Here is a 50,820-nt window from a genome sequence, read left to right as displayed (position 1 = left end):
GACAGTTGACTGTTGGAGCTTTTTCTTCTTTCTTTAAGATATTACTGAAGGCCTGGTCCAGTTGTTTTCTTGGCTTTGACTTGTTAATGCTGGCAAAATATTTATTGAAGGTTTCAGCCTTTTTAAGGTTTTCTGTTATTATGTCGTCAGTGCCTTTTATAGGTTGGGGGTTTGTTATTTGTTTCTTTCCTGCTAGCTGGTGCAGAAGGGTCCAGGCCTTTCGACCATCCTTGTTTAGATCTAGTTGTTCGCATGTTGTGGTCCACTTTTTCTTTTTTTCTGTTTTAATTTTGTATCTTATAAGCCCTGTCAATTTGTTGTACGTTGTCTTGTTCTCTCTAGTAGGATTTTTTTGGCCATGTTTCTTTCTTTTACTAATTTATCTAATTCAGGTGTCCAAAAAGGTTTGTATTTCTTAACTTGGCCTCGAGGGATGTATTTTTTTTTGCTGCTTGTAAGATTTTGGAGACTATAGTTGTGTAGGTTGAATTGACGTCTGTCTCAATTATACTTGATAGTCTTGTGTCTGTTTCTTGTGAAAAAGCTGCCCAGTTAGCTTTTTTATAGTTCCATCTAGTTGTTTTGTTGGATTGGTATCTACCTGGCGTTCCAATATTGAGGAGTATAGGCATGTGGTCACTACCTATGTCTTCAAGTACTGTTATTTTAGAAGAGTCGGTAATGTCTGTAGAGATAAAAGTTAGGTCAGGTCTGCTAGTTGTGTTGTGTGCTCTGTGGAGGAAAGTTGGAGGTGTAGTTTTGTTTTGCAGAAGGTGTAGGTTAGAGGCATTTGTTACATCCTCTATTTCTTTGCCACGCTTGTTGTAGTGTGGGTAGCCTAGGGAAGGTGTGTGTGCATTGAAGTCGCCAGCTATTATTGTCCTTGTGTAGTGTGGTAGTTGTACTTCTATTTCTGCTGTTGATGATGGTGGGCAATAGTAGTTTTTGATGGTGTACTTTGTTCCTCCTCTCCAAAGAAGTATTTCATGCGTGTCGATGTTTGTATTTGTTTTATTGTGGCTTGTGTGTCGTTTCTTATGAGGGTCATAATTCCCTGGCATTTGGTGCAAAGGCATCTTATTGTGTGTAGCCTGTGATGTTTATTTTTTTCTTGGGCAGTAGTGTTTCTTGCAATAGCGCTATGTGTATATCATGCTTCTTGAGTATGTGTTGGAGTTCTGTTGTCTTGTTTTGTAGGCCTAAGATGTTGAGTTGCAAAAGGTTTAGGTGTTTGCTGCTAGTCTGTTTTTTATTTCCAGTAGCTGACTTATCACAGGCAGTCCTGAAAGAAACTGCCATGCGCAGAACATTTACGAGGCGACGTCTGAGCTCGTATGGATTTTTCGTTAAATTCCTTGGCATTTAGTGTAGGCTGGGTGTTTCCTCAGGCTTTTTTAAAATATAAAAATATATAGTCCCCGCATTTTAAGGGAGTTTTCGGTATTGGCAATTTTCTCCAATACTGACATAAAAGGAAACATCTAGGTCTGAAGACTGTAACCGGAATATCCATGGGACAAGGTGGAGTTGGCCAATGGTCCATTCTCCGCCATCCATAGAGCTCTCCAAATGGAACTTTTCTGCAGTAGAAAGCTTAAAGTGGACTGTGCCCTGGGTATGCTCTGTGGAATCGTCACATCCTGGATCCAGGCCCCTTCACGATATCACATTCACCAGATTTAGAAAAAAAACACTTCATGATGGGTTTATGTCTAGTATTAGAATGTAGTGAGACAAGGACCTCCGTCTGGTGTAGTGCAATCCAGACCTCTGTCAAAAAGCACCTAGGGGGGGGGGGGAAGGTCCACTATTATTCACTTAGTGAAATGCAAGTGGAAAGGCAGTGGGGTTATTTATTTCTCTTGGTCATTTCCAAGCCCCGATACCCACACGGGGGAGTATCGCCACAGAGTGGAGGTTTGGAGTCAGAGTTTTCCTTCTCCTAGATGGGTTGCATTATTTAGGCTGACGTGCCCCATCAACACGAAGCTAAACTGGTTTTGAGGCGCCAGTGTTCCGCCTTTCATCCCTTCTCCTGTCAGTTTGTAAGAACAGGTTCCGCCGGATTTTTGAGAAAATCACACGTGAAGGCCAGGAGCTGGATTTGACTGTCAGAGGCATTTAGAGACGCAAGCCATGGGAGCATTTCTTGGAAAGTGGGTGCTTATCCCCACTTTCACCCCCGGCATTGACAGTCCTTTGGAACCCTGTTTTTACATTTAAAAAGCAATAAAATAACACACCTTTTAGCTTTGTTTTAAATTTGTTTAATTTAGAAAACAAAAACGCTTTGTGAAAACAATAAATAATTTCAAACCATCCAACAACATACCAACAGATCTAAACACTGTACTTAAAAAACTCATTGAAAAAACATCCTAACCCACACAATTCAAATCAAGGTTGATGACTTTCTGTGAAATCAATTGTTATAGAAAGCCTGAACACTGACCAGTAACACGTACATAACCTGTGGGCAGCAGAAACAAATAGCTCGTTGCCACATCACAGGTCTGCTATTGGTCCGCTATTGGTCTCCAATGCCCACAGGTTACGATGTCACAGGTCAATATGGCGGCCTACTGTAACAAATGGTCTAGCTTTCCCAGACTGATGCCATCACAGAACTGTGAAGAGAACATCCTGGTGTTGTGCTCCTACATATACCATATGTTCAGAAAAAGACAAAGCCCTGTATGCACCTTGTGTTTCTGTTGTAATGAAACTAACTATATACCATATGTTCAGAAAAAGACATATACCATATGTTCAGAAAAAGACAAAGCCCTGTATGCACCTTGTGTTTCTGTTGTAATGAAACTAACTAGCAGATATTGTCATATAGTGGACTTAGACAAATAATGCACAGGTACTTATAGTAAGTAGTACCTGAATGATAATGTACATGAACTAATGAATAACCTAAGCAAACAAAAGGGGTAGTTTTTATTGCTTCTGTGTTAGAAAAAGATTACTTGAGATGGATTCACCTGAAGCATTGGAAGTGTTTCCTTCAGCTTAGTAACACTCTCCACTTGTTTGAAAAAAAACAAACTGGTGCTTTATTCATTTATGTAGACTAGACACAGTTTAACAAATAAACAAATACATAACTAAAACGAAAAAAAAAAATTTAAGTACATGTGTCAAAATTTCTACTTCAATTTGTAAAAATAATAACAAATATTTAACAAATATTTACAGCACAGCCCAGGTCGAACCAGGAAAAGAAAATTACTGGCAATAACCAAAAATTTTTAGATTTTTTTGTTTTTTTTTCCTCTGAAAACAAAACATGAATAAACTCTTGTTTTGAAACCAAACAGTTTAAAGAAGAACAAGGAAAGATACATTAAAATATCTAATAAAGACTTTTCACAATCTCAGCGCTTGACTTTTCATTGCAAATATTTATACATAGTTTTTAAATTCAAAACAAATATTTGATTTTCTACCACAAAAGAATTTACAGTGATCAATCAAACACAGTGAATGACTTAGTACAAAACTAACTTAATTTATACAACTTTTGTGCACATTAAAGCACTAAGCAATCTTAACACAGGACTACAGGTGCTGGTCAAGTTCTCTTTATTTGTGCCTGAGTCAACTTTCAGTAAAACAGAATGTTGCTAGCCAAGAATACAACCAATAAGTGAATCATTCAAGTCAGTAGACAACAAAATAAACAATTACACTGAACCTCGCATTACATAGATATATAAATACATATAAATACTGTAAAATGGCTTGAATGACACATACATCTGATTAATATTATAACTCTTAATATCTCTCCTGGCTGACAAAAGGGGTGTGGTGTTGGGTTAATATTGATTTGGTTTAACATTTCAACTATCAATATCTTTCCTGTCTGACACTAGAGGTAGTACACTTAATTGAATGGACAATGTTTTGATTGTTTTCAGTTTAATAAATACATGAACATAGGGATTATTGCATCTTTAACAAAATATTATCCTCTGGCACTTTCTGCATACTCATATAATTCACTAATTCAAACAGCTTTAGTGTGATTCCAGTTCCAACCCTTGGACACCCAAGGAGGAGGGCTGTGCTAGCACCTCAACGCAGGAACAGTACTATATTGGCTTATGGGCCTAAACGTAATATGAGAAGAAATACTGTACATTCCATTTTATATCAGTAAGTCTATAATAAAAACATCGGTACTATACGCTACATCCCATATGCTAGGACAAATGTGTACAAGTGCTCCTTCTTCTCTAGTGCTATTAGAGCATGGAATGGGTTGCCTGAGCTAGCCAGGAAAACCAGTTACTTGGCAGTATTTAAGTCATTGGTTAATATGCATGACTGAATGCATGACGCGTAGGATGTAATCATCTTATTTTTTGAAGTAACGTCTATATTATATAATATAAGATACTACACTTTCACCAGAAAGATAAAGAGATGGAAGAGGAAACGCTTGACACAACATCCGATGGTTCTGTCTGCTTCAATGACCTGGCAAATGTTTGCTGTTACTTTAAGCTCTATCAGGGCTGGCCTTAGGCATAGGTAAACTAGGCAGCCACCTAGGGCCTCCGATTTGTGCCTCCTGTGCTTCACACAGGGCGCAAAGAAATATTTTTTTTTGGAGAAAAAATTGCAACCCCAAGGATCAAATTTCAAACAAAGCATAACCCTATGGCTCTGTGTCTACTAGCCTAGCTCTAAGTCTCTACTAGTACTATGATCCGAGGTTTATTTGCAAACGTGTAGATCTACTCGCTAGACTACATATGTTAAAAGACCATTGTTTCCTCCACTGTATGTGGAAACATCATTTCTAGTCTGGTGATCATGAATCATACATGAAGCACATTAGTGCTATCAGCGTTATATGAACTTATTTGTTGATTTAGATCTAGAAACAGGACGTTTCATAATTCATTGCATATTTTTGTCTTAATTCTTTGCTTTCCTATTTCATTTGGGACCACACAATTCACTTTGCCTTAGGGCCTCCAATTACCTAAGGCCGGCCCTGACTCTATAAAGAGGTAAGAGCATTAAATTAAAGTTATTAAATTCCAGTCCAGAACAAAGAACAGAAAATCTTTCAAAATTAAAAACAAACAAAACCATTGTATTACATTTAAAACAAGTCCCCTTTCCTTCCATTATATTGCTTTCATGTGGGTGTGCAAGCCTAACAGGTAGATTGTTGGCTACCAAGCTAAAGATCCCACGCTTGGAGTCCTTGAGTTAGTTTTTAACCTAAAAAATTTAAAGATGTTCCTGAGACATCTAGCATTAATGAGTGTGAATGTTTCTGGCTATTTAGAAAAAAAATGTGTATGCCCACATTGAGACTTAGTTATCCATGGGGCATATGATACAAAGTTCACCTAATTCTGTGGTGAACAGTTAGTGTGGGTGTGATGTGGCCACTACTACAATCACCTGCTTTAATTGTCCGTAACAAATCTCGGACATAGGGAAACCACATAATCTTAAATAAAAAAAAAACATCACATAGATTATACAATGATTTACACACAAAAAAATTCAATGCAGAAAAATAACAAACAGTCAGCATGGTCCAGCAAGATCCTGTTCAAACATTCTCCACAACAATAGTGTGTGCCATGATGTCATAAGCCGCTCGGTTATGTTTGAAGAAAAACAAAGTCAGGCAAACAGGCAGAAAAAATGCGATAGTGAAGTTTTTTACAACGGATCTCAACAAAGCACTGAAAGAAGACAACAAAGAAACAACATTTAGTTTAGCCAACTACACACAGTGTCAAAGGTCAAATTGGACCATTGTTAAATTACAAAATTTCGGTAAACAAATACTTAAGCAAAGATAACGGAATTAAAATATGTATAAATGTTTGCTTAACGTTTTTATCTACTTAACCCACTATTTATAAATTTGGTATTCATCTGGCCAGTACAGTAATGAAATTTAAAAAAAAAAAAATTTTAAATACAGATAGTCTTAGTAAGTATATCTTTTGTGGTCACATTTCAATTACACTATGCTTCCAAATGAAGGCTGTGACTATTGTAATTAAAAAAAATGACAGACAGGAAAAAAAGACAAACAGGGAAACACTTTAAAAGATTTTGCAACACACATTTTACTATCTTCTTTCATTACATTCAATTCAACAATTCACAAGTTTTGTATTTAGGTCACATTTAAGTTAAAACTAAAACCTAAAAAAAAACATTAAAACTATATTGAAATTTTAAAATATAAATATTTTCAACATAGAAATGTGTAGTAACATATGGTTAACTTTGCATGAGACTATAAAAAGAATTGTTTTAAAATAAATTTAAAATCTTAAGAAACTGTTCAAAACAGACACAAACACAGCTTTTACAGTTCAGAGGACCAAGGCAAACACAAAAATATGCTCACCTTTTAAAGCTCAGAGGACCAAAACAGACCAGAAATATGCTTACCTTTTAAAGCTAAGAGGTCCTGCAGGGGAAACCATGACTTGGCCATGACCTAAACTTTGAACTTGATCACAGGATACAACTTTTAAGCCTAACAACCTCTTGCCAGGCGTAGCCCCAGCTCCTCCAGGTCTCAACTGAGGTCTGTACAAGCACAGAGTCTTGAGAGAAAGAATTCAAACGTTAACAAAAACTCAATGAACAATTCAAAGCAATGTATTATACTAGATAAAAACACAAGAAGAAGTCAAAATATGATTCAAGCATAGATTTTACAATCATACAGTTAGTCTACAACTTGAAAGATTAACAAGAATTTAAAAAATAAAGAACACTCTATACAGACATTAAGTCAGGTGATTGAAAAAAACAAACAAGACAGATTTAAACAAAAAGTCAACAAAGAAATGACATCACAATTTACAAGTGCAGATGAGAGGATGAGGGAATCTCAAAACTAAATAATAATTCAGATTAAAATCTCATTACAAAATACAAATGCAAGTGTGAATCTAAATGCTGAAATATGAGGCATAAATATATCACTAAAGGCAAAACTAGGGACCAAATGTTTTGATGAGAGAAAATGGTGAGGGTTGTGAAGTAATAGACAATCCTGACCAGGAAACGAACAATAAACTTTCTGATTCAACAACTCTGCCTAGCAGCAATGCAGCACCAGGTGACAAACCACTCTACCATTCAGATTGCCAAAAAAAGAATTTTTTTATTCTGTTGTGTTTAGCCAGCCCGCACTTTGCCATCCGGAGGTCAATGGTTACATGACCCACCCAGTACAGCCCCCTCCCCCAATTCAAAATGCCCATGTCCACCAACAAACTTAACCAAGCCAACACTAATAGCTGTTAGGCATTTATTAAACAAACAAAGGTTAAATGAATACAATAAAAAAGGTTAAACACTGAATGGACAACATGAGAAAATAAAACAAGAGTCTATGAATGGCAGATGAAATAAAAGTGATCTCACAATGTGTATCTATAGATATACACTAGAACTACTTAATAACTGTACCTCGAAAATTGTTATCAAGATTCTGTTCAGAATTTCTAAAACTATAACATCAAAAGTGATTGCAAAAGCTCTTTCATAGTCCATTTCAAAATCCATCAAGTCCTCTGTATTTAAGAAGGAACTGAAAGGGAAAATTAAGAAATTACTTCACAGAACAATTTCCTTTATCATGTTTACACTATAAGAAAATGTCATAGCCAGTGATGGCCTAACTATGGCAGGCGGGCCACATCCAGCCCTATTGAAACTTCTGTCCACAGAGCATGATGAAGACGCAGAGGCCATTGGACAGGGCGATTATTGGTAGGTGCCATTTGAAAGGGGGTTTACTGATGTTGCAAATGACACCTGTGCTAGAAATGTTAATATATTGTTCCCAGACCAAAAAGTTTGGCCATCACTGACCTAAAGAAATCACTCCGAACTTTGAACTTAAAAAGTAAAACTTTATATAAGTGCTTTGTGTGAACTGAAACTGTACTACTTGATACTTAAGTTGAGTTTTAACTCATTCTCTCCTAATTAATGATACTAACATTGATTTGACTCCATTTAATTAAATTAATTTTTGGTTTTATAAACTTGAATTTGTGTTATATAAAAGAGCATCCATTCTCCTATAATTCTAGACCTAAAGTAACGTTTTCTGATTACAAAGAAAAATGTGTTATTTAAGTTTAATCATAACAGGGTAGAATGTACAAATTGTGAAAAATGAACATTTCTGTCTAGGTTAACCACATATGTTGATGGAAAAGCTAACAAATAATTCCATCTTCGACCACAGTTTTGAAATTTTACTGAAACATGTAAATGCAGCCATATCTCTGTTGTGCCTCCTATGTTAACATTTTTTTTACTGAAGACATAATTTTGTAAATCTAATTTTTCCTGCAACTCAATTTGAACATCAGTAAAAGATATTTAATAATTGTCATTTATATTTATTTTTTTTTTATTTATTTACATCCTAGAAGCGAATCGTCATTTCTTTATAGAGCAGTGTTAGGTGCATTACATGGATATCGATTTCTTTAAGCACTAATTCATTTGTCAACAAACAAGTTATGTGACATTGTAAAACCCTTTAAAATAGATTTAATATCTTGATAAAATGATATAATCAATGAAAGTCAATTTCTTTCCTTGCAGTCGGAGGTTGTTTCATTCATTTGCATTAGATGCCTACCGTGTAAAACAATTTTTTTAGCCTGCTTTAAGTCATCGCAAACCGTTGAATCTTACAGTTTCTAAAAAAAAAATTCCAAAATTGTATTTAATAGCTTAACAAAACAAGTAATAAGAACTCCCTTTCAAAATCCAGCAAATCTCAGTTTACAATAAGAGTTTAACATGTTGCTTATCATTTGTTTCACCAAACTGTTGAAAGATAAGCTTATTTTCGGCATGTGTTTGTATTTTATTTACAATTTTTATTATTAGATTCAAATAGAAATCAAATTGCGGGCTAAAATTTTAACAAGATGTTGCCTGTGTATTATAACTCATAAGGTGAATAGTGGATAGATCTGTTTTTTATTCTATAATACTTATGAAGCCATTGTAGCATCCAACCACTGATGGTTTCCTATATGTCGTCATAAGCTACATAAATAGAATATTTTGAAATATTTCATCACTAACCAAAAAAAAAAGTCTTTTTGTGCTATAGATAAGTTTTGAAATATTTTAATTTTAATTTCAATCAATTTTCAAACAATACCATAAAACTTGTTTAAAAAGCTATGTATTTTTCCAAGAGGCCACAAAAACATATCATGCTTTGCTGGTTTTTTTTTGTTTTTAATATTGTTTGAATAGTAATTATAATTGTTCATGAATATTCTTATATTATTTTTGGATATTGCTATATGTTTGTGAAGCCGACTTGGTTTCATAACCACATCTGAAAATGCCGTCATTCAAAGTAGAACATTACAATACGTTTTATCTAGTGGCAATTCACTAAAACTCTGGAAAATACTCTTTTACATACCAGCAAATTTTTGTAGCAACACTTTGTCAATGTTGTTTGTTTAAAAAAGGTTAAATTAGTGAATTTGAATGTTAGCTTTAACATTTTTTTTTAATTAACATTTACTTATTATCAAATCATAAACATTTACGCGCGCAAGATCTAAGGAGAATAGAAACTGATTACAGCAACGGAGTAGAATTGAAAAATAGAACATGGGATTCCCCAACTCAATTTCTAACGTTGTTTCTGTTCTTAAATTAGAAGCAAGCTAACCATAATTTGTCTATATTTAGATTGCCAGCTTTAATTTTGAAGAATTTATTTTATTTGTTTTATTTCAGTGCACCTTTAGTTTCTTCTTTCCCTCTGTATGCTTAGTGCCCTTACCGCCTCCTACCACATCTTTGGCTCCCAGCGCCACCCAATTTCACGAAAACAGACCCCCATGGGTCAGGTTGTTTTTTTTTAACTAGACATACTGTCTTATTTTTTTAAAGTTGTTTATTTATTTATTAGCATTGGATAAAAAACTTTGGGTTTTTTTTTATATATTTATTTAATTCAGAGTTGCCCCTATTGCTTAGGATGTTTATTATTTATAGGAGTTTTTACATCAGAAATCGGAGTAAGTGGGTTAAAAAAAACAACAACTAATTCTCTGACTACACACCATACAAATGTAAGTGGATGATTGTGTCACATTGCAAAATGAATGTATTTTGTTGGTGTTGTGCAACAGAATTAATCATTTTTAAACACTTTATATAAATTCTGGTAATTATGAAGACTTTGTATATAATGAATTTAATAAATTATATACATTTTGTATCAAAAATAATAATTATGACACTGATTCATACTTGATTTAAGAGAAAAAAAATATTATTGCATGGAAACAATTTCATCAAACAAAGACAGCAAGCAACATAGAAAAAAGAAAAAATTGAGCCACATCCTTATTTTTTAATTAATATGTACCAAATATTTAATGTAATAAAACTCACAGCTGGTCAAAACTGAACTCAGTCATCAAGAACAGAGAAACTGTCATTTTGATATAGAAGAGAAATGTGAAGTCAATGAGCTCAGCAACTATTCTTTTCCAAAATGTAGGGACTTTGTATAGGACTCCTGCAAGAAAACAAAAAATAATCTTTAATTTTTGTTTTATTAAACAATGCAACATAGAGATGCATGAATCACATTTATTTTTTATTTATTTTTTTTACAAAATGAAAAAATTAAATAAATATATTAAATCACAATATTGCTAGAACTGTTGATCATCTAAAAGAGACACATGAACTGTTAGTTAGTTAATTGGAGTAAAACCATATAGCTCAGTGGTTTTGAAAGTTTTTTTGACCCCCTTTATTATGTCAAATCTTGCCCACAGACCCCTATAACAAAGAAACAGCTGTAGACATAAATGTGTGTTATTATAGTATGTATTTTTATAAGTAAAAATATTTTTTTTAAAATCTTGTTTAAGGATTGACTATTAAGATTATAACTTTTGTTTAATTTGAAAAAAATAATTTTAAGAGTGTATTTATGTCTGGCTCAATGTTTGTAGGTAGATGAGCTAATTTGTGAATCTATTTAGAATAATCTAGATATCCAGATCTAATACTCATATTTATTATTTAACCTTGGTTAGGCCAATAATAGAATATGCATCCTCCGTTTGGGACCCCTCAACTGAAAAAAAATTTGGAAACTGGAACAGACACAAAATAGAGCAGTGAGATTCATAACAAACGAACACCTTTAGTAAAATCACTTAATTTAGAAAGCCTTCAGGACAGAAGACTCAAAAGTAAAGTAGCAATTATACATAAAACACTGAACCATAATCTTCAAATACAAAAACATTTAATAAAATACTCTGAAAGACACAAAGATAAAGGCACATTCCTCGTCCCATATGCTAGGACAAATTTGTACAAATACTCCTTCTTCCCTAGTGCTATTAGAGCATGGAATGGGTTGGCTGAGCTAGCCAGGAAAACCAGTGACTTGGCAGAGTTCAAGTCATTGGTTAATATGCATGACTAAATCATACTAAATGCATGATGCGTAGGACGTAATCATCTTCTTTTTTGAAGTAACGTGTGTATTATATAAGATTTAAGATATTTTTAAAATAGTTTTTATAGCTTTATAAATATAGATCTAGCTATATGAATAATAATAATGTCATATGTCTAAAAAAAAGTAGAGTCTGCTATATATAGACATAGATCCTAGTACTATAACTATATTATATCACATGTAGTCAAGTATAATAGTCTTAGCAGACAAATATTTTCTCTAAACTGGTAAAAAAGTTATTTTACCTTGCAATTGTTGTTGGGGTTCAGTTTGTATGTTGTTGGTATAATACACACTGTTTCTATTTTGCACTCCTGCTATTCCAGTACCTGTTGGATCTAAACGATTTTGTAACTGATTGTTTGTGAGTGGATCATTATTGCCACCACTGAAAGGTATAAAATGTGGAAAAGCCTGCGCTTGTATAATGAAACTTGTTGCTAAGAACTGGTGCATCACACACGCATTTTGATACTGCCACAGCCATGGTCGCAAAGATTGGGCATATTGCTGAGCATTTTTGTATTTGAATTCATGACAACAATGGTTGTGATTTGCCTCGTCTACATTCACTTCTTGATGACATTGATGTTGATCAACAATGTTTTTACATTTATGTGTCTCTTTGTTTGTATCGTTAGAGTTAGGAGAAGTATATGATGCCATTTGTAATTAGTCTCTAGATCTAATCTACTTAATGTTATTTCCAATCCAACAGTTGATCTATATATTATCTAAATCTAGTAACAAGGCAAATGTTGATATTGATAGAATCTAGATCATAGTCATAGTAGATCTAGATCGTAGTTATCTGATCTGTGTCTAGATCTTCCTAGCTTGAAGTTTATAAACTAGACTTAACAGGAAGTTGCCTAGAGTTACGTGTCATGAATGTAGAGAGAGTTTGCTGCCAACTCTTTGACTTAAAGAAAACTCCAATTATTTGATCTAAATCTATAACAATGCTTGTCTTCGAGTCCGAAGATTAGTGAGGAATGCAGTATTTCCTGTGACTGCGCAGCCCCAGCTGTGACCTACATATTGCCACACCCAGGCCAAGCATAATCATTCCCCCAGGTGGTCGATTTAGATTTTCTTTACGCCGTCTGCGTTTGTCCTCGGCAGCGGATTTTCTTTTGGTCTCAAATGTGTAAATCTATAGAGACAATATAAATCCTGAATGAAACGATTAAATGCAACGTATAAATTTGTGTCTAAACGTCTATATTGAAATATTGTTCTCAATAAAGAATTATTAAATTTTCAAAAATATGAGAAGCCTGGATCTGGTCAATCAATGGTTCCCAGGGATCCGCGACTCCGCGGTATCATTCTGGGGGTCTGTGGAAAATTAGAATTGGTAGTCCCTAAATAACATCAGAAGGTCGCTAAAAGGTTTGATATCAAATTATAAAATTATGATCCGTGACGCATGGTTTTGGGTGGTTATTTCAATTCTGTATTTCTAAGGACTAAATGAGATGAGATGATAACAAGCGAATTTTCACATTTGACTAGAGTAGGCCTAACACCTTCAGTAAAATCACTAGATTTAGAAAGCCTTCAGGACAGAAGACTCAAAAGTAAAGTAGCAATTATACATAAAACACTGAACCGTTTGAACCATCTTCAAATGCAAAAACAAAATCTAATAAAATACTCAGAAAGACACAAAGATAAAGGCACATTCCTCCTTCCATATGTTAGGACAAATTCGTACTAATGCTCCGCTAGTACTATTATTAGAGCATGGAATGGGTTGCCTGAGCCAGCCAGGAAAACCAGTGACTTGGCAGAATTTAAGTAATTGGTTAACGTATGACGCGTAGGACGTAATCATCTTTTTTTATAAGATAAGATAAGATGGTGATGGACTGGGTGCTTCTTGTAGAGCCTAACATTTCTTTATTGATTTCTAAATTCGGAAAGTCATACGCCTACAATTTTACACTGTTGTTTAAAAAATAAAACTTATTTTACCATCTGCAAGTATGGTAAAATATGCACAGTGTTTCACAAGCTAACTTTCGACATCATAAAAAGAACTCTGCTCAGAAATAGCTTAATATAGTACAAAGAAAGTCTGACGAAAGCGTCTGACCAGGAAACGAAGTTTTACTTTTAGCTTTTGTAAGATTTGTAAAAGAAGACAAATGTTACCAAGAATGACTAATTATTTGTTAAACGTTTTGAAACCGAAACGAGAGAAGAAACCTTGTTATATTTATAATGTAAAAGCTATACCCTTGACTATCATTTCTGTTGCTACTGACGAAATAACTGCGGCTATAGCTTCTATGTTATAGGTGCGGCCAAGAAGTATGTCCCGCGATCGTATCCTTGGGAAGGTAAAGGAGACTCTGGTCTCGAAAACTATTAAAGCTGGTTGAGAAACAAAAGCGAGCTAGAAAACTTGCAACGTGGCCAGACGCGTACGATTGGACCATTAGAAAGATGCATATGACGTGGCAACGTGCTATTGGTCTAAACTGCCCATAGGTTGCGATGTCGCTCATATCGCACGACCAAGCAGCCATCTTCGAACAAGGATGCCACAAATTCTGGTTGCAGAAACAGATCTTAATTTTATATCCTGCTCTATTGGTAAAACTTGGATTATATGTCTCTACGAAACTCATCATAAAGATATCAACTAGAAATTTATGCTTGTGGGAATAATGGGGATTTACACTCATAAAATCTCATCGCGTTCATCTAGATCAGTGTTTCTCAAACTTTTCCCTTAAATTTCGTGCATTCGAGTATTTAGTGGAACACTTAGCTTACTTTTTAGAGAGATTAATTCACGCGGTGGCCTACTAGTTCATTGTTCCAGCAGTTCGTGAAATACCTTTTCAGACCTCACGCAACACTAGCTAAAGGGTTCCGCAGAACACAGTTTGGGAAACATTAGGTCATTTGGTCATTTTGTTCTTTTACTTCTAAATTATATCATTTCAATAATAACATCTTTAATATTTTGTTATTTGTAATTTTTATACTATGCATGTATTTAGCTTTTTCCTTCGGGGGTCCGATGGGCAAGTCTTGACTATAAACTGCAACAGGGGGTCGATGGGTAAAAAAAAAGTTTTGGAACCACTTTTCTATATTTATATGCTATATCCCCTAACCAAAAAATAATAATAAACTAAAGATTATTTATGGCAATATATGCACCATGTAGCATCAGGGAGTGATCCTGATCTAGAGATAATCTAACTAACAGTATTTGAGTCATGAGAAACTTTTATTTTCTTCTAATAATATGGATTGTCAAAGTAAGAGATGCACTTTAGCAGAGGCTGTCTAGTCGTGAGGTCAGCGCTTTAGACTGTCGTCACGCTACTCCAGGTTCGAACCCAGCCCTCTGCTCTCCTTTGCCTATGATAACTAGATTTCCGAGAAAAACACGATTGGACGTCCCACAATTTATTTCTAGGGTCGAGTCCTTCATTCGGCAATCATTTGCCTAAATGGATAAATATATCTTGCTTTTGTTCTGTTGTTTACTTCAATAATAATAATAATAATCTTTATTATCCGTAAGGAAATTTGTCTTACAATTTGTGCATTACACCAGACAAAACATTTGGCCTACAACTATAGAAACCCAAAAATATACATTCACACCGAGCAGACTCATAATTTACATGTGAAGATTTACATCAGATAATTGAATTTTATTTAATGATTTGATTGCCAGGGGGTCAAAAGAGTTTTTGTGTCTGTTTGTCTTTGCTATCGGTGTCTTGTAGGCCTATCTCTTTTGTGATGGTAAAATCACAAACTCCTAATCCAATGGCATATTATTCAGCGATCTGTTATATAGTCTGGTTTTAACATACAAACTCACCCGTACATTGAAAAAAAAAATTAAACAGGCCTGTATATTTTTTAACAAAGATTAGATCAGGATGGCCGCTTGGTCGTGCGATTTGCGCGCTGGACTGTCGTTCAGTTTTATCGATGGTCCCGGGTTCAAACCCTGCCCGCTCCCATCCCCCGTCGTCCTGCGGGAGGTTTGGACTAGGAAGTATAATTATCTTCAACTCTGAAGGAACATCCGAAACATGTAAAACATTTTACAAATATCAACTCACTTTGTCTGTTTGTCTTGTAGACATTTTTAACACGTTTTTTTTTTCTCCCTCTTCCTATTCTCGGATCCAGTTGAAACTTGGCACACAGTTATTCATTGTTCCTAACAAAATCAGTCAATCAATCAAAAACTTAACCAATTAGCCTAGTTAACTAAAAAAAAATAATTTATTTTGTTTGATATCGAAAAAGGGAAATACATATTGAGATATATGGCTGCAAATGTGGAGTTATTCCTCCTTTTAGATAAGCTCTTTCCTTTTTTAAAATCATTTTTTTTAAATAGTTTGCTTGTTTGAAGGTCTCCTTCAACATATTATGTGCTGTTGAAAAGAAATCTGTTGATATTCTACGTTGACTCGAGGACAGTCTTATCTCAGCTGCACGTGCAGACTAAGTCATTATCAAGGGTGACTTCAACGTTCGAGTGGAGAACGACTACAGCTCTTGGCCGGGTGTCCTAGGACTAGTTAGTCATGGTATTGGCGGCAGCAACGATAGCTCTCAGAACATTGCACAGTTAGAACCCTGCTCTGAAAGCAAAGCTTGCAATAACCAACACAAATTTCAGAAAGTTTCAAAACAACCTGGAGGCATCAGGGGCGTAGCTAGGAATTTTCCATCGTTTGGGGGCTTGACCTCTTCGGGGGCCCCTGCATTTTGCGTTATATTTAATTTCTATGCAAAAAAAACTCTCATTTGGGGGCCCCCTCTCAAGTGGGGCCCGGGATAATTTTCAGTGTCCCCCCTTCTCCCCCCACCCTAGCTACGCCACTGGGAGGCATCCACGCTAAAGGCACTGGCACCTGTAGGATTACATACTAATGATACAGTGCGATGTCAAAGACACACTAGAATAATGCCGAGCGTCGCTTGTTACACGGACCATTGTTTTGTTCGGACGAAGCTGAACATCACCATCAAGGTGATCAGGGGAAATGGCTCTTCTAGGGCAAGGAAGCTAAATGTTGATAGGCTGGATGACACACGAGAGCAGAGAACTTCTCGAGGTTGATCTTAGAAAGCCCCAGGGTGATGATCCAGTAACTGAAGAAAGCTAAAAACTTAGGGACTTGACAGTCAATGTCGTGGGATACTGCATAAACCGAGACTGGTTTGTGGAAATTCATAAGCACAACTGCTATCGCTTTGTTCTTGCAAACATTAATGACACTGCGGCCAGTTCTCTCTATAAAGCTTCTTGTCACACTCCACAGATAAAGGTCCTGGAACTAAAAAAATAGTTGGTGGCTTGAACTGCCCGTTAACATGCATAGACATGCTGACACGCTCTTTCTAAGAGTCACTTCGATGTGCCTATATGGCCCAACTTAACCAGACTAGGGCACCGCTAAGATCTTCCGATGGTTCCACTCTACTAACTAGAAAGGAGTATATATAGATATACTAAAATCGCTAGACAGAAAACTAGATAGACAGTTATTTAGAGACAAAAAGGTATAATATGTATCGGAGGAATCAGGAATCGTTGGCAAATATTCCTAAGAAAATTATGAGAGAAGAGCTCGGTGACTGACAGTCGAGGAAGTTGAAAATTTGCAATAAACTTTTAATTAATGCTTAGATGTGAAGAGAATGAAATGTTTTTGTGCACATTCAAAAATCAATTTCTTATGTCATTAGCAAGTGGTTTGTAAACAAAAGTAGCCTATATCTATAGGACAAAAATGAGAGGTGGATATAAATATTGATAAAGATTTAACTTTTGAAAAGTCTTATAGAAAATGAAACTTAGTGCACTAGAGTAATCTTTACATAAATATTATCTTGTTTGAAAAGTAGTAAGTGTGTTGTTTTTTTTTTTTTTTTTAAGCTATATAGTAAGACAAAAACAAATGAAAAAAATATTTGCAAACAAATGATCAGATTGATTTTAATATTTTGGATATCTATATACAACCATGGCACATTAACAAATTGATAATTACATTACAGTACAACATTAACAGTAGTAATGCCAACAAAGTATTTTTTTTAATTTAAGATTTAAAAGTATTTTTACAATTTTATAACTGGTTAGACTGTGGCTTCCTTCCCTTTAAGTATTCTTTGTCTTTCTCACAGTTTAAGCCTGGACATTATTCTGTCTCAGAGAAACTTTTTACTTACAAGCCCAAAGCAGCATTTTCATAAATATGGATAACCAGGGAAGAAAAACAAATATTGGAGCAGCCCAATAAAAATTGCTTAAACATTTAACTAGGGAGACAAAGATGAAATATTATGACATTGCACAAGTTTTTAATCACTAATATGTACATAAATATATATAAATAGAATGGTAATACATTTACTTAATGATTTAAATGTTTCATACCCAAGGAAATAATTTTAAGATTGTGCTCAGATAAGAATTACCATTAGTTAATAAGTCCAACAGTAACAAGACAAAGATTTGCAGTTTGAATCCTGGTAGCAAATTTTGTAACAATGATAGAATGGAATTTTGAGCTCCACATTCTCTGTATCTAGTTTAAAATACTTCAATAAACTTGAAGACTTGTGTTTTTACCACTAATAAATTTTCTTTTTTTTTTTCGAAAATCGGCGTTATTGAAATTGAATATAACATCTAGCTGCATTCATTTTCAATTTGAAACAATGTAGTATTCAAGAGATGGATTTTGCATGATGGAATGCTGTTTAAAATTTATATGTGAGTAAATCCAATGAATGAAACAATACAATATTTAGGCTTCTGTGAGCTTACAGTTTAAAACAAAATGTATAGCTTTTATATATAGCACTACTTTCATGCTTATAGCATGCTCAGAGCGCTATGGTCCAATCTCATTTGTGGACCAGTGGGGGTATCTGGGAGAAGGTTTTCCGTGAGACCTTTAGGCACTCATTTAACACAACTCTGTCCGAGTTGAGTGTCGAACCTCGAGCCCCCTTCATAGGTAGCCAAACCAAGCCAAGTTCAAGCGTACTTAGCCCACAAATCAGAATAAATGCAAGTGTTGATAAACACAAATATATATGGGGGGGGGGGGGGTTAATTCTTTTATTCTTTTACTCAAAACATGAAAATAATGAAAGCCATTAGGCAGACAATAAACATTTGAATGAAAGACATTTATTTTAGAATTAAATTCATTGACAACATTGAATAACATTTCATATTTGTTTATTAATTAGTTAAAACTAGAAGTGGTTTTTGAGTCATGTCTCTGAGACTAACAAGACCATGAGGTCAGCACAACCACCAAGCATTTCTTTTTACAAAATTTAAAGTCCAAAATTACATTGAGATTCACGAAATAAATGTACAATTTTTGCAAATTGTCAGATAAATACAGAAATAACCAATGGAGTCTGAAGACTTAATACACCTAAGCTATAATATATCAGCCTAGGTGTAATTTTATCTAAGTAGGGTCAAATAATAAGATTTGTGTACTGTGTACTCAGTATGCTTATGTGTGTTTAAAAAAATGCTTTTACAAAATTATGTACATTTTGTCAGAACATTAAGGCATCTTCAACTGAAGAACAGCAAACTTGACATCTAAAGACAAAGATATGAAGGTTATAACAATACCAGCATATACTAATAATTGTAAAGTATCCAGAAATAATGGATGCTTTAGTAAATATATTCAAATTATACAGGTTAACATTAATATATACATTACACAATATACAGTTTTACAAAACAATAGAACAATATCTTACACTAAATATTTGTACTGTTAGTGGCCCAGCCATTTTCATATTTACTCTCTTGAAATGCATACAGAAATTTTGTTTAAAATAATGTTATACTATATTTGAATATCATGAAACATTTCATTTAACAGAGTAGAGTATATTTTTATTAAAAATTAAAACTATTCTTAAACATCTTCAATGTTTCTAAATATAATCTAAATGTCTAAATACATACTAAGAGTAATTTCACACCGTGCCTGCAGTCTTTTGATGTGTCTCTTAGACACAAAACTAAAGTTTGCACTATTTGAAACCATTCTTCAAGGGTCATGCTCAATTTTGTTCTCATAAACCAGAAGTTGAAGCTGTCCTTCAAGTGCTGTTGAAGCTGTTCTTCAAGAAAAAAGTCAGCAATGATTGTTAACATGTAATTGAACACTTCTGAAAGAAGCCATAAGTGTTTTCTTTGTACATTTCAATTAATAGTTTGAGAATGATGATTGGCCTGAACACAAGCAATTATCCAGTTATATTTTAAAATCCATGACAGCCTTTCATTAAGTTGAAATGATGTAATTCCTTTGAGGATATTTCTCCATCATGCAAAAAAAGTTAGTCTTTTTTTTTTTTAGTGCAGACCAAGTAGAGTAATATGGTCACTTGCATTTTAGTATCAACCATATGAATTTAAAGTTGTGTGACCTTTCCTTCTTTATTATTCATTTTATAAATAATGAGAGGAAAAATCACAAGCTTATCTTTGGAACATCACAATCATATCTTTGGACCATCACAATCATATCTTTGGACCATCACAATTATATCTTTGGACCATCACAATTATATCTTTGGACCATCACAATTAAATCTTTGGACTATCACAATCTTATCTTTGGAACATCACAATCTTATCTTTGGAACATCACAAGCTTGTTCTAAGCTGATAGACTCAAAGTCTGTAGATATTTTTGTTTTCATCATAATGTCAAAAGTGAGAAAATAAACAATGAGGCTAAAAGGAATACATCATGTGCAAAAATGATTTGACATTTTCAGTCCTGCGTTGTCGCCTGTGATCTATGAGAGCTTCCAACTCTGAATTCTCTAGGTCTTCTGAAGTTTCTGGGCTCTGAATACTGTTATCAGAATGTACATTCTGAGGTGGCACAAGAAAATCATCATCAGATGAAATATCTACTTTGGGAGGCTGTATATGCTCCACTTCCTTGGAGTAGTTTGAATTATAAGACACAGATCTAGACCTTTGAAAATCTCCCCAGTTCTGTGGTTCCCCTTCAGCTAAAAGCAGAAATACAAGTCCACCAAAGAAAAATATTCCAGATGTGATGTAGAAAAATATAATCCAGTGATGCTTGTTGTTCTGTAAGAGAAAATGTTTAAAAAATTGAATTTCATTTGTCAAAAAATACTTTAATCATTATGTATTCATATCACATGTAAACAATTACAAGCATTGTTTATAGAGTACAAAATTGAGGTAAAGTAATACTAGTTGCATGCTATCACATACTTCAGTAATAGTTCTTACAGTTCATGAAATTTTTAGAATTAAAATAAATTTTTGAATGGTCAAGCTTCACAAGTTTAAAGTAAAAATTCTAAATGATTAAATTAATTAAATCAGAAATCAGAGAAACAAAAAGCACCATTTCATACTACGTTAGTTAAAATTAGAAATCTGCTTTGAAGACTGAATACCCATTTTATAGCCTATATACAACAGAGAAGCGATAATTTCTGTTTGGCTAAATTTAAAACTTACTATTGGTTAATAGTATTAAATTTGAAATAAATGCAAATAATAAAACCTTCAAGAAGCGTCTAAGTAATAAAACAATAAAAAGAAATACAATAAGCAAATGTAGGACCCCCAAGAATTATTTAGCAGACATCTTCTCAAGAAAAGTTTATTATTATAATATAAGTTATTATAATGAACTCATTAGTAATGACTTACAACTTCGCCAGTTAAAGAAGCTAAAATTGCTGGACCAATGAAACCTGTTGTGGTACCTATTGTGTTGGTCAGACCATATAACACACCTGAAAGATACAGAGATAAGATACTATATATAGTATTAGTGAGTAGTTAGACTGGATTTTCGCTAGAATATTTAACAAATGGGAAATTTTTATACAGCATCTCACACACACACTTGATCAAAACCAAAGAAGGGATCAAAATATAAACATTCATTTTTCAAAAGTTTGCAGATATAAAAATTTTAATACACAAACTTGAGAGAAAAAATAATAAATTCCATATGACAATTCTAATTTCAATATCATACTAAAGAAATATTTTAAATAAAGATGTTTGTTATTTTAAAGTCTGATACAAATTAAATGCTACCAAAATCTGACTTTTTGTCAAAGTAATATAGAGAAAAAACAAGAATACCTGCAAATGTTGGGGCTATGTCAAGGTGGTTGACACTATAACCTGCCATAGTGAATCCACTGAAACCGACTGCCATGGTCAGCAAGGCTACAATCAAATTTCTGTCACTATCAACATAACATACACTGAACATAAGGGCAGACGGTATAAACAAACCTGAAGAAAGACAAAAGAATGTCAATGAGAAAGCACAATTGTGAATTTGTTTAAATAGATACCAAAGCAACATAAACTGTGAAACGCAATCACTATTATTTTTAATATTTATTTGTTTAGATCAGTGATATCCAAACTATGAGCCAATGGCTGTGTAAACATATGTTACAGTTGTCCAGAAAGTTGAATCTATTGATTTACTCATATAAATAAAATAATTTTCGCAGTTTAATCTGTAATGCAAACAACTTGCTCCACTTTAAGATTTTTTTTTGTTTTCTTAATTTAGCTAAATGACAATATAAACTTAAACACAAATTATTAATTTATAAATACAAAGTAATTCATAACCTCAGCTTGACTTCTGCTGGGAATGAATTTATACAACAAATAATTCTATAAATTTTGGTGTGATTGTAAATATAGACAAAACGATAAATAAAGTAAAAAATATTAAAGGTTAGTTAGTCGTCAGATTTCTGTGTAACTCACCAATGGAATTCACAAGCTTTCTTGTATTTTTGGTACTTAGTATGTTCCTTCCCCTCAACATGTCAGCTAAATATCCAGACAGTGGATTTGTGACAACAAGAACTATAAATGGAAGTGATGACAAAAATCCATTCTGCATAGACCAAAAAGAAAATATTTGTTCAAATTTTAAAGTATATAGTAAGATATAGGAAATACAAAAACATTTTGATAAATGTGTTTACTGGGGTAATATTAGATATTTAATCTAAAAAAGGGTAGAGAACAATTATGGGTCTAGAATTAAAGGGTATAGGTGGGTTAAACAAAAGATGTCTAAACTAGTTTTAAGTTCTCATTATGATGGCTTATTAATTTTACATTACAAATGTTTATTTAAAGGCATACTCTTAACTTATGCTAATTGTTGCAGACCCTTTGAAGAGGTGTTATTAGTTGTTGTTTTTTTTTTAGTTTAAGTTATCTTGTGCCTCTGCTGGTATATTTTGATGGCTATGATGGGGATTCCAAAACTGCAAAAGTTATGGCCCCCAAGCATTGCCCTGCCTTGTAGGGAAATTTTTTTCACGAGTGAGTCAGAAAAGCATTTTTAAACTGTTCTGTAATATTTTAAGTTTGTATGCATAAAAAAAATGTTTTCATGATCAATGATTTCATTTTGAACATAAAATATCTGCGCTTTAATAGGAAAATTTTAGCATTTACTTATTTATTTGCATTTGAACGACAGTACAGATGAAATCTTCCAAATTTTATTCCTAATTGCTATGAGCTGTATTTTTGTATTTCCCAATGAGAGGGATGTAGCAATAGAAGCAGATGTCATTTTTTTGAGTCCAATTTCTAATAAAATTCTATCAAACAGAATTTATTTTGTGAAATTTTGCAAGAAAATCAGAATTTGCATTTTTCTTTATTCCAAATAAATAATTTGAAATAAACTTTTTTTAAAATTGAAAACTGTATATCCAAAAAACAAGATGGGTATAACATAATAGCAGTAGCTGCAAGCATCATTTCGTTCTTAAATAGATAAAAACAATTTAGTGTAAATTCAATTTAGACTGTCTGAGACTAAATTGGCCTACATTACTAATGTACACCACAGTGGTGCTTTTTATCTTTTCACAGTTTGTACTGCTTCCTCTTATTCATAATATTGCAAGATAATTTAGTGTTATTTTAAGTACAATGGTTGGTCAGGACATGAAGCAATAAAAGGAAAACTTTGCTTCTCATTTGTCTCCCATTTTGGTATATAATTGAGTTTATGGCAATTTTTTGTTGTATAAAACAGAACTCCAATAAAAGGGACACACAGAAGTAAATTTTAAGATCTCCTCTTCCTGCCTATCTGTATGTCTACCTTGAACTAATCATGCTACTGTAGGAGCATCAACTTATTGATAAACTGAAGCTAACTTAGCATGAGAACCACTGGACCAAGGATGCATCCTTGCAGACATAAACAGCATTTACCCATATCCCTATGATTTACCTGTCTGATGTGATAGTTTAACACACGGTGTAGATAGCTAGGCAGACAGACAGTCAAGGCAAAGCATCCCCAGTCATTGGCAAAATGGGCAGCTACAATGGCCATCAGGGCTGGAGTCCTTAATATCTTGCACAACCTTGGCTTGACTGATATCTGCTTGGAATACAAATTAAAAAAACATGCAGGGCTGTTTGTCTAGGTGCTAGTTAAATAGTCCTATGTCATGCTATTGTTTTATTATACAAACCAAGATCCTATCTAGACCAATGCTACTGAATGTATAGGTCAAACATTAACTTAGTTATAAAATATTTTTTTATCTTTTTATCTTATAAAATACAGAAATTACTTTAAAAAGAAGATGATTAGAAAGACATTCAAAAAATGTTAAAAATCTAATTGTATTTTGTGTTCAAGTATAATGAATTTAACCAGCAATGTGCAACCCACAGCTCTAGGATATTACAATTACTTACTAAAGTCTTAAAGTGTCCAAGTTGCCATGCCATGGGACTTACTGAGGTAAAATCCTATATTTCATTCTTGAATGTTATAAAGTTATTATATATATATACATAGAGAGAGAATCAAGTTATATAAAAACAATTTTTGTTTCATTGGCTTGCGCTATCTTCTAGTATTTTTGTCCTTGTAATTATATCAGGAGACTGTGGACAAAACTATGATTAAAAATTCAATTTTATGTCATTTTCTTTTTCTGTGATTTAGCCTAAAATTTAAACTTACATGACTTCCTGGAATCAAGATATTGCTCGTAATGTATTCCAACTCCTTCTGAGAGATTCTTGGGTGTTTGCCAGGGGTGTCATGAACCAACAGAAGCCACCCAAAAGACCAAATCATGCCACAGCCACCTGTGATAAGAGAAGGGGCATTTTATTTCTTCTTATCTTATCTTATAAAATACAGATGTTACTTCAAAAAAGAAGATGATTACATCCTATGCGTCAATGCATGTTAACCAACGACTTAAATTTTGTTTTCCTGGTTGACTCAGGCAAGATATTCCATGCTCTAATAGCAATAAGGAAGAAAGAACACGAAGGTTGTGCTACTGATGTATTGAGCTGAGTGAGATGTTTAAGAAAATACCACAAAATATTTACTAATAGCTGCCTGAATGCCAACTTCAAACCAAGAAATAACTTTACGGGAGTTATATGAGAATGTTAGTACTTGCAGCCATCTCCTGCCATCCTATAGGAGGTTGTATTTCTGAAGAAGAAAAAAAATCTAACAAGTCAAAAATTGTTAATTTAACACTTATTCAATAAAAAATTTAACAAATCTACTTACCAAAGACATAAAAAACTAATGGCCAGCCATCCAGAACAGCACTGTCTGCTATGTAACCAGTAGCCCAGGTAGCGATGACAGTACCAACCTGACAACCTGAAGGAAATATATAGGAATATTGTTATTGTCAGTTATATTTTATAAACTTCACACTGGCAGAGTTCTGGTACAACTGACTATGTAAGGGTCAAATGTTTTAGTGAAATTAATATTTGATAACGAACCTGAGTAAGTTATGGTCATTAGCCAGCTTTTCTCACTGTCTGGAGCCCACTTGGACCACATTGTGTGCATACAGGGCTGAGCCAGACCCTGAAAGACACAATACAATACAATAATTAATATAAATTGATATTATTGTTTATTGTTAAAAGCAATGCAATGATTATTAATTAGTCAATAATCAAGATTCCAAAAAAAAATAATCAAATAAGCAGTGACCAGACAGTGTAATTTATATTTACCTGAGCAAGCCCTTGTAGTACCCTGATGACCACAATCAGATAGTAGCTCTTAAGGGCTGCTAGGGGTGTCACCAAAGACAAAAAAGAGTTGATCATTATGCCAACACCTAGTATAATTTTGGGCCCTATCTTGCTGGACAAGTAACCCCCTAGAATCTGCGTGCTGCAGTATCCATAGAAGAAGGAGCCCAGCAATATATCTTGGTCACTTTCTGACCAGTGGAATTTTGAGGACTGAAAAAAAAAAGTTTCATAGTTACATAGTTTAAGATATAACTACATACCTTTACTTCAATTGATTGGAAGTCATTAGTTTCTTACTGGGGCTATACAATATAAACAGGTCAGGCTTTAAAAGATAATAGTAAACTTCTGAAATATATAAACATCTAGAATTTTAAGACTAGGACTGCTTAATTTCCTTATTGGAAATTTGTTGTGATTACAATGACTTGTTCAATTAAAAACAACATCATAACATTCCACAAAAGAGAGACACGAAGCACAGAGAAGTTTATTGAGTGACTACACACAGAAGTCTTGAAGTCTTTTTTACTTTCTGATGTCAACCAAGTGGTGCTGATACATTCTGACACAGCAAGAAACAAATGCGTTTTTGAAACTTTTGGTTCTATCCTTAATGGGCAGAAATCACAAACTTCGTAACAGCTTCATGTAGTTGGTGGCAGTTGAGCTCAAAATTATTACGACTTTGCTGAAACATCTTTGTTGAAAAAGCTCATTCAGATATGGTTAGTTGTCACGTTGTGTGCTTGGTTTTTGATGTTCTAGCTTTACCAAGCGGCAGCAACAAATTGGATGACATCTTACCTTGCCAACAAGTTTTTGCACATTATCTAGATTCTAGATCTATGTTAGCAGATTTTGTATCGCCCCTACAGTTAAAACTTGTCAAGATGTCGATTCCAAATCTATATCTAGATCTAAAAGTGAGTAAATGTATCAAAGCAACTAAGTACTCAAGCATGCTGTGTGGGATGCATCTTGGGATAATAACCTTCCCCCTTCCCATTTAGGAAAAAGATAATGGCATCATCTCAGGTGACTATATAGCTTACTTGATTATTGATGAGTGTGGCAGCTGTAGTGATTGGGACATGCATGACCTGCATAGTAGCATTGGAGTTGTCCACCATGGCCAGGATGGCTATGTTTAGGTCCATTCTCAATGTAAACATGTTGATGAAGCCGAGGAATGACCACAGGGCCAGCACATACCTGGCAGGAATATACCATTGAGATGGAAGCTCTGGAATAAAATATTTGAATTTTTTAAATGACTTTTTTTGTTTTATTTTGCTTTGGAAGAGTAAAACTTAAAAAACACTTTCTACACATTACAGCATGGTCGGCCTTATAGCCATAGCCTCATAATCATAGGAAGCAGCCACCTATCACCTAGGCCTAGGGCCTCCAATTGGTGGGGGCCTCGAAAAGGACTCTGCATGAAGCACTATATGAGTTTAGGTTATTTATTAATTTAGACGGTTTTAAATTCATAGCCTATTTTTCAGTATTAATTTTTTTTTTTGGCTTGGGGCCTCCCTCTTCAATTAGTCGAGGGAGAGAGGATGTAGCTTAAATTAATAAGTTAATAAAGTTAATTGAATCATCATAATCATGATCGTATCATGCCAATCATGGATCATTGGATGGGTTGCTAAAGAATTTAAAGATATGTTACCACAATATCCCTGTTAAAACTAGAAACATTTTATTTAGATCTAGATTAAACACAAACTTTACGCTTTAAATCCACAGTATGTCATATCAAGTGGATCATCTTAAGATTATTGTTTTAGATCTATATAATAGATCTACAAGATTCTGAAGCATTTCAAAAGCTATCTTAAAATGACACTGTGCCAGGTGAAAGTAGCCTAAGTGATATCATTAAGACAAAAGATAATATAGGTGACGACATCAAAAAGTGGACCAGTCTTTCACCACTAAAAGTATAATAGATAAACCTATAGTATTATAATGTTAGGAGCTAAAGACATTTAAATTTGATATTAGGCAAACACAGAATACTCACCGTAACATATTTGTTTTAAGATTTGCTATTAAGAAATATTCAACTAAAACTGACTTTTCAAGCATAGATCTATATAGATTTAACTAAATAACAAGAAACAAAAACAACAAAACAAATAAAACGTCGATTGTTCTTATTTATGACGAGTCGAAGTGGCAACAAAAGTATTGATGTGAGGTTAAGTACGACATCATGGGCGTAGCCAGCCCCCCCCCCCTTCCCAAATGAAAGCTTAATACTTCCTACCAGGGGTTTTGAATTTTAACCCTCTACCTGGGGTTTTTGCAGTTAACTCCCCCTCTTTTATAAAACAAAACAAACAAAAAAATGCAAACGAAAATCCCCAAATTCCAAGAGCACAGTTATGGAAGACTTTGATTTTAAAACACCCTCTAAAATTTACGATAAACCCCCCTCTTCAATATATATAAAAAAGCTAATTAAGCACTCAAAATGTTATTAGCGTAGCTAAATGGGTTTCGACTCAGTTTTGAGTTTAAACCCCACTTCAATGGGGTTTGAAGGTAAAAAAAATACCTCTTTAATAATAAAAACAGCAAATTATATACACTCAAAATGTTATGAGTGGAGTTTGAAGCTAAAAAGTACCCCTTCAATATAAATAAAAGCAAATTACTAACTCCAAAATCTATGAGCGTAGCCAAAGGGGTTTTGAGTTTAAACCCCCATTCAGAGGGGTTTGATGCTAAAAATACCTCTTCAATATAAAAAAAAAGCAAATTACACACTAAAATTATATGAGCGTAGCCAATCCAATCGGGGGTTTTGAGTTTAAACTCCTCTTCTACATATGGCTTTTTTTAAAGTTTAAAACCCCTCCAAGTGGTTTTGAGTTTAAGATCCCCCTACAGAGCATTTTGAGGTGGAAAACCCCCAATAGATGATTTTGACGATAAAATTTCTCTTTTCGATATAAAAATCTAAAGCAAACTACATGCAGTCACTTAATTCCAAGAGCGTATTCAAGAGAGGTTACACATTTGTACCAGTGACAGGGCTCCATTAATAAACTGCAGTGAATAGTCATAGAATAGCCCTCATGGCAGGTGGGACGAGGCTTCAGACATTACCAGTGACAGATTTTTATGGAAACAGCTTGACGTCAAATGCTCCGAACGGCGCGGGAGGGTCTAAGTCAGTAAGAATAGGTTTTTGAAATAGAACTTTTTAATAGCAGGAAAATGCACTGTAGATACCTCAGAATATGCATTTTGTTGGTTTTCAATATCAGAAATAGTGCTTGGCGGCGGGGCTTCGCCCCGCGCTGGGGGAGCTCCTAGCGCTCACCCAGACCCCCTTGCTAGTAATGGCGGGGAATCTACAATTTTATGGAAACAGCTCAACAGCAAATGCGCCAAACTGTGCGGGAGGGTCTAAGTCAGTAAGAATAGCACATTAGGTTTTTGAAATAGAACTTTTAATAGCAGGAAAATGCACTGTAGATACCTCAGAATATGCATTTGGTTGGTTTTCAATATCATAAATAGTGCTTGTATTTCCACCCCCCCCCCCGAAAAAAAATCCTGGCTACGCCCATGTACGACATAGAAAAGATTATATTTGTATTATGATATGTAGCCTATAGATATTTTTTAATGTAGCAAAAATAATAAAACAGGGTCAAAGGGAAAGCACTCAATATATTTTATTTTTCTATGTTTCTTACATAGCTACCTCGCTTGGAAAAATTAAATCTTAATAATTAGTTGTTTGTTTTTTTTAAGATTGCATTTAATTATAATATAAATATATATGTAATTAAACTTACTCCCTTTCCTATCATCCTAAAACATTTAAATAATTTTACCGCAAAATATAACATAAAACATTTGCAATATTCTGACGCAGCGTAAATTCAACTCTTACACACAGCTTACTTTACAGAATAGAAACGTCTACGAAGACGAAGGACCGTTAGATATAAAGCTGTGAATATCAAATAAACAGCCTCCGACTACCTGGTTTGAAATCATGAAGAATAAGGTTGAGTATTCTAGTGATTTGGACATTCACCAAAAACATTTTTAAAAGATCCAGAGAAATGATTGCGAATACTTTACCTACTGCTTTAGTTGCCAGCAAGGTGCTTGATTGCTTGTCGTGGCCATCACAACAGTTGACAGACGACTCCAAGGACTCCACCAGGACATTGTTGAGATGTGACTGATGAGGCGCCATCTCTGCACTATGACCCTTGAGGAGAGGCCGACACACGTCCTACAGGCTATAGTAACAGATCTAATGTAACTTTACATTGCAAGACCTAGAAGATAAGATACAAATAAGATAAGATAAAATAAGGTTGGGGTAAGAGAAGTAGCAAAAAAAAATATTTTACAAGGAAAAAAATTGAATATGAAAAAAAAAAACCTAATCTACAGAGTCTCATCATCTGTCCCTTGAATCTCGTCCTAGGGGGCGCTGTCACAGTTCGCCTAACCAAATCCCTCCACTTTCCCCTGTCAGTGGCTGTTCTTAGCGGGATATCAAGAGAGAGAGAGAGAGAGAGAGAGAGGCCCACTCTTTGACGTTATCCCGCTAGATTTTCTTTGGACGATCATTTCTTCGTGCTCCATCCACTGTTCCTTGAAGAATGACTTTTGACAATGAGTCACGTCTTAAATATGACTGAACCAGCTCAGCTTTAGTTTCTTCACAGTACTGAGGAGTTCCTCCATTCTGCCAGCCAGAGTCTTGACTCATATGTCTTCTGTTCATGATACCCAGCATGTTTCTGTACTTATTCTTCTTTCAGACTCAGCGTTCAGTGTCCAGCTTTTTACAACCACCCAGAAGAACAGAGACCTCTAGCGAAGAATCATCCATCCATCCAATTGGCGCTACAGCCCATGAAGGGCTCTGGCCTGCTTCAACACATCCCTCCGTTCAGATTTCTCCTGCGCATTTCGTCTCCACGCCTTAACCCCAAGCTGTTGTAGATCTGCCTCCACATCATTAATCCATCGCATTCGGGGTCTGTCTTTGGGTCGCCTGCCTTTTGGTGTGTTTTTTTTTGCCTGTATACGATTTTCGCACCTCTGTTATCTAACATTCTTTCAAGGTGGCCTGCCCAACGTGGTCTGTTCTTTATTTCACTCACTATTGGTGGGTCATCATTTTCATGGTTAGTGCGTGTCTAGCTAGGAATACAACTATAATTTGACTGGGAAGCTAATGTGAAGGGTTGGGTTTGATAATATCATTTCTGTAGATAGCAAGTAGATAGATAAGTCGCCTTTATATCATAAACTTGGCCTAAATTACTTATTACAATAAATGTATTAGTTTGACCTAGTTATTGCAGAGTTATTGCGTGTTCGTATTTAATTGACTTTTGAATCTAGCTATCGATAAGAAAAAAAAATATTCTCAATGTTTTATAGATCAGATAAAGAACTAAAATGTGGTAAATGTTGAAGTGAATGGGCGATGACAATACTGTTCAGAGACTTTATTTGTCACGTGATATAACTTGACAAGAGCTTAGACCTCAAGGAAAGATCATGTGACTTGGGTGACGCGCTCTGACGCACTACTGTGACGTACTACGTACAATCCATTTGTGTTGAAGCTCACGCTAAGAACGATGCAGACACTGATTTCTTCATAAGAGAAATATACCAATAGTACTAAACTGATACGCGAAAATAGGTAGGTACATATGTCTAGACAGCAAAGGGGCCAACAATTTTTGTTATGAGAGAAAATGTTGAATTAAGTATAGCGAAGCAATGGACAGTCTTGACCAGGGCACGAACCACGGACCCTTTGATTGGACAACTCCACCTAGCAGAAACTAAATAAGGCCCTAAGGGATTGGAGCTATTGGGTTAACTGTTATCAACATAAAACAATTTTTGCTTTGCTCGTTCTCAAAAATGAATGAAATTATCCGTGAAACCATTTTGTGGGCCCCGAAGCAAGCGGGAGGGAGAGGCCTACATTAGGTCTATAGCTTATGTTGCCTGTAGGTTAATCCAGCACTAGCAGCAACACAGAATCAACAATGAAAAACGGTAACAGCAAGTTTGAATGTCCTCAAAGTGGTGAGAGACAGTGTCCACGCTGCGCCCTCATAATGGCAGCTAAATTGAGAAAAAAAATGTCAGGTGGCTATTTGACGGCCTGTGCTCCCTTAAGAAGTGTTGCGCCCTCTAACGGTACACATTTATAGTGTCGTCCTTGGATTCAGTCTGAGTCGTTATACAACGATGGTTCATCTCTTAAAGCCCATTTTCATGTGTCTGTAGAGCCCATTTTCATGTGTCTGTAGAGCCCTTTTTCATGTGTCTGTAGAGCCCTTTTTCATGTGTCTGTAGAGCCCTTTTTCATGTGTCTGTAGAGCCCTTTTCATGTGTCTGTAGAGCCCTTTTTCATATGTCTGTAGAGCCTTTTTTCATGTGTCTGTAGAGCCCTTTTTCATGTGTCTGTAGAGCCCTTTTTCATGTGTCTGTAGAGCCCTTTTCATGTGTCTGTAGAGCCCTTTTTCATATGTCTGTAGAGCCTTTTTTCATGTGTCTGTAGAGCCCTTTTTCATGTGTCTGTAGAGCCCTTTTCATGTGTCTGTAGAGCCCTTTTCATGTGTCTGTAGAGCCCTTTTTCATATGTCTGTAGAGCCTTTTTTCATGTGTCTGTAGAGCCCTTTTCATGTGTCTGTAGAGCCCTTTTTCATATGTCTGTAGAGCCTTTTTTCATGTGTCTGTAGAGCCCTTTTTCATATGTCTGTAGAGCCTTTTTTCATGTGTCTGTAGAGCCCTTTTTCATATGTCTGTAGAGCCTTTTTTCATGTGTCTGTAGAGCCCTTTTTCATATGTCTGTAGAGCCTTTTTTCATGTGTCTGTAGAGCCCTTTTTCATATGTCTGTAGAGCCTTTTTTCATGTGTCTGTAGAGCCCTTTTTCATATGTCTGTAGAGCCTTTTTTCATGTGTCTGTAGAGCCCTTTTTCATGTGTCTGTAGAGCCCTTTTCATGTGTCTGTAGAGCCCTTTTCATGTGTCTGTAGAGCCTTTTTTCATGTGTCTGTAGAGCCCTTTTTCATGTGTCTGTAGAGCCCTTTTCATGTGTCTGTAGAGCCCTTTTTCATGTGTCTGTAGAGCCCTTTTTCATGTGTCTGTAGAGCCCTTTTTCATGTGTCTGTAGAGCCCTTTTTCATATGTCTGTAGAGCCCTTTTTCATGTGTCTGTAGAGCCCTTTTTCATGTGTCTGTAGAGCCTTTTTTCATGTGTCTGTGGAGCCCTTTTTCATGTGTCTGTAGAGCCTTTTTACATGTGTCTGTGGAGCCCTTTTTCATGTGTCTGTTTCTATTCTGGAGAGACTTTGTCGTCCACATAATAATAAAAATGTCAATGCCTTAAATTATAAAGATTAAGGATAAGTGCATTATTTCACATGACTACGCAAACCCAGTTGCGACCTGGATATTTTTCGGCAGCTCGCCGCCTTTTCATATCTTGTCATGAAACATATTTATGTAGGGAAATAAAGATGGCGACATTTTTTTAAAGAATCATTGTATATTTAATCACAATAAAGATGACGCTTACTATAAGCTATCCCGACAAGACCAACGTCTAATCTTTCGACTCAGGACCGAACACAACAGAATGCGACAACACATGCACCGGAAGCTCAAATTTGGAACCAGTGAAATCTGCCCATGTGGAGTATCACAAGAGAATGCCGACCACGTCCTCCAAAACTGTTCTCTCTACCAAGAGGCCCGTATAAGACATTGGCCCCAAATCACCCCAATAGAAAGAAAACTATATGGAGAGCTCCCTGATTTGGAAACCACTGCGCAGTTCATCTCATGTATTGGTCTAGTCATCTGAACACTCCAACATAACAATGAGAACGATGAAGAAGAAGAAGATTGTATATTTAGCACGTAAATGTTTGTAGATAGTAGCTACCAGGAAACACAAAAAGTGATGCACCGGAGTACAGAAATAAGAAAAACGAAAGATAGTTGGAGGAGTTGGAGGTGCGGTAGATGATTGCGAAGCGCTAGGCTTACGAATCGGAGTCCCGGGTTCGAATCCTGGTGAAGACTGGGAATTTTTAATCTCGGGCTCTTTAGGGCGCCTCTAAGTCCACGTCCACCCAGCCCTAATGGGTACCTGGCATTAGTTGGGGAAAAGTAAAGGCGGTTGGCCGTTGTGCTGGCCACATGACACCCCGTTAACCGTGGGTCACAGAAACAATCCTTACATCATCTGCCCACAAGATCGCAAGGTCTGAAAGGAGAATTTTACTTTTTTTTAAAATAAATATATTTAGGCTAAGGATTCTGAAGGGTTAGAAGGGCGTGTTTTCCTTTTTTTTTGGTCTAAGTACAGTTTAGTGTCCAGGACATTGGCTGGCATGTTTCCCTCTTCCGTTGAATTAACTGGCAACACTCTTGCAGACTCCTTGGCCCACCAGGGAGGGCAAATTCCACCCACTGTACAGGCTGTAAGTTTTCATCATGCTCTGGATATAATTAAAAAAAAACAGAAATGGAAAAGTGGTTTGAGCGCTGGGACAAGTCCCAAAAAGCCCGTGGAGTCTAGGAGCGCATGAGGCGCCCTGACCGCACTTCCCGTGGTGGAGGCTGACCAGGCCTGAGCAAGCTATTACAGCACAGTGCAGGACAGGCCACTGTCCTGTTGGCTCATATTTCTCACGGCTATGGCCAAATTTCGATTCACGGTGCCCCGATGCGGGGAAGAAGAGGAAACCGTGCCTCATATTCTGTTTGACTGCCCCAGACTTGCTGATCTCCGTCTCGATAGGTCTGGGAAACCAAAAATTCTCGACCTGTATGGCGACATTTATGCACTACGCAAGACAGCAGTGTTTCTGTCCAGGGCTTTTGCAAGAGAGGATTTGAGCCTCTCAAGCCCTCACTCAAATGGAGTTTGATGATGATGATGATGATTGAATTAAAGAATTCATTTGTTATAAATATCCGTCTTCGCGTGATTCACTTAGTTGTGACCCAAGTAAGCATCAAAATGGAACTCTCTACAAAGGAGAGTATAAGACTTCAACTAATCGTGGTCAAAGTACTCGAGAGGTCTCGAGTTTAAATGCCAGTGAAGACTTGGGAATTTTCAACTTCACGATCCTTAGGGCACCACTGAGTCCAACCAGTTTTAATAAACAGGGCTTCACATTCACATGCAAACGTGTTCTACGAGATGAACCAGAGTCGTTACGTGTGAAGGAGGCCAATAACAACATAATAATAGTTACACTTTCGTGCTCTCGATGCGTTCAAGTCCAATCTTTTTGTGTGTGTGTGTGATGGTATCTGGAAGATTTCCGTAAACCCCCCCCCCTTTTTTATGCGCCGAGATTTGAATTCGTACCCGCTGAAGTTGTACATCCAAGTAGTTGACTATGCCACTCGGCCACACATTGCACACTACGGAATATTAAGAATCTTAACTCTCTAGAAAGTAATTGTTTTTTTAAATGATCTACTGCCGTCTAGGAATAAATTGCGATAGAAAACAAGCTACTCACTGTCTAAATGAGTAAATCCACAAAGGGACGAGCCAAAAGAGAATGTGTTGCTGTGTACCATCAGTCTGGCTCAGGACGCTGACTGTGGGACTGGTGCGACTTGAACCAGCGCAGTGACCAGATTAGCGAAATGTGAAATAATCAAAACACCGTCTCAATCATCGTGATCTGATTGTGTGTGTGTGTGTGTGTGTGTGCGTGTGGTGAACCAAAATGTTGATCACGTGTCGATAATTAAATGTCTGTCAAGTTTTTTTCATTATTTCAATAGATAAAGGCGGCTAAAAATAATTGTTAAGTATTTCTCCAATGTTAGCTTATTTATATCCTAACCCTATAATATAGACTCTACGTCTGTCTTTTTGTTTTTTAAAATGTTTTTCAGTAAACTTTCATGACATCAAAAAAAAATCAAAATTGTTATACATAACGCAAACAAAACAAGGTTACAAAGGAAGTTTGTGTGGAAACACAAACTCAAAATAGGCCCCCGAAGTGGTCCGCTCGGGTAGATAAAAAGGCAGGTTTCAATATTTTCAGAAAGAATATCAGAAACTATGAACTACAAACTTATCAACAACTACAACCCTATCTCCGTCGATACGAAAAAAAGTGACGTATTGTTGCATTGTTAGTTCGACTAACGACTTGATGCCACAGGATACGGGGATTTATTAATATTATTATTATTAATTAAATTGTTAATATTCAAACGTATTCGATGAACTGATAGTTATAACGATATGGTTAAATCCTAGGGGTCACTTACAAAGACGGCATCACGAATGAAGAAATTAGAAACAGAATTAATACAGCAATGGGACCCCACGATGACCTGCTAACCACTGTCAAAAAAACGTAAACTCAAACTTTATGGTCACATCACAAGGTCCTCAGGGGCTCGCAAAGACCTTCCTTCAGGGAACAGTACCAGGAAGAAGATGAAGACGGAGAAAGCGATGGGAAGACAGTGGATGAGATTTTATCAAAGGTAAGGGACAGAGAGAAAAGGAGACAGACGGTAGATTAGTCTTTTTTACCAGTGCTATGGCCATTTACGTGTATAGCACAATACACTACTTATTAATTGTTGTTTTAAATTATATTCCACTTGTAATGCATATTTAATAGATTTTTCCTCTTAAAAATAAAAGTAAACAATTTTTGTAAATATAGGTAAATTGTATGACTGAGATTACTTAACTTAGAAATAAAACTTTGAAAAGAAAATTTTTGGACATAAAAATCTAACACCATTGGCATAAATGTGTTAAAAACATGATAGATAGTCATTTCCCTTATTAAAGTGTCTCCCATGTTTGTTACTATTAATAGTGAATAATTGTTAAAATGGTGTATTTTTATGAAAAAAGCTGCTTGCATAGTTGATTTTAAAAAATTAAATTTTTCGCTTTCAGAAAAGAAAAAAGTAGCCGTAGCATTATAACTTTTAATAGCATAAAATATATTTTCTAGTTTAAGACATCTAAACGGGACGTACGGATGGACAGACGGACCACGCAAAAATAATAGTCTATTCCCCTTTCGGGGGCCGCTAAAACAAAGAAGACCAAACAAATGTTATGAAGACTTTGATGTCGCAATCTACATATCAGTAATTCAGATGGATTAAACACATTTGATCTCATTCAATACTTAAACGAGAAATTAAACATTTAAATTAGGTAGAAGAGAATGAAATACTTAGCCAGGAGTCTGGTCGACAATTGGCAGGGCGGAAATCGGCTGAAGCGGAACTCTTTCATGCACTCGGTGCGGGAATTGTCCAAAGAAGTCGATTTACCCCAGAACAGAGCAGCTCTCGCTCTGCATGGGGCTTCTTCTCCGGCGAATGCTCCTGGAGTCCCAGAGGTGAGGAAATCGCTGATTGACCCAGAAGTTAACAAGAAATGCACAAAAACTGTCCTACGAAACACTGCCAGGAAAACTGTCGCCCAGTACCCAGCTGACTATATTAAAGTGTACACAGATGGTTCCACGAGAGAGAACCTCGGACAAAAAACCTCTGGGTATGGTGTGGTGGTTCAATTCCCTGGCACGATTGAGAACGATGAGATTCTAGGTGTGTGTTCTGGCAGGAGCAATTACGTAGCTGAAATGGTTGCAATTCAAAATGCAGTAGAGTACATTGAAGAACGACTTAACGAGAAAACAGCACAACCCAGTCCTATTGTACTGTTTACAGACTCTCTGTCGAGCCTACAAGCCATTGAAAGCCCTGCAGATACGCTCCCGGAACCACTGGCAAAAACACTGGCGTGCGTGGGACGCCTCCAAGAAAAAACACAAAATTCGGACGACATTCCAATACGTACCTGGACACGTGGATGTGGAGGGTAATGTGAAAGCTGACTTATTAGCCAAGCTCGGCACAAAACTGGACCCTGTGGACGAGCCACAGACTTTTGAGCAGGCGCGTACGATAGTGGACGAATGGGCAAGAAATAAATGGAGCAAAAGCTGGGAAAACGGTAATACGGGAAGGGAAGTCTGGCAAAACTTAAAAGGGCCCTCAAAATCGGACGAATGGTGGCAGCTAAATAGGGAAGAACAGGTGACAATCGCTAGGTACAGAACGGGACACTGTCCAATTGGTGCCTATTTTGCTAAATTTAAACCAAACTTCGACTCACGCTGCAGGCATTGTCAGGACGACGTCGAAACAGTCAACCACATCCTTTACGAGTGCGCAACACTACACCCTAAACAAGGCCATTTGAGTGAAACAAAAACTGGTTTGCATGAAGAGCTGGCTCTGTACGGAGACAGAGAAGCTTTGAGAAGAACTGCCGCTTTCCTTGTCCGTGTTATCAGAGAATAGAGTTCTCAACACGGTGCCCCAGTGCGATGAGACTCACACGGTATTCAAAGTACTCTGAAGATTTTTATACATGTAGGCCAATCCATAAACAGGAAGATTTTTTTGATGTATTCGGGATGCAGAATAGAAGATGTATTGTAGGTAATTTTTTTTAATTATATTGTTGCAACTCTAGGGTAGGCACTCAACGTAAAGGCAGGCAACTCAACACAGTTTCACAGGAAATAAAATAGGTGTGTTTATTCATTAGGGCAAACACATAACATCCTTCAGCTTCCTCAGAGTCTTATTACTAAGTATACCAGTCCTTTGCTACTTAACCCGAATGTGGACAAACGACAGCCTTCCCCGCTTCGCTCCAGGTCCCTTCTACAACCTTCAGGCAGCACAAAAGTTGACCTTTTAGTTTCCCAAACATTCAGACTCTTTACAATCCCTGATGCACTGTTCTTCTCTCCAGTCTAGTGTCTTCCTGTTTTCGTTCACTATGGCACTACAAAATCAAATTTTCTCCGTTCTTCCATTTGTAGCTTCTATTTCGCTGACAACTTTAAACTTCAATGAAACATTGTTACGTAAACATCTCAAATATGACAGGAGGCGGGGGGGGGGTGGAGGGGTAAGTGATAGTGCTTACTAGAATTCACGGGCTCAAAATATGTGTGCGTGTATGTGTCGGGGCGCATTGTGAAGCGGGTCTTACCAAATCAAGTCAAAACTCTATGTTGGAGAAATTACGATGAAACAGGTTTAAACAAAAAAAATCAAAATGGGGGTTCCAGAGAGCGATAGAGATAGAGAGATAAATTAATTCACAGGCTAAAAAGGTAGGTTAGGTTTTTCGTTAAAATGCGGCCCGTTTATTACTATACAAAAAAAAGAAGGGGGTGTTCGGCCATAATAAACACTATAAATCCTGGGAACAAATCAACGGGCGAAGCCGGGTGTGTACTGCTAGTACGATATGTTTAAGACAATGAACTAGATTTCGTCCTTATTGACCAAAATAATTTTGTAAAATATATCATTCATACCATTGTTATAGGTCTAAATTTTACAATATATCCTATTTAGAACAAGAGGATAGGTGGTCAAGCCCAGTCCAGTGATCCTACACATTATTTTGGTGTATAGAAATTTACATTTTTCTGTTTAAAATGACCAAAATCCGAAAAGGTTTTGAGATTTTTAAAACAGAATTTTAAAATAAATACTCTCACTCTTGAAACATTCGGGTCACTTCCTGTCAAGTCATACGTCTGCAACGACCAACACTTTAGGTTGACTCCTTTGCGCCGCAAGGCATCCAGTCTACTAGACTAATTCCCTATGTTGGTGAACTCCATATGCCCGAATCTCCCGTTCTTTAGAGGCGCAAGGTATCCGATTTCAACCCTTCGCATGTTTTTTTAAATGCAGGTTAGCCGCGCTTAATAGCACAGCCATCCGTGCAGCCCAGGTTCTGGACTTGGTAGTCACAGGCTATTGGCAATGCGATTTGGGTTATGAATTTTATAGACAATGGGAGCATACCCCCTTTTAATACCTCTGGCTACGACAACCTACAAAAAAATTATGTAAATCAATGCTATCAGGCTAGCTTCAAGCTTTTTGGGCACCATTTCGATCATCTTGGGATGGGGTAAGGTGTCCACACTAACCCAGTTGTCCGAAGCCCAAATACCTTGCGGCATAACTGCCCGAACGGTCTCTTCAGTAGTATAGGCGTATTAGAATGAATTAATGCTGTATAACTAAGGATGAAGATTATATTGAGGATTGTACGACTGATCAATAATTTCTTCACTTGTGTCGACTTTAGGTCCAGATTATAGACTTTAGGTCCACTTTATAGATACAGCCTCATTGTCATGGGAAAAAATGCGGCCAAAATTATCAATCCTTTCTTTTATTTTTAGTTTTCACATTGAGCCAGGTAATCTTCAAATGACATCATAAATGGCACATGACAGTGTCATGTGGCTGATCAATTGACAGAATACGTGTTAACAGGTCTACTTCTATTTCATAAATGTTACGTTCCGATCTAATACTAATGCTTAAAGCAATGTATGCTTTTTTTTTTTGTATAGAAATGTAAACCTGGATTTGTGAACGTCAAATGATTTTTTTAGACCAGGTTTAATGGAGGATTTAAAAATAGTAAAGTTCCACTTTCAGACCTTGTGGTCTATAGGATAGGTGATGTAAAGGTCATCTGTTTCTGTGGCTTAGGTTAAAGAGGGTGTCATGTGGCCAGCACAACGACCAACAGCCTATATTTTTCTCCAACTAATGTCAGGTACCCATTAGAGCAGGGTGTCATATGGCCAACACAACGACCAACCGCCTTTACTTTCCCCATATAATGTCAAGTGGACATTAGAGCTGGGTGGACTCAGAGGCGCCTGAAGATCCCGACATTAAAAATCCCAGTCTTCACCAGGATTCGAAGCGCTTTACCTCTCAGCCACCCCGCCTCCTATGGAGGATTGATCAGCTCTTATAACTTATTAATAAGGAGCCAACAAGAGCTATCTCAAACTAAAAGGAGAAAGATTCGTACAAATTGGTATTATTGACGTTTTCCTCTGTTCGTTATAATAGAAAATATCCCCTTGTAATACAGGATTAATGCATACGGAGGTTAAAAAAAATCTTATCTTATAAATTACAGACGTTAGTTCAAAAGAGAAGATAATAACGTCTTAGGCATTTCATGCGTCCATCTAGTCATGCATATAGATAAGCGACTTAAACTCTGCTAAGTCATTGGTTTTCCTGACAGTCGCAGACGGCGAAAAATAAATTAAATAGTCCCTCGGCGGACAGCGGCTTAGTCTGTATCAGATGTGACAAAATATGCAGGTCTCCACTGGGCGAAATGCTCCAGTCATCATTACTCTTCTGATTCGAAAAATAATACCTTAAACGCTTTTGTCCAATAGAATTGACTCTTTCATCACTTCTTGCTAAGACACCTATAGTATTATTAATTGATAATCAATATTTACTCAAGCAGCTGTTACGTTAGTCTTTGTATGACTTCTTGTGCATATGTCAGGAAAGATCCCAGGGGTTCAAACCGAGATAAATAATATTAAAGCTTTTACGTAATCTTTAATCTAATGACTAAATTGACAGTTTTGCTAATGGATAAAATTTTAATATCTTCGTTTAGATTACAACTTAATTAACAGAAAGGCCTAGTTTAATTGATTTCCAATTTACAAGAGGTAGATAAGTTCCAAAAGTGAAGAAAAAAAGGACGCGTAAGGGAAGTTATGTATTCATTGAAAAAATATTAATTAAAATTTCAAGTGGTAGAAATTAAATATTTTCTCATCACAGAAAGAACTGTGGGTATTAAGTAATCTTACTAAACTAATTTAGTGTGTTTAGGTTATGTACCGTAAAACTTCTATTTTTTAAGAGCTGTTTATTGTTTGGAAAAGTTATGAACCTAAAAAAATAATATATAGTAAAAGAAAGAAAGAGACCCCTTAAAATTAGTCTTAAATTTGAGTATTTTAAATTAACAAGATTTAACATAGGAGGTGAAGTTATTTAAATTTGAGTGATGAACTGAATTGTATGAACGAAATTAAATTGCATCTACCTTCTCCTCCCCCCCCCCTTTTCAAAAAATCACTTCTACCTCTTTACTGTTTTTGTTCATTGTAGAAAAGTGGGGGAGGTGCGGTCGAGGAGGAGGAGGGATACTAGAAGCACACTTAGCACGCGCTAGATTAGCACAAAACTAGACTTCAAGTTCTTTGCTAAATGTGGAAATGTGTAGACAAAATGGCAGTACATTCGACCAGATCCAAAAATAATTTTAAATTCTTTTATAAAGTTCCAGAGTCGTAGACGAAACCTCTAACAGGACGACACTGGATGGTGGAGGTTTGAACTAGAGACCATCAGAAAGCCAGCCAATCCAATGTACTATCATGATTACAATAAGAAGTTTTGTGAAATGAACCTAATAATTAAATCTATTATCAATCAGCGTGTATGTAACATTGGCTTGTAACACTAAACAATAAAGAACTTAGTGATGTCCCTTTGTCCGCCTTCCCGCCCCCTTTTTTTCCCCCCTCGCTGTTTTGTATACATTTAGTGTACACATGATCTCTTTACGCCATAGGCTTTAGTAAATGAAAGAGAGTTCAAACAGAAACCTGGAAAAACGACTTAAAATTGAGCAAAATAAACAGACTTGCTGTAATGAACAAGAGTTCTAACGGGAATTTAGACAGGGTGTACGTAGATATTACGATATCTCAAAATGTAATTGTCAAGATTTAGACATACCTGAGGTGATCGAGTAGCCCTCCATGGTCAGCGTGTGTATTGTGTATGTTCTTAGTTGTGTGTGTGTGTGTCACCGTCTGGTCACACCAACAACGTGACTGATAGCACAGGTGTGTAGGTATCGAAACACGCATGATACGAGGTTATCTGTAACAACCTCGATGTGGGTGACATCTAGTGCGCCGCCGACTACGCGCGTGTGTGCGTGTGTATCTTTACGCGCGCAAGTGTGAGCAGTTAAGTCAAAAATGCATTGCTTCACATTTTCACATATAAAACAATCCCGTCACGTGATATATATATATATATATATAAAGCACAAAGTAAGGCGTGTGTATGTATGTCACGCATAAAAATTAAAACCGTTTGTCCAATCTTGATAAAACTTGGCATAAATGTTCCTTAGATCATGGCAAAGACCGTAGCTTATGTTTAATGTCCCTACCACAACCCGTCGCCCGCGGGTCATATCCGGCTAGTACACTGGCGGATCCAGGGGGGGGGGCGGTAGGGGCGATTGCCCCCCCCCACTCACCGAATTGGGGGGGCGGATTACTAATTATTTATATTTCAACCTATTTTTAGATTATTTCGCCCCCCCCCTCTAGTATGTTGGCCGATTTGGTGGGGTCGGGAGGGGGCGATGGTATCAATCCCGCCCCCCCCCCTAAACTTTCGAGTGGGGGGGGCGGTCCAATTTATTTGTAGAAATCACAGCTTGCTAACAAAATCAATTAAATATCTATATCATGTAAATTTGTTATTGATATTTTAACCAATCTTTATGTTATGTCGTTCCCTGTTTGCCGATTGGTGGGGGGGGGGCGAATACCTCTACTGCCCTTCCCACCTAAACCCTTTGAGTGGGGGGGGGGCGGTCCGTTTTTTAAGGAGAAATCATAGTTTGTGAACAAAATTAGTTGAATTAATATATACATTTAATATTATGTCGCTCCCTTTCTGGTATTTTAGCCGATTCGGTGGCGTGAGTGCTGGGGGGCGGTCCTTTTTTTGTGGAGAATCATAGTTTGTGAACAAAATTAGTTTAATATCTATATCAGTGATGCCCAACCTTATTCGGTCTGCGGGCCATTTTAATTTTAGCATTCGTGTCGCGGGCCATAACACCAAAAAGAAAAAAAAAATACAATAAGCTATTTTTAATAGTTTTATTTGTGGACTTACTTACATAAATTAATGTGATGCATGAAATTTATCCAAAACCATCTTCTGAATATCTGGCTGCATAGATGAAACACCAAGTCGGAGCACTGAATCTAGATGTTCTGCCGTGAGGCGATTACGTAACTTGGTTTTCACCCGTTTCATCATTGAATAAATTTGTTCACACAAATAAGTGCTTGAAAACATTGTGTTCATCCTTAGCGTTTGTTTTCGAAGATTTGGAAACGCTTCTGCAGGTAACATGGAGTAGAAGTCAATGGTCTGCATCACTTGAAATTTGTCAAGCAGGGATGTCTTGCTTTGTAAGTCAATCAGTTCCAGTTGCAGATCTGTCGGAGCACTTCACACATCGGCAGCAAACGGATTTTCAAAAAGACGGATTTCATTTTTTAAATTCTGAAAATCCAGAAATCTTTCACTGAAATTATTCATCAAGAGCCTCATGAAATCAATTTGTCTTTCCATTGTAGTTTGGTGTTGAGTTCATTTAGATGTGATGTGATGTCGCATAAAATAGCCAAATCCCACAACCATGAGGGGTCGTTCAGTTGTGGCACTTGTTTTGATTTATCGGTCATAAATAGTTCAATTTCGTGTCTCAAATTAAAAAAAAAACGTTTTAACACCTTTCCTCGGCTTAACCAGCCCAGCACTTCACTGTGAAATAAAACGTCTTCATATTCGAACTCTATTTATGTCAGAAAATCTTTTGAAAGTTCTGTGATTCAACGCCTTTGATTTGATGAAATTTACAGTGTTGAGCACAATCATCATCACATGGTCCAGTTTCAAAACCTTTCCACAGAGATTTTGTTGGTGAATGATGCAGTGAAGGCGCAGGGGTTCAGTTCCATTTGACTCAACAACTTTTTAAATAACTCTTGCTGTCAGTCCGCTGTGACATCCAACCATATTTCTAGCGCCATCAGTAATCACTCGAACTAATTTATTCCAAGGAAGAGCAAGGTCCTCTATGATGGCTGACACTTCTTTGAACAGGTCTTCTCCAGTTGTATTCCCACGCTTGCTCCTCATAGCTCCTAACTCTTCTGTTATATTAAAACTGCTGTTTGTACCGCGAATAAATACCAAGAGTTGCGCAGTATCAGTTATGTCAGTGGACTCGTCAGCAGCAATAGAAAGCATTTCGAATTCCGCTGCTCTGTCTTTTAATTGTGAATGAAGATTTACCCCCATATCTTCCACTCGCCTTGTAATTGTCATGCCAGAAAGGCTGACAGCTTCTACTTCAGGACACATTTCTTCCATCACTGCTAGCAAGCACTTTTTTACACATTCGCCATCGGAAAAAGGCTTCATTGCTCTACTTAAGATCTGAGCAACTCTGTAGCTGGCCCTTATCGTCGACTCATTTTCTTGTCTTTTTTTGTGAAATATTCTTGTCAATCCCCCAATCTCTAGTCGTAACTTGGCAATTGATTTGATATCAAAAGAACACGATCCAAAATGATACTGCAAAGATGCTCTGTGTTGCACACACAAGGTGTAAAGGACACGGCTAGCTCAAGACAAGAATTAAAAATAGCTGTCAAGTTTTATCGCCATTTAAATAAACAACACTTGTGTTCTTACAATAAAAAAAATATTTACTATGAATATTAAAATACCAAACATAAAGATGGAATTCATCAAAGAATGAGAGAGAATCCTAACTGAAAGAAAATATTTTTTCAACATTCTAATTTTTTATTTCAAAAAAAATATTTTTTTTTTACATTTTTTTTTTACATTTTGTTCCAACGCTTTGGCGGGCCGGATAGAAGCACGTCGCGGGCCGGATCTGGCCCGCGGGCCGTAGTTTGGGCATCGCTGATCTATATAATATAAACTACGTATTGATATGTGACCCATTGTAAATATGTCGTACCACACTCTAATCTCAAATTGTATCATTAGTAAATTTAAATGAAAAAGGGTTGAACCAGGTGGAAGGGCGATACATGCAATCGCATTTCCCCCATCGGACAAATCAATACTTTTTCTTTTTGTATTATAGTTAAGAAATTACAAAATTTAAAAAATCTTTCACTAATATAATTTATATATACTATAAATTAAATTCTTATATCGAGTCGCCACACCCCTATTCTTTAATGTCAAATGCAATCTTTAGCAGAAATTATAAAAAGGAGCGAGGATTAATCATTTTCACTCTATCGCCCCCTCCCCTTTCCAGACAGAGTTTATGTAATTTCACATGAATTTATCATAATTATTTTAAGAAAGACTTTGCATTGGAAAAGTTAGAATTCAAACAAAATTTGTCAGTATAAGAGTCATGATTGAGATGAGTTCTAAACCCAGATAATCTGTTCCTAGTCGCCTTTTCCCAACCTTTACTCAATCTGATATTTTTCTAGTTAAATAAATTTGGGACTATAACTCACAATTTATACTTACATTTTCTTGAATACTATTTATCGAATAAATTTTTTTTCGGCGGCGATCTTCAAAGCAAAAATCTAAATATGTGGGGTATCCTAGCTTTTCAAGGAACAAATCGGTTTTATTTGCAATGTATTATGGGCCTATAAATTCATGTTGGAGATCTGGGCTAGGATGTAATCATCTTCAGTTCTAAAGGAACATCTGAAACTCGTAAAACAAAACAAGCGGAAAAAAAAAAAGATTTATTTACAAAAATAAAAAAAACTTGTTAATATTCTCATCGGCGTAAACTGCAATTTTCTCCACTTACCTCAAAGTGATGAGATTAAGATTCTCTTGTGCAACATTTTGCCCCACCCCCCACCCCCATTGTATCCCACTCTCTACCCTACACACGCAATTTTACCCTCTAATAATCTTCAAACGTAATCCCTGCCCCCCCCCTTTTTTTTTTTAATTTCTGAACTTTAAGAAAGATCCATGCACGGGCGATAGCTGAGAGGAAGAAAGAGAGAGGGGAGGGGGGCGCTGAATAGAGTGAAAAAAAAAATAAAAGAAAGGGGGGGGGACCAGCTAACTAACCGAATAAGATTAGATTCTAAATGAAGAACCTCTTTCATTGCCCAGGGGCTATTACTTGGGGAGATCACACCGAGTTGTTGAACTTTAAATGGAAAACTGGAAAATTTCAACGCCACAAAATTGTCTTTTGTTTGTGTATGTGTGAAAGTAAAAAAAAAAAAAAAGAGATATAGGTCTGGGAATGTTTCAGAGTCTGAATGACGTCATCAATTTTTTCACACCATTTTGTTGAGGAATAGAAAAAGAAAAAAAAGGTATTTGTTTTGAAAGTAGTGTCAGGGCTGACCTTTTTTTTTTCTTTGTAGATATTTCTGAAATAGATAAGTTTAAAAAATATAAATAAAATATAAATCCTTTCATTCAATGGAGATTCGCATGTATAGAAGATAATGTTCAATAGTTAGTTTTTTTTTATTTGTGGTGGTGTCTCTGACCTAGATAATATATCAAAAGATTGAAACACACTAAAGAAACTTCTGTGTTCTTTTTCTCTCTAATAAACTTCTTCAATGTCATCAATTCAAACAATGCATTTGATTCTCAATTCAGCATCAACTTGACATCAGATTCTTGCAAATTCACTGAAGTAATAAGTCTGTTTCTTAGTTGTACTGTCACAACTTTACTCTGATACAACTTAGTACTGATACAACTTGGTACTGATCCAACTTGGTACTGATCCAACTTGGTACTGATACAACTTGGTACTGATACAACTTGGTACTGATACAACTTCAACTTGGTACTGATACAATTTGGTACTGATCCAACTTGGTACTGATACAACTTGGTACTGATACAACTTGATACTGATACAACTTCAACTTGGTACTGATACAATTTGGTACTGATACAACTTGGTACTGATACAACTTGGTACTGATACAACTTGGTACTGATACAACTTGGTACTGATACAACTTCAACTTGGTACTGATACAACTTGGTACTGATACAACTTCAACTTGGTACTGATACAATTTGGTACTGATACAACTTCAACTTGGTACTGATACAATTAGGTACTGATACAACTTCAACTTGGTACTGATACAATTTGGTACTGATAAAATTTGGTGCTAATACAACTTGGTACTGATACAACTTGGTACTGATACAACTTGGTACTGATACAACTTAGTACTGATAAAATTTGGTGCTGATACAACTTGGTACTGATACAACTTGGTACTAATACAACTTGGTACTGATAAAATTTGGTGCTGATACAACTTGGTACTGATACAACTTGGTACTGATACAACGTTATCTATCCCTGACATTAATAAGCTATGTATTTTACAAAGTATATGAATAGTCGTGTGCACTATTTCATTCTGTAAAATCGAATCTCTGAGCGGCCCCTTTGCTCGTAGCAATATGTTTGTATTCACAGGCTGTGTCCGCCCGGCACTAACGGGCATCTATTAGTTGGGGGGAAAAGTAAAGGTGGTTGGTCGTTGTGCTGGCCACATGACATCCTCGTTAACCTTGGGCCACAGAATCAAATGACCTTTACATCATCTTCCCCATAAATCAAAAGGTCTGTATGGGGAACTTTAAATATTTTTCTTTTAATTAACAAGTTGGTAAAGGAGATAATTCAATTAGAGCGTTCAATTCATTGAATGGTGTATTTATTTATTTCCAAATTTCTCCCTATCGTTTTCTTTTCTTTTCTTATGTCTTTTAATTAAGGTTACCTTTATTTGTCCATTATCACCTAATTTACTTTTCAATATTATTGTATTTAACTTCTTGAATAATGTCAACCAGAAATATTCGCCTACGACAAGGGGAGATTACTGTGTTAAAAATGTATCGTGAAAATCTCAGTGGAAAAAAAACGTATAGTGTCAACCCTTGTCAGATTAAAATAGGCATAACAATAGTCAACTTTGTGTACAGTCACCATCAGTAGTCTAATTACCCTTGCTATCACGTGTTGGTATGGTAAAACATTAATAACACAAAGACATCGACTAAATAGACTTATTAAAATAAAAACATTTGACATCACTCAAACGCAGCTGCCTTCTCATCAAGAACTAGCTCATATACATTACATTACCACAACATGTAAAATTCTTAAAAAAACACATTTACATATGTTAGACAATAGTCTCATCAGATCTGGACGAAGTGGTCGACTCTTTCTATTCAAGGTAAAACGAAGTGAGAGATTTGTAAAAACTTAAATCCACTTTCAGTTAGGGAGCTTCAATATCCCTCGTCATAGAAGGCTAGAGTCAAAGATGGAAATGAGATGTTACAGAGGGATTCTATAGGTTTCACATCAAGCTCATCTAAAACAGGCCTACAATGGCCATTGGGCCCCATGATGGCCTTCTGACCACTGCCAAAGAACGTAAGTTAAGATACTGTCGCCAGAGGATGTGTGATGTCCCAACAGTCCAATAGATGAAGCCGATATGTCTGGTACAGGCGATTTCATCGGATAGTTTCCTTGGCACCGAGCAAATAGAATGGGCCACGTTCAGCGAACATCCACTCTGAAAACTGGAGGAACTGTTATGAGCGTTGCCAAATCTTGGAAGAAATGATTCGGAACAAGTTCAGAAGTATTATCAATATAACTGAACGCTCTAATAATGAATCAATTTACATTTTATTCAAAATGAGTTTACCAAAGGGTGATCACATAAAAAGTCTGGTAAAAAAAAGAAAAAATGCTATATGTAATGAGTGTACATACATGAAAAACAGAAAAGAGTGTACTGTAAATAACCCCTAAAGCCAAGCAATGATCTTTCTAAGTTTGTCACTCTGGCTATGCAATATGTTCCTGTTGGCAAATACAGTAGCTCGGCCTCACAGACACTGCAGTGAATTTCATTTAAGAATATAAGGTCTTATTTCACAACTCACACTAAACGACATGCTCATTATTTCAAATGTAGAAGATATTGATTGAAAAGGTGAGGGGGGGGGGAAACGATCGCATCTACCGCCTCTCCCTCTTGTATCTGCCATTATATTAAATAATATACTTTTTAAAAACTTTTATTATTTCTTAGGATTATGCTATATTTCTACTGCCTTTTTTTTTTCGCTTCATTCCATTACTTTCATGTGGGGACCTACTTTCTTTCGCGCTCGCTCACTTTGCCTTGCAACTCCATTGAGCTGTGAGTAGGAGAAGTAATCCGACTAAAGGGCTAGAGAGTTTTAAGCATTTGTTAACAAGAACACAATGTGTGGACTTCTTTTCTTCAGTGGCTGTCTTTGAGCATCAAGCTTTATTCTCTATTGTAGTACATTATAATATATGACGTTGTTTGCACATATTTTGCTCAAGAAAGCTACTTTTAAAAATTCTTGTTTAGCGGCCCCGAAAGGGGAAAAGAAGCTATTAGTTTTGTGTGCAATGTCTGTCCGTATGTCAGTCCGTCCCGTTTAGATCTCGTTAACTAGAAAAGGTAGTAAATATCTGACACCATAATATTTTAGACCATTCCAAGTTCTGATGCAACGGCTCCTTTTTTCTTTTCTAAAAGCAAAAAATCTAATTTTTGAAATCACTTATGCAAGCAGTTTTTTTTTTCATAAAAATACACCACTTTTACAACTATTCACTATTATTAGTAACAAACACGAGAAGCTCTTTAGAAGGGGGGGGGATTACAATTAACCACATTTTTAACATATTTATGCAAATGGTTTTAGATTTTTTTTGTCAAAATGTTTTTTTATTACATTTGTATTGCTAAGTTATGTAAGTTCTGACCTAGTAACTACTACATTTACACAAAAAAGTTTTCTTTTTTTTTAAAGAGAAAAAATCTAATTAGTATGCATATAAGTTGTACATAATTTAAATAACAATTAATATGTAGTTTTTCATATTATCGCGTGAACTGCATTGCTGGCATATAGAGATAATACACTTAACTATTTTTTTTTTACGAAATGTTTTTTTTTTCTTGATGATTTGAATAAGAGATTGACCCTTTACAAAACAATGAGATCAATTAGATATTCATTATAAGACATCAGTTATGCCAGGTTCACATCTAATTTCACATTCACTTTCACCTATCCTTTGGTCTGCTGGACCGCTAGGGCACCACACAAGATCTGTCAACCTTCTTTCTCCATTCTTCTGTCATTTGTCTTTTATAGAATTTCATTCTGATGTTGTTTTTTTTCTGAAAATATTGAGACCAGCCTTTTTACCTGCCTTGGTGGACCACTTTGGG

At 36.0% G+C, this 50,820-nt stretch overlaps 2 protein-coding genes across 7 annotated transcripts; both read right to left on the bottom strand.

Moving 5' to 3' along the window:
• Positions 1-2,244: 2,244 nt before the first annotated feature.
• Positions 2,245-12,465, bottom strand: LOC106053782 (protein FAM8A1-like). Its single transcript, XM_056015888.1, has 5 exons — positions 11,797-12,465; positions 10,462-10,588; positions 7,480-7,600; positions 6,448-6,605; positions 2,245-5,723 (listed from the first exon to the last, which is right to left on the bottom strand). Exons 1-5 carry the CDS (start codon positions 12,215-12,217, stop codon positions 5,588-5,590), a joined length of 963 nt encoding a protein of 320 aa, XP_055871863.1. The 5' UTR covers positions 12,218-12,465; the 3' UTR covers positions 2,245-5,587.
• A 5,063-nt stretch (positions 12,466-17,528) lies between these two features.
• LOC106053783 (sialin-like) lies at positions 17,529-42,553 on the bottom strand. Of its 6 annotated transcripts, none has more exons than XM_056015973.1 (12): positions 42,425-42,553; positions 29,817-30,019; positions 26,756-26,946; positions 25,677-25,910; positions 25,437-25,524; positions 25,213-25,308; positions 24,643-24,770; positions 23,896-24,048; positions 22,398-22,530; positions 21,750-21,905; positions 21,306-21,391; positions 17,529-20,708 (listed from the first exon to the last, which is right to left on the bottom strand). In XM_056015973.1, the coding sequence occupies exons 2-12, from the start codon at positions 29,932-29,934 to the stop codon at positions 20,340-20,342; spliced, it is 1,752 nt and encodes a 583-aa protein (XP_055871948.1). In that variant the 5' UTR covers positions 29,935-30,019; positions 42,425-42,553; the 3' UTR covers positions 17,529-20,339. The 6 variants fall into 6 exon arrangements, with proteins under 6 accessions (XP_055871948.1, XP_055871947.1, XP_055871951.1 ...); XM_056015972.1 differs by lacking the exon at positions 42,425-42,553 and adding an exon at positions 35,266-35,422; XM_056015976.1 differs by lacking the exon at positions 42,425-42,553 and having other exon boundaries at positions 29,821-29,960.
• Positions 42,554-50,820: the final 8,267 nt, after the last annotated feature.

Source organism: Biomphalaria glabrata, chromosome 17 (genome assembly GCF_947242115.1).
Source record: "Biomphalaria glabrata chromosome 17, xgBioGlab47.1, whole genome shotgun sequence".
Lineage (NCBI taxonomy): Eukaryota > Metazoa > Mollusca > Gastropoda > Planorbidae > Biomphalaria > Biomphalaria glabrata.
This window is presented reverse-complemented; position numbering and strand designations above follow the sequence as displayed.

Coding starts and splice junctions, on each gene's coding strand:
- LOC106053782 (XM_056015888.1), bottom strand. CDS start 12,217: ATGGCATCATATACTTCTCCTAACTCTAACGATACAAACAAAGAGACA. Junction 7,601..10,461: donor GAGTTCAGTTTTGACCAGCT/GTGAGTTTTATT, acceptor TTTCCCTTTCAG/TTCCTTCTTAAATACAGAGG. Junction 5,724..6,447: donor GGACCTCTTAGCTTTAAAAG/GTAAGCATATTT, acceptor GTCTTCTTTCAG/TGCTTTGTTGAGATCCGTTG.
- LOC106053783 (XM_056015973.1), bottom strand. CDS start 29,934: ATGGCGCCTCATCAGTCACATCTCAACAATGTCCTGGTGGAGTCCTTG. Junction 25,525..25,676: donor TACTACAAGGGCTTGCTCAG/GTAAATATAAAT, acceptor TGTGTCTTTCAG/GGTCTGGCTCAGCCCTGTAT. Junction 22,531..23,895: donor TAAACTATCACATCAGACAG/GTAAATCATAGG, acceptor TGGTCTATGCAG/AATGGATTTTTGTCATCACT.